This window comes from Pangasianodon hypophthalmus, chromosome 29 (genome assembly GCF_027358585.1).
Source record: "Pangasianodon hypophthalmus isolate fPanHyp1 chromosome 29, fPanHyp1.pri, whole genome shotgun sequence".
Classification (NCBI taxonomy): Eukaryota; Metazoa; Chordata; class Actinopteri; order Siluriformes; family Pangasiidae; genus Pangasianodon; species Pangasianodon hypophthalmus.
In genome coordinates, this window is record NC_069738.1 from 6267410 (window position 1) to 6336131 (window position 68722).

The 68722-nt window shown below is 37.1% G+C and overlaps 1 protein-coding gene across 4 annotated transcripts; it reads right to left on the bottom strand.

Annotated features, from left to right (window-relative positions):
• Nucleotides 1–392: 392 nt before the first annotated feature.
• dtnbp1b (dystrobrevin binding protein 1b) lies at nt 393–32650 on the bottom strand. 4 transcript variants are annotated; one of them, XM_026942333.3, is made up of 4 exons: nt 32378–32650; nt 6430–6588; nt 2324–2467; nt 393–863 (listed from the first exon to the last, which is right to left on the bottom strand). In XM_026942333.3, exons 1-4 carry the CDS (start codon nt 32415–32417, stop codon nt 613–615), a joined length of 594 nt encoding a protein of 197 aa, XP_026798134.1. In that variant the 5' UTR covers nt 32418–32650; the 3' UTR covers nt 393–612. The 4 variants fall into 4 exon arrangements, with proteins under 4 accessions (XP_026798134.1, XP_026798133.3, XP_026798132.3 ...); XM_026942332.3 differs by lacking the exon at nt 32378–32650 and adding an exon at nt 21305–21516 and having other exon boundaries at nt 2324–2458; XM_026942331.3 differs by lacking the exon at nt 32378–32650 and adding an exon at nt 21305–21516.
• Between the last annotated feature and the right edge of the window lie 36072 nt (nt 32651–68722).

A 68722-nucleotide genomic window follows, 5' to 3' on the forward strand; every position in this document is an offset into this window, starting at 1 on the left:
TAGGATAAGCAGTACAGAGAATGGATGGATGGATGGATGATAATGTTGGGTTGGGATTTCCACCACTGTAGCAGAAAAAAATCATGGATCCACTGGCTATGCTTTACAAATCCTACTTTGAGAAGCACTGATTTTTAAAAGTGTGTTAGAGATAAAAACTTTTTTTTTTTATCACACTATGTACAGATTTCATACAGCTTTAACTCCATATATTCTAAAAATTACCACAAAAATGGGAGAAAATCAATCCATTTTCACAACTGGATCAGTAAAGGTGCACTTCAGTGCCTCTGGCAAGTCCTGGGACTTCATGGATAGGACAAAAGGTCACACCAGTTCCAATTTACCTTTTGTTTTTTTAATAATTAACAATAATGAAAATCAGACTGACAGCGCAGGTGATGGTAGCTTTATATAAACCGAGCAGGTGGACTCATCAGCTGGAGTGGGAGATATTATAATAAGAGGATCAGATAAATGCTGCATGGCACGTACCGGGGGATTTCTGTACAAAACCTCATGAGATCATAAAATACCGGTTACACACAACACTTTATACTTTCACACACACCGAGGGTGGAGCGCACAGTTTTAAAAACCGTACTCATTCATTTATGTGGATGAGTCACGATTTACACAGTTCTTGGAGGACTGATCTTGTCCTGCGTGTACGTCAGCATGAATCTTCTCCCTCTCATCCCTGGCTCCACCCCTATCATCTTCATCATCTCCCTCCTCTTCCTGGGTGTCCTGGCTGGCCGAGTCAGTGCAGGTGGAAGAAAGTGAGGCGAGCTTGTGCCTCAGCTCGGCCTGCGTCGGGACCTGCAGTGTGATCTCAGCTCCGAATGACTCCACATCCGGTTCTGGCACATGCAAAAAGAGAGAAAATGGATTAAAAGAAAACCCAGCAGGAAGGACAGGAGTGCTATTCTGTCTCGAGAGGCTGTGCGTTCTTCTGATAATCCTTTTATGTAATTAGCTCTAATTGAAAAGCCTGTTCATGCCTCGTCTCCCTCCCAGGAGCCAGATCTTCTCGGAGCACTGTAAATGTCAGCTCTGATTTAGAGGCTGAGAATGAGGAACGTCAGCGCCGGTGCACCTTCAAGGATGTGAGGCATTAGTAGGGAATGTCTGAACAGCCAGACTCATCACAAACATGTGTTTTGCATCTAGAGAATGCAGCCGGGTTTAATTGCAAAACCCAGGAGATAAGCGCAACCTGCTGCACAAAACGCAAATAAATCAAGTGTAATGTGCGCTGCAGTGTGTGTTCTAGCTCAAACAGGATGTAGAGGTAATATTTATGACATGAAGTGTGTGATTGGGTATCTCATGAGGTTGAAGGACAAAAACCAGGTAGCTGGTTGCAAGATATTTTCCTATGAATTAATTTTTAAATACATTTTATAAGTAGTAGATACATTTCACTTAAGAACTGTAAACCTCAAATAAAACACCTGGCAAGAAATAACATAAGATTAATTTAAATTAAATTAATTTCAGGGTTAAAGGAGCAGGTTGTAATTTTCTGGAGACCTCTACTGTCTGTGAGACCCACTACAATCACAATGAATAAATGAACAATCCTTGCTTTTCTCTGTTAACACTACATGTTAACTAAACTTTTAACTAAAGAGGCAAAACTAAGCAGCTCTATTTGAGATGAGGGCAGAGCTAATGAACCCCATTAGGAATAGGCATCATGTAAAAAATATTTTTAAAATAAACATTTTCATGGTACATATGCATTATGATGTGTAGGCTTACTAACAAAGTGCCAAAATAACAGTAAAGCCACCAAAAATACTTAAGTGTCCACTGCTTAATAATTAGCAGCTAAAATCACAGATCAGAGATTTTATATTGGCTCACGAAACCAAAGCTTATGAATTACGTAACCACAACCAGAAGAAAATGCGTCTTTCACGTCCAGTGTCCTTTCCCCTTCAGTGAATCGGCTTTTCGGCTAGGAGACTTTTAATTTATTTACTTGGTCTGATAGCTGCTTCAGCTGGAAAGGATAAAATCGTTGTTTTGAGATGTCCTGAATCACCGTAGCAAGGCGTCAAACAATGTAAATGCTACGGCTAAACTGTACATGTTGGCACATCTTTTGTTGCACACATGTATTACTGTATGAAGTTGTATGCACTGACATGGACCATGAGTAACGTAATAACACAAAACCTAGACCATAGATATGTAAAGGAAGTGAAATGTATTTTTTATTATTAAGAAATATCTGATATCACAAATTATTTGAACGTTTAAACCCGACAAATACGCTAACTGTGTGTGTGTGTGTGTGTGTGTGTGTGTATACCCAGCATAGGGGAAGCCACGCTGTTGTCCTCTGCTCCCGAGGTGAGGAAGACGTCCAGGGCCTCGTGGTCAGACATGTCCATCAGGTCCATCTGTTCGAGCATGTCCACATTCACCTCCATGGAAGACATGCTTCCTATTGGCTCTGCAAACCACAGGAAGGGTAAACATCATTACTTCTCCCTCTTCACTTCCTCTTCCACTTTTTTCACTGCAGTGTTTAAGCAATCTGGCTCACAAGTTTATTCTGTAAATGCAACACATCATCTAAAGTAAATGAAGTCATTCTAGCCACAGTGTGAGCCGCAGAGTGATTTGTGTACATCCAGGAACAAGTGATTTTCATCTAACTGCTTGTTTGCACTGTGTGTATTGCTGTTATAGGAAAACAATCAACTGGTAACAGAATGATAATAGAAACACCACTTTGAGTCAAACTGCATCACATCACCCCATTATTTTCCTATAACAGCACTCCCGCAAGTTTTTATTCCTTAGCCTTAGACTCAAGGATTTTCTTCTGTCCTTAAGGTCTGAAGAAAATGAGTTTTAATTGTACATGACATTTGCGTCTCCCAAACGATGTTTGTATCCAGAAAGGTACACATCAGCACCCCTTCTCTGAGTGGTGCATTAGGATATGAGGTAAATTGGACCCAAAAAAAAGCCTATCTATGTTTCTAGTTCACATTTGCGCACCATCTGTGTGTAATGTATTCATTTATTGAGGCTGTTAAAATATGCCCTCAGCAGTCTAATATGTGATTATACATAATATTTAAAAAAAAAAAAAAAGCACTGATATGTGTGTTAATGGTTCCACACTGTCAGTTTGACTATGAGTACATGCTGTTAGTGCAGACATCACATACATGAAGAGGGATGACCATCATGTGTGTGTGTGTGTGTGTGTGTGTGTGTGTGTGTGTGTGAGAGAGAGAGAGAGAGAGAGAGAGAGAGAGAGAGAAACGGAGACGGCGGCAGGGACAGCACAGAGCTGCATACCTCAGGGATGAGTTAAATCAGGGCAGCAGGAAGAAGGAGGGGAAGGACAGCAGAGAGAAAGAAAGAAGGGACGTGTTAGCTACGTTTACACACGTGTGTTCCTCCACAGTGTGACGTATTCCGATTTAAAGAACAGCTGCAGGTGCTTGACTTCAAGGCATGACGATCTACAGGCTTCCAGAAGCTTCTCAGCACAAGATGACTGACTGAGAGAAGTTTTCTCCTGACTTCCAATTATTTAAGACTTCGATTGAAAGATTAAAATATGACAATTCACAGCTACAAAATAACCTTTTGAAAGATATCATAAACATGTGACTCAAAAAAGGAGCTCAATTATTATACTGCATGTTTTTGGTTACCAGGTATTGTAAGCATGCTATGTATATTTTTTGAGTTGTTGAATTCTCAATTCTGATTGGTCAGAAGGTTGATAAATTTTCTGTAACAGCAGACTCTGACAATAGTGAATATAGTGAAGTTTTCTGTAAGGAGAAATTTATTTAGCATGTTTGGAAGGAGTCTCCAGTGTTAACGCTTTGATGAGACTGTGTTATTGTAGTGGTGAGGGAATGACTGTTTATAGCTGCTATAATGTAAGTGATAACGGGAACTAACTTGTTTCATGGATATTACATAAATATAACTATAAACGGTTAGGACATTACGACGTGTCCTTTTATTACTGTAAAACTGGGACACTTTTGGGCTTTATCTCTTAAAGTATATTACATTTCCAGAATGATGCATTACTGCATGGCAGGTCCACCTGGAAGTGAAATCTTTTCAGCTATTGCAATGTGAGATCTCAGCATCACCTGCTCCAGTTATTTACTCTGAATGGCTTATATTGATTTTTCTGTATTTTTCAGTATTTTGATAAATACATTTTCTTGAGTGATCCCATAACCTATTTTTCCACAGAAAAGAAGCAGACAGGTTGCTACTTCCTTATTTAGTGCTAAGTGCTACGTTGTTATTTTGACTTAGTAATTTGATATTTCACGATATTATCTCATTATTCCAAGATATTATCTCATTATTCCAAGATATTATCTCATTATTTTGACAACACATTATTTCAAGATATCATCTCATTATTTTGAGAGCAACTTTTTATTTTTACATTATTCCAAGATATTATCTCATTATTTTGACCTAGTAGCTCATTATTATGTCTTACTTACTCATTATTTTGACATAATAACTCATTATTTTGATTTACTAACTCAGTATTTAGTAACTTAGTAACTTCTGTTATTTATTTGTTCGGTTTTTGTGGATTTTTCTCTCTCAGCCCTGTACACCATGCCTTGTGTTCCAGCACTGACCTGTTCAGTTGCTCTCTAACACACAAGTTGACCAGGGGTAGAAGTGCACAAGTGACAAGGAAATAACACTCAAGACAGGGCCAGGATAAAGGGTTGTGCGTCTTATTGGCTTGCGTGCTGAGCTCCAGGCAAAACTCATTCTCAGTAACGGCAGCTAAGAGCTTCCGACAGAGCTCTCTGAAGAGCAATCTTCCTGAAATATTCTTCACATAAGTGAAGAACTATAAAAGTTCTTCACATCCAAACGTCTGGGTACACTACTGAGAAGTGTAATTTCATCAGTCATGAATATATTGTGAAATGCATTACTCAAAGTAAGTCTAATATTCTTTACTAATGCAAGTCCCTTAATGACTGAAAGCAGTGAGGAAAATAACAAAAAAAAGTCATAGAGATAAATATTAAATATATTAATTTTTAAGCCATGACATCACTGTGTTAGTATTGTGTACATTGGCAGTCAAACGATTTTGCACCCTGGAGTTTTATTACAGTTTTAACTTTTGTCAATTTCATTTTGGAATCGGAGCCTATACCGGGAAAACTGAGCATGAGTTGGGAACACACAGAGTCAATTAGAGGCGAGTTCAAGTCGCCAATCCACCTGGCGGCATGTTTGTGGGAAGTGAGAGGAAACTGGAGAACCTGGAGGAAACCCACACAGACACGAAGAGAACATGTGAAACTCCACACAGCCAGTAAATCAAGCTCAGGATCAGACTGGGGATACTGGAGCTGTGAGGCGGCAGCTCACTCGTCTGTAAGTAATTGTGAGTAAGACATTAAAATATTTGATTATGGATTGAAGCTTCTTCTGAAGCTAATCTTAGTAACAATAACATGATACTAATACGAAGTGCACATCAAACATGGAGTTGCTGAATGACTCCTGACCAACTCCTTAGTTTAGAAGACTTTACAACTTCTGAACGCCTCTGGACTGACTCCTGAATGACTCCTGACTGACTCCTAACTGACTCCTAACTGACTACTAAACGATTCCAGACATCTCTGGAATGACTCCTAACTGACTCCATTCTGACTCCTGAACGACTCCTGAACGACTTCTGACTGACTTCTGAACGACTCTGGACTGACTCCTGAATGACTCCTGAATGACTCCTAATTGACTCCTGAATGACTCCATTCTGACTCCTGAACGACTTCTGACTGACTTCTGAACGCCTCTGGACTGACTCCTGAATGACTCCTAATTGACTCCATTCTGACTCCTGAACAACTTCTGACTCACTTCTGAACGACTTCTGAACGACTCTGGACTGACTCCTGAATGCTACCATTTCTCAGTTCAGTATACATTTAATAATAAACGTTTCTTGATTCAGTTACACCTATTCTTCGATAAGATTTACGAATTTTAGATTATTTATTTAGAGAGTAAATTAAGTCTTTTAAACATTTTACAATGGTCATTTAAAATGCTTAAAAACAGGGTGTTCACAAACTTTTGACTGTCAGTATACACTAGTGTTTAAGTGAAATATATGGTATATAAGGGTATTCAGATAGGGGTTCTTTTTTATATAAGGATTAATGAAACTTTTAAGTTGTAAAAAAATGCATTCTCATGTAATCAGCTATTACCTGATTAGAATTGTGTATTCATTTTTCATTAAATGGTGAAATAAACACAGGTTGTGGTAGTGGACTCTGACGTTTGGACCCTGTACAGCACATCTACAGTATAATATAATTAGTATTTGTGTGTGGATTTTTTTTTCTCACTGCATTCCCTCTATGTTTCTTTCACCTCTCCTCTCGGCAATCTGCAGGTAGCTGGTGGACAGGTAATGCTCCATATCCTGCTGAAATGCCTCCTCGAAGAACTTCTGCCTGTCTTTCAACTTCACCTGCTGCTGTCCTGACTCTGCCTCTGGGACCTTCTGAGCATGCTCCGAGTCCAGCTCCGCTGTGATTGGAGGAAAGGCAAATCAGGCGCAGAGGTAAAATAACACTGCAAAAGTATAATTTACTTCAGTAATTTGCTGTTTATATGCAGTGTATGTATTGTAATAATTTTCAGAATTTTAAGGAAATATTACTGTAACTGCTGGAGTAGCATATCTGCTATTAAACACTAACATGTGGGCATATTAGAATTATTAATTTATCATTTCAACTTCAGTAAGCATTTAATCCCAGTCATGGTGCAAGACAGGAGTACACGCTGGTGAGACGCTAGTGCATTACAGATATGAATGCAAAAATAATGACACGATATAATATACGATAATGTAATAGTGATGAGATCACTATAAATCACAGAACCAGCTGGAGAGCAAGGACTTAAAGACAGTCGGTAATTACCTCTATACAGGATACAATGACTTTAGGGTTCATCACACCTCCAATTATCTCTAAGACACACAACCTCTAATTAACATATTGTGCCGTGAGAAGGTTCAGAGGCTCAGAGGCAGTTTGATTCTTTAAACCCCCTGATGGCTATGACAGTGTAAGAGGCTGGACATGTGGTTACAGCCTGTAGGCATGCCTACAGACACACACACACACATACAGAGTATCCAATCTCAGCACCACTGTGTCAGTGATTACAGTCAGAGAACAGAGAGGACTGTGGAGGAAGAATTGAATAACAGAACAGACAGGGAATGGTGAGCATCCTCATTCACAGCCTCCCCACACACACACACACACACACACACACACACACACACACACACACACACACACATACACTTTTTTCTCTCATCCTTTGTCCTCTAATCTCACTTTCCTCTCTCCTCCTGCTCTACTCTCTCCTCTCCATCTGTGTGGGCTTCTGAGACTGCTCTAATACGTGACAGACCCGAGGGGGCGTCCGCCAAAAGCCTGTGTGTGTGTTTTGTGCCTTAAATAAAACATCAGCAGTTGGACTGGGCTCCATGTGGGTGGAAATGTGTACATATATTGTCATTTGGGGTAATTGTTTATGTGTTTGTGTATTAGATCACTAGACTTAAATGGAAAAAACACACCGATTTCCATCTGCTAGCTAAAAATGAAAAGATCCCTTGCAGGTAAAACTAAATAACTGTATTAACCTATTGTTTATTCCCCCTCCCCCCCCAGTATTTAAGTATTCAGTTGTTATTAAGAACATTAGACATTCAGGACAAAACATGTGATTGAACATGCTTCTTCTGGAAATAAAAGTAGACGTAAAGGTTGAACAAGGTTATTATACTGTAAGTACCAATCATAACCTTGGTAACGGCACCATAAACATAGAGCTGAATGACTCCTGAACAAATCCTGAACAATTCCTAAATGACTCCTGACTGACTCCTGGCCATCTCCTAAACAATTCTTGTCTGATTCCTGAATTACTCCTGACTCCTGACTAAAGCTTGAACAACACCGGATCAACTCCTGAATGACTCATCAGCAATTCCTGAACGACTCCTGAATACTCCTCAACAACTCGTGAATGACTCATGAAGGACTCCTGCATTAGTCCTGTCCATCTCCTGACTGACTCTTGAACAACAACTCCTAAACGACTCCTGAATGGGACCCAGTGATTCCACTACTGCATGGCACTAAGTCCCTGTCCTAAATGATACCCTAATCCCTGTGGTCCTCATCCAAGTCTAAACTTTATTGAGGTTTCAAGGCCCAGACTTGATGATGCATAAAATCTAAAAGGACGCAAGGTGTACCATGACACCATGTACCATCGTATCCCCTGGTACAACATAGCACTGCTCATCTGGTCCCACCATCTCTCCGGGTACAAGGAAGGCATGCATCAAGACTCTTCCCTGCTCTGGAATCTAGGTGGTGGAAAGAACTTCCCCTAGATGTCCGAACAGCTGAGTCACTGGCAGTCTTCAAATGACGTCTAAAGACCTACCTCTTTCAGAAGTACTTACATTAGTAATGTAATTTGTAAAAAATGTGTTGTCTGTGTGCTTATCTTACTATATTACCTCCCTAACTGAATGTATTCTTAGTCCATGACCTAGTGAACTAGTATGAGGATGTATTTATTGATAGAGATTTCGAAGCACTTCTGTAAGTCTCTCTGGATAAGGGCATCTGTCAAATGCCATACATGTAAATGTAAATGTGACATGGTACTTTTTATTCATTTATAGTTCCATTTAATATTGTGGAACCTAAGCAAAAACAGTTAGTTCCTGTTATCCTGTGAACACATAGTAGCAGCTATAAACATGTAAAACAAATCGCATTATTATTATTAGTAGTAGTAGTAGGAGGAGGAGGAGGAGAAGGAGTAATAGCAGTAGGAGTAGTAGTAGTAGTAGTAGACAATCATCTATGTATAAATAAATATCAAGGAGGTTTGACATTAAGACTAGCTCTTCCTGTACAACTGACAACTTCTCAGTTTCTCTAGATTAATGCGATAGGTGTGAAAGAGCTAAAAGACAGCCTAAAACAGAAATTACCTGAATCTGTGTCTAAATGCATCCTGGTGTAGTAATGCAGTGTGAATCAGCACGTTACAATGTCTGTGGTGTGTTTTTGGGAGAATCCAGACTATCGAGTGTGTGTGTGTGTGTGTGTCTGGCCTGTGTGTGCTGCTCTGCCAGCTGCAAGGTTGCGATGTGTTCTGCTGTAGTAGAAGACCTCTTGTCTCTCAGAATGTTGTGGTTTTCATCGAAACTGTGTGTGTGTGTGTGTGTGTGTGTGTGTGTGTGTGTGTGGGCGGGCGTGTGCAGGGTGGGCTATAGATCTGCACTTCCTGTGCCGTATGAGGGTGAGATACGTGAGCTGATGGACAAAAAAGATAGTTTCATACAGAAAGAACCACCTACGGGAAAAAACTATTCATAGCTCTGGAACAACAAAAAACAGAAGGGAAAGCTTTCAGCCTGGTGCGTGGCTCAATTCACTTTACTAAGTTTTCTGTCAAAGTTAAATAAGGAGTTGGGATGAACACTAGTAGTGAACATTAGCCTCTTTAACACATCAAATGTAGCATTTCTCAATTTAAAGTTGAAGATTATTAAAAGTAATAAGTTGGAATAAGGAATCATTATGCTAACACTATACATAAAGTCATATGACATGACTATTCATTAAGCATTAAAGACTTTTACATAATAGATGAATTATTAACAATGAGTCACTGAGTACACTGTTAAAGTCTCTCTGTCAATGGTTTTAAATGCTACATACACAGTATTCTTTGTAATATGAAATATTTGACACTTAATAAACATTTGCTAATGGTATACACTTTCTGACCACTTTAATACAACTACCTGGACACCTGCTCATTCATGCAATCAGCCAATCATGTGGCAGCAGAGCAATGCATAAAATCATACAGATACAGGTCTGTTAAAGTGATCTCAGTCACTTTTGTGTTGTTGGTGCCAGATGGTGTGGTTTGAGTATTTCAGAAACAGCTGATCTCCTGGGATTTTCATGAACAACTGTATCTAGAGTTTACACAGAATGGTACACAAAAAAAAAAAATCTGCAGTTCTGTGGATGGAAACACTTTGTCGATGGGAGAGGTCAGAGGAGAATGGCCAGCCTGGTTTGAACTAACAGGAAGGTTATGGTGCCTCAAATAATAACTCTTTACAACCGTAAAGAATGCGCAACATCCACTCCTGTCAGGAATCTGAAGCTACAGTGGGAAAAGTTGACTGAAACTTGAAGATTGAAAAAATGCCATCTTGACTGATGAATCTCAATTTCTGATGCTGGTGGTCAGAATTTGGCATGAAAGAAATTAACCTATGAACCTAACCTGCATTGAGTCAACAGTTCAGGCTGCTGGTGGTGGTGTAATGGTGTGGGGAATGTTAGTTTGTGCCCCTTAATACTAATCGAGCATCATTTAAAAGCCACAGCCTATCTGAGTATTGTTGCTGACCACATGCATTACTTTATGGCCACAATTTACCATCTTATAATGGCTACTTCCAGCACGATGACACACCATGTTGCGAAGTCATCACCATGTGCTTCAGTTTCCTCCCCAGTCGCCAGATCTGAATCTAATAGAGTAGCTTATGATGTGGAAAAACAGGAGATTTGCAGCATGCTGACAAATGAGCAGTGATTATGTGATGCAGTCATGTGAGCATGGACCAGAATCTCATAGACATGTTTCCATCACCTTGTGGAATCCATGCCATGAAGATTTAAGGCTATTCAGGTAGCAAAGGGGGTCCCAGTCTTAGTATAGTGTTCAGAATAAAGTACCCTATGAGTGTGTACTTCAGTATTGCATGCTTTCGCATAAAGAATAGGTCAAATGTGAAACAAATTATTCGGTTCATTTTTCTATACTTTCTTTAGTAAGCGATCTTAGTTAGGCCATGGATGTGAAATGTTACAAATGTAGCCTAGCTCGCTAATATTAAGAGCTTACAGTTGTGTCCTTTAGTATCCAAGGACCATCACACCAGGACTCATTTTGGTAGTCTCTAGCCTGTGAACATTTGAATTTAAGTAGATTTTTACTACTGCTGAGAGACTAAACAAGAATAAAAAAGAACTCATCACTTATTAGCATTATTTAACTAAATTAGCTACGCTGCACTCGAGTAACTGCTTTCTCAATGCTCTCCCCATCAGTACAATCTATAAATACATTTTGAGCATAAAACACTCATCTTTTAGCATAGTAGTACAACTGATAATAGGGAGATGAAAAAAAAGGAAGGATAAAGAAATTTCTTCTATTCTAGCAAAAACAGTTAACTTAATTAGCAGATTATTAGCTTATATTACAGGGCTAATGAATACGTACTAGTAAGTTAGCATATCTCAAAGTGTTTTGGCAATGCTAATTATTTGTATTTATTTAAAAAATGACTCAGCATAATTTTAATCCATTTGTAGATGTTATAGAATGTTGTGGAACATTCGGGGAACAAGTTATCACAGAAAGTCCTCTGTCCTGAAGACTCCGCTGTGTCGCAAAACCTAAAGTTACAGCTTTACCTCTGACTGACACTGGAGACTCCTTCCAATACCGCCACCAAGTGTTATATTAAATAATAATGATCAATTCTTCATACGCCAAATCTAGCAGCACAGTGCTCTATATTTTGTCATCTATTCCTTTCAGTCACTCTAGATGGCTATGTGTGTGTGTGTGTGTGTGTGTGTGTCCAGCACTACAAAGCCAATGATCTACTCCTGCATCCCATGTGCTTTTGAAGTGAAGTGAACTAACGCTGTGCCTAGAGCCAACGTGTCCAGCAGACATCTGGACCCTATGTGTGTGTGTTAGTTTTTGTGTGTGTGAGTTTTTGTGTGTGTGTGTGCATCTTTATTCGTTCCAGCATTTCACTAAAAAGTGATCCAGCCAGGTTATGATGTTTTGAGCTGATTAAACCAATTTTCTAGATAATAAACTAAGATTTGTGTGTTGCTCCGTCGTAACTTGGCACATTAATTGGCACATTAGCTTGGCACGATGATGTCCACTAGCAATCTCCTGCCAATCTAATAAGTTGTTAGCGTCCGACATTTGCTGGAACTGGCTTCGGCAGTAAGCAGTGAGGCATTTTATTTTAAAATCATCTGCTCCCTTTCTAATGCCGGAGTGTGAGAAAAGGCTTTCAGGCTTGAGACAGCAGGAAATAAATGCTTATTAGTGTGCATGTGGGGTGTATGGGGCCTGCTCATGTGTTGAAGAAGAAATATATTTAGCTGTTCAGCCAAGCTGCAAATAAACTATGGGGAAGCTAGTGTGTTATCAGTGTCAGAGTTTCCTCTCTTACCCACGCCTATGGACTTTTTATAAATCCAGATTCTCCCAGCATGCACTTGGTTTAGACTGTATGAATGTAACATTTCAAATGCACCATGTCTTGTCGGAAGTTTGTTCTCACAAGCGGAAAGAATAATTATTTTCTAAATTAAAATGATGACGGCATGCAGATATACATTTCGTCATCATTTATTGTCATCTTTCTGCTCTTTTATGCAGACTTTGTTAGTGAAAAAAGGTAGACAGGCCCTTTTTAAATAAATACATTTAAAAATATATTTATAAAAATATTGTCATGTATCTCCAATGAAGCATTAGTTGCAGCTCTTATCTCATGGCCAGATAGCAAGCACATTTCAGTCACATGTGGCTGTTATCTGAGACATTTGGTTGAAATACGGCTGAACGGACTTGGGCCAAATCTGAGCCATATACCTTATATCTGAAGCAGCTAGGAGCCATTGGGTCTCAAAAATTCCACCTGCCATGTAAAAAGAAAACATTGTGATCTGACCATCTTATGTAAAGACAACATGACAGGGTGTGCTGTTATAGGAAAATAATCAATGATGAGGTGGTGTGATGCAGTTTGATGTAAAATGGAATTTCTGTTACCACCCTGAAGTTGATTATTTTCCAATGACTTCACATTCTGATGTGTTTTATTCCACTTGTACCACAAAAATTTGCCAATGATTACTTTTTATTTATTAAAGAAGGACACGTTTTTATCTATTTATTGTTACATTTAATGATGTGAAACAGGTTCCTGTTATCACTATAAACATTTGTTCTCACCAGCCTCTCTTTCTTCTCTCTCTAGAACATAAGACAAAAAAAACACTAAAGCCTCTATCCTGAAGACTTTCCAACTTGAATTTATATCTTTTCCCCTGACTGTTATAAAGCACTGACACTGGAGACTCCTTCCAGAAATGCTCAATAAGATGATATTAAACAGTTAAAAAGGTAAATCCACAATTCCACTGGCTGGAGCACTGCACTGACTAATGTCTGGGCCAATGAGAGTGTGTTCAGGAGGAGCAGGTTAAGATCTGGGCCCAATCACCTGACCAAAGACCTGTTTTTTTTACTTCATCATATCTGAAAAATAATACAAAATTTGGTCATATTCTTTACTCAGAAAAGATTCCACCTGACTAATGGACCTAAAGTATTAGGAACAATGTTTTTTTTTCCCTTTTATAGTTATGTCTAATTTTTTGAAACATCAGTTCTCTCTTTGTTCAGGTTTAAGCTTGCATCACCTAAATAATAGTTTTAATAACTATCGCTATGATTTGCATTATTAGCATTAGCCTTATCACTATCACCTTGCAATCATTTGCTATGGCAAATGAGCTATGACTGAATATTGACACTCAGACATATAACCAAAAAAAAAAAAAACTCTGTCTAGTCGTTATGACAGTGCCAAATATCTGACAGCGCACCTCTGAGCAATGCTAATGACTGTCAAGTTCACGGAATAAAACAAAAACTGACGTTCATTTAGCAAAGGCGTGTGTAGTGTGTGTAACTGAGTGATTGAAACACTTCTCGCGGGAACAGCAGAGCTCGTTTACTGCCTTGCTGTTCCTACTTCAATAATCGTGACTGTCTTCCTCCACAGCTCAGCGAGGGTTTTTTTTTTACCTCATGTCTGCAGATGGATCTGGAAAGTGTGTGGTGTGTGAGAGATACAGAGTGATGGAGAGAGAAATGTCACCATCAGTTCATTCTCCCAAAATGAAATCAACTTAACTTTTTTTGGCTAGACTGACAAAATACAACATTGCCTAATGCTGAGAGGTGATAGCAGTGGCTGTAACTGAGAACTGACTGAATATCTCTCTTCATCTTTCCATGTCTGTCTCACTATCATATTTCTATCATAATGAAATACAAATCTTGTAGATGTCCGAATTACGCCGATAAAGCCATGTTAATTCCATTAGGAGGGAAACAGGATCATAAGAGAGACACAGAAAGAAGAGAGAGATATTAAGTCAGTTCTCCTTTAAAACCAAAACTGGAACTACAATATTTTGCATAAATATTCACCCCCCTTGAACTTTTTCCACATTTTGTAGTGTTATAACCTGACACTGAAATGGACTTAATTGGGATTATATGTCATTAATCTACACAGACCAGCCCGTAATATTGAGGCGTATGGAAAAAGCAATATAGTTTGCAAAATTATTTACATAAGGATTGCATAAGTATTCACCCCCTGTTGTTGTGACACCCCTAAATTGCCATCAGAAGTCACATAATTAGTTGCATGGAGTTCTCCTGTGTGTGTGTGTGTGTGTGTGTGATTATGATCATGAAGACCATGTAGCTATCAAAACAAGTTCTGGAAAAATATGAGTCCGGGTGTGGTTATAAAAATATCCCAAACTTTGAACATCCTGTGGAGCAGCATTAAATCTGTTATTAAAAATTGTAAGAATGTGGCACAACCACAACCCTGCCTAGAGGAGGCTGTCCACTAAAAATCAGTGAAGAGATAAAGAGGGGATTAGTCAGAGAAGCAACCAAGAAACCAGCTCAACATGATGCTACCACCACCATGCTTCACTGTGCAGATGTATTTATTAATTATGTTTTATTTCGTCGCTAATACTTGGTTACGCCTCCCTTTACCTTATTAACAGTGTCAATCCTCTCACATAAAGACATAAAGATTTCACTAGTGTCTTCAGATACTTCCTGTCGCTCTTCTACTGACTGGGTGCAATTCAGTTGGAGTTTGTGGCTTTTTTTTTTTTTTTTTATATATTCCACATGCTGTTCCAAATAATCCAACATGTTTTCTATGGGACTTGGGTAATTTTTCAGGCCATTTAATGTGATCTAGTGTCCATCAGGCTCGTCACACCGAAGTCACACACAGATTTGTTTCTATCCTTTAACATTGGACTGTCAGTGTTGTGTTCTGCTTTGACTATCTGCTTTTATGGTAATTTACTTTCATGCACATGCATAACCTATTAGCACTGTACAATAAGGCGCTGCTATGAGTAGTGACTTTTTTTTTCATCCAGGGTGCTTGTATCATAATAATATAACTAGATTGGAGCAGTTTCGTATTTGCTGTTTCTTCTAGAAATTTAGGGATATTTAAGGATAAAGGATAAAGCTTCCTCTCTGAGTGTAGGGTGCACTTTATGAGTCACAAAAAAGGAAATGCATTATTGAACGCATCTCTTTATCATAACTCTTTTTTGATTTATATTTTGGTCAATAAGATGCGAAAGAAAAAAAAAAGGAAAAAGTGTCCATCTAGCACTCTTCAAAGGTTCTTCAAGGTTTTTGTTTTCCTAAAATAAAACCTCTTTTCTTTTCAAGAAATCAAAATCATATTTATCTATGGTTTAATTTTTTTCTCTCAGCATTTGGTATGAAGCCATTAAACATTACGTGGGCTAGCATTTTTATGATTTCATGGCTGTTCAAATTGAATTTAAATTGTTGTTTAGGTTTTAATGCACAGATTACTGATTTTGGATTAAAGTACAGTTTGTAAAGATTCAAATATGTAAGGCTGGTTTTATTTGTTTGTTTAATATCTCTCAGAGATGTTTAAAGAAGCGGTTTGAAATTCTTAGCGCCCTCTGCTGCCCGTGTGGCAAATTGCAATTACCTATAATAAACCTCTGCCTTTCCCCCAGCTGAGCCAACATTTTATACTTTATACCAGGTCATTATTCCGCCTGATTCATAGCGACATTTATTTAATTAATTATTTATTTATTTATTTTTTTTTTTCTCTCTTTAATTGTCATCTCTTTCTCCCTCTGAAAATGAAATTAGCATAACTGTAATGGCACAACTGCGATAAAATGCAGCAGAAAAGCAGTCACATTAATTGGTAGGATAATGGTAATAATCTCATCTGAACTGAATAATCTCTCACTCACAAACACACACAACACACACACACCGCCTCCTCATGCACCTTGTTTAATGTGATGAGTGTGTGTTGTCATGCGTTACACACTGTGATGAACAGCGTAGGAGTGTGTATCTGTGGGTGGACTGAGTCACGCCGCCCCTGTCACTGCCACTCAGGATCCTGCACTCACAAAATGGGTCATATTTACACACCACAACTCCCTCCGACCTCAAAACACACACACACACAAACACACAGATGACTGACTCGGAAGACAACAACTACAGTACAGAGTCCACTGTCAACAAATGTGTTCATTTTATCAGTTATTAGAAATCATTTTACTTGGATGGTCAAGAACATGAGACAAATATTGTAGCTGTTCATGAAAACCTTGTATGAAATTAAAATATGGCTGAATACCCAGGTCACTGATTTCTTTGTTTGTAGTGTGCCAAATATGTGTGGAGGTAAACGAAAAAACATGTAGCTGTGGCTAAATTCTGGAAAATGACCCAGAAAAAATGGTTTTAACCAAAACTGGTTTAATATACTTTGACAAACAAATATATTTTACCAAAATTTAATGTGGAAATATTTTTATTTAAGCTCCTTTCTAGCCTTGTAGGAGTTAAATATCAAAATATCATTTATTGCATGGATTATTCTTTCTATATGTTAATTTTTATCCATTTTCATGAAGGGTGCCAATAATTCTGGAGCACCCTGATAAAATTATTAGCTAAAACTATCAAAAAGGCTTTTAGTTTTTGAGTGGATCCTTGTTCAATACTGACACCATTGAATATAGAGGTTCATTTGAGTTCAAATTGCTGTAGACGGAAATTAAAAGAAGCTGAAGAATCTCCACACCGACGTCGTTGCCATGGTTTCCGCCTCTTAACTGTTGGATGGCGATTTGAAGGTTCGAGTGGTAAACCAAAGCGTAGGGGAAGATGCATATTCGCCAAGCCAAACAAGCAAAGAGCAGTGCACGAGGAGAGACGTGTGTGCGTGTGTGTGTGTGTGTGTGTGTGTGTTCCACAGCCTTCTCCACAATACTCCATCACATCCTCCACCATGCTCGCCTCCAGACAGGCTCTCAGACAGCACACACACACACACACACACACACACACACACACACACACACACACATATAAAACATTTCAATTAGCTGCAGTTACTGACTTTGTGGATGACTGATTCATTTCTATTTTCCAATAATAAAATAATAAAAGGAAGCTCATAAAAACCTGGAGTTAACCTCAGAACTAACTCACCAAAATCATGTCATGACATCATCAGAACGTTCAAGACTTATATTTTTAAAAAATAATAAAATAAAAAACAAAACAAAACTCTCATGCTAATTGTCTCGTAGCATGCTAGCATATCAGTCAGTAACGACAGCAGATAACATTCTCAGCTGAGAATGTCATGTTGCTCGTAAGCAACTGCAGTGTCTTAATGTCATCCCGCTAGTTATAGCTAATGCATGCAGGCAGGATGTGCTATGTAAGGAATAAAACACCACGGGACATTCTGTTACATACGGCATGATGGTGGATATTAGTTGATTATTTTCAGCACATTCCGAAGTGTTCTATTCCAATTGGCCAAAGCTACATTTAGAGTTACATTTAATGTTGTGGAATGTCTGCAGAACAAGTTAGTTCCTGTTATCACATATGTTTTTTCCCCCGGTTTCTCCCTTATTTGGTCTTGGCCACATTCAAATCCTCCAAAATCTAGTGGAAAGCCTTCCCAGAAGAGTGGAGCTTATTATAAGAGTGAAAGGGGAATAAATCTGGAATGAGATGTTCAACAAGGACATATGGATATAATGTTCAGGTGTCCACATACTTTTGGCCATATAGTGTATGTAAAAAGATTGAGGTTACATTGAAAACTGTTGCAGAATTCCTTTAAACATTCACAACTTTTTCATATGAGATGAATTTTTTTGTGTGTGGATTTTTATGAATGACACCATCCCCGGTACATGTTAGTGCTGAGATTTTATCTTTGTCTATGTAAATCAGGGCACAAGGATGTGTGTATTTAAACCAAATAGGAATATGAAAAGCGCCAGGGATGTAATTTGCTGTAAAGCATATGAGTTATTGTAGATGTAGAATAAAGAGTGTGTGCTTACACACAAGAATAGCAGCTGGCCGCAAGCATTAAGTAGCAGAACAAAGAGGTAGTGAAGAATAGGACTAAAAAAAGACATTGCTAGAGGGTGTATCCAAGAGGTTTTTTTTTTTTTTCCATGTTCAATTTTCAATTATGATTAGCACAGAAGTGAGAGGAGCTGAGCTGACTTTTGTGCTGAGGTAAAATGAAAGCCTGGTGAACACGTGCTGGCTTCAGGGCAGTAGTCACATTTGCGCGTGTCATCTTCTGAAATGTTTTTGTGCTCAGAACGGCAGGAGGTGGCTGCCTGCAGGAGGTCAGCTATAACCGAGGCTCTTACAATGCTGTTCATATGGAAATTCTGCACTGTTGGTAATAACAGTATTATCATTTCTGACAGTAGACTTCACACACACACACACACACACACACACACTCATCAAATACTAGAGTAACTGTTTGCAAATAATTTATCAACGTTTCAGTCATCAGTAGCTCAAATTCGTCTCCGAATGTCTCATCGGTGTTTCTGTAAAGCCGATACCGTCCACAAGACTGGAAACAGGAGACGTGGTGATGGAGGAATTTGATCAGGCTGAGTTAAAGCACTGTATTTAGAGTGCGGTTATCTAATCATAGCTTTCTTTCTCTCAGACAGGCCATAAGTGTATGACCAGAATACTATAATTGTCCTCATATCATATTTCCTGCAGTAGGAAAAGTGTTATTTATAGATTTATCAATAGAGCTGAAACTGATAAGGGAACCAGAATTACTATAATCTGGACATTCACACACTCCTGCGTGGACACTGCAGTGTGTCTGTAGTTCACAAACAAATACACAAGGTTTAGAGTAAAAAAAAAAAAAGACATTTTTTCTTAAACATAACTGTTAAGCAATCTAAAAGAGGCTCATTTCTTCTTTTATTCCTCTTATACAATATATATATATATGAACTTTTGAAAACGAAATGAACAATCAGAGTAAAGGCTGAAAGGCAGAAGTGGAAGTTATTTTGACTCACTTATATGTCAATAAAAATATTTAATAAAAAATAATATTAATCCTATTAAGCGAGCACGAAATCCTCCTTCAGCTGAGGTGTTTGTTTACGGCTCTGCACAGACAAATCGGCCTGTCGTCCATTTATACAGCGAAATTTATTTTGTTATAATTTAATGATTAGTTTTATTTGTCTTAATTTATGGGTTTTTGTTGGTTCACATTCTTTCTTTTTTATATTCTTTAATTAATACCAATAATATAAATATTGGTTTTCACAAAATGTTCTCGGTGGTGCTCTTAGTCCCTGACCTAGTGAACTAGCATGAGGATGTGTTTTTGATAGAGACTCTAAAGCTCTTCTATAAGTCGCTGTGGATAAGGGCGTCTGCTAAACGCTAAAAACTTATAAAAAAAAAAACAATTTAACTTCAACAACATATTCCAGATATAAAAGTGCAGTAATCCATGCAAAATGTCTGATCTGAATGCAGTCAAGTCAGGGTTATTCTTCTTAGTTGTAAATTCACAAACACTCAGGAGCATGAGTAGGATACGAACATTTCTCCGAATTTATGGAATGAATACCAAATTTCTTGTGAAATTTCTCATATGAACAATTTACAAATAAATCTGTTCTTATCCAGCTTGATAAATGAGCCCCATTATCATGCCTCTCACATATGAAATAAATGAAAACATTAAATAAAACAAACCCTCTCATTGGTTTAAAAACATCATTGTCTCACAGATTTAGTTACCAAAACCTGAGGGTAGATCATTTTCCTAATGCAGGTGGATTGGATATTTAAAAAAATTGAATGACTTTTATCTGGTATAATTTATCTTCCATTACTTATTAGCCATGTTAGCCTTATAGCTCCAGGGCAAAACAAAGAAAACTAAATTTTTTGTTTTAAACACTGCACTCCAGCTCTACCTACAGTATGACAAGTATGTCCATTAATTAACCTACAGATAGGGTTGCCAGGTCTGTGTGACTGAATGACCCCCAATGGTCAATATTTCCAAAAGTCACAATCAGAACCACCCAGACCCTGTATTAAACTCCAAAATAATACCACCATCTCCAAATATATTACAATTTTTACACATATTTACACATACTAGCCCATACAGTACACTTAACTAATGATCCATTGTTAAACCATGCAGTTTTCCTAAACAACTTTTTCATCAATATCCTAAAATGGTCTTGATTATATTATTACATATACTGTAATATTGTCATAAATAAAGAAGAGAATGGGAATGAGTAAACCAATTCACTGATGCACAAACACATACACACAGTAAAAGTAGTCTACTATCTTTCTTTTCTAAGCATAAAGGACTGTATTCACAGTTAAATCCAAAAGTTACAAAAGGAAAGTTACGCGTATTCAGAGTTGGGTTACGCAGCTATTGATTTTCTGGGGTCCTCATTCAAATTCTGCAAATCACCCATGTGTAGATAATGTCTCTGGCAGATTTTTGTTGAGTCGAGGCATCTGAGATGTATCTGTGCTCAAAGTTTTTCAATAACATCTAGATCACTGCCTTAAAAAACAAGCACTTGCCTTTAAGCCAGAAAAAAAAAACTTTTTTGTTAATTCAATTAGCTTTCCTGCCTACAGTTTGAAGGATAAGCTGACCAAGCACCCGTCTGCTATGCTATGCTTATTTATTTAGTTAGTCCATAACAATATTATTAATTTATTGTCATTTATTTAATATTGGTTTCATATGACAATCCATATTTTGGTTACTCACAGACAGTGGCACTGGGTTTAATATTGCTCCTCGCTCGAACCGGTATCACACAAGAAAAAGAAGTTTAAGTAAAAGGTCAAGATCGAACTGAAATACCTTTGTTTTTGGCAAAATCCACCCTCCGTGCAAATCCCACACAACTGTCTGATTTTAAGTTTGTAGTCCACATTCTATTTTAAACATGTTGTTAATTACAGTCTTTTGTAACAGCCATTTAAAGCAAAAGCTGTTGCAAACACAGTCTACACTAAGTAATGAGACAGAATGTAAAAAAAGGAAGACTTGCACATCACTTTAAATGTAAGTCAAATGAATGATGCAACCTGGTGCAAGGATTGTGTAGAAGGTAAAGGCATGGGGGGGGGTGGAAAAGATAAAGAGAGAGAACAAAAGAACTTTCCATTCCTCTTCTGTACATCAACAAACTCTTTACAAAGGTCAATACAGTAGTGTTGTCAGTTTTAACCTCCCAGGGCTCTGCACTCTCATAACTTAAAAACCTTTCCAATTAGTTTCAGTTTTACAGAATAATTTATAGTTCTTACTAAATAATTCACATTGAGACAAATCATTGGATTAGCCAGAAGGTGTTGATTAATTTTCTATAAGGTAAGGTCTTCAGGACAGACGGATTTGCAGTTTCTCGGTATCATGACACAGACAGAGAACATTATTTGAATGTTTGGAAACATATACGACAAGTTCAAAAATGTTGAACTATGACGTTGCAAAAAGTTTTTAGACTGTTGCGTACACAACAACCACAGTTTAACAAAACTAACATTAAGAAAACATTTGTGTTAAGGTTCTTACAACAACGAATGTTGCAACATTGTAAGAACATTTCTAAACATGTAGAGTAAAAATGTTTTCCCAGACAACCTGACATACTGAAAGTATTTTACAAACCGAAAGTTTGTAAAATCATAATAAAATCAGAAAATGTAGCTAGCTACTTTAGCTAGCTCCTCAACAAACAAACATTATCTAGATTATTTATTTGACAAAGTTCTGTTAGGCAACAAAATAAAAAAAATAAATAAACAAATGTATGAGTGTGATTTACAAGGTGTTTTGCTGTTGATGCTTGTTTTTTTTTTTTAATGAAATGTTTTGACGTGCTATGAGGTGACAGATGGTAAGAAAATCTATTATTTACCTAGCTAGCTAACATTCACAGCTGATGATGAAACTAGGGCAATAGCCAAATCTAAATATACAAAATATGTAAATAAACCTAAATATGTAAATATGTATATAAACAAGTGTCCAAGTGTAAAATAGCTATCTAAACATACAAGCATATTATTTAATTCTTGGGCTTGATGTAAGTGATAGGAAAATGATGCCATAGTAATAAATTTATCCTGTCTGCACACAACTGGTATCACAGATTTTACTAATGAGCTCTGAATTTTAACTCCCCTAATGAGCCCAAAGTTACCAGTGTTTGATGTTAACGAAAAAACCTTCACACACAGCGGCACAAGCCCTTTAATCCCAGTCCTCTTCAAACAGCTTAATAATGACTCTGTTGAATTTGGTGTTACAGCTGGGAAACACTGCATGGACTCTCCAGCTCATAAATAAGGAGAACTACTTTAATAAAGCTAGGCTTTTAAATTCCTGTCATGGACTGGAGCATGTAATCCATGCACCAAACTGTAAACTGTATCCAAACCAAAATTAGAGGGCCATTTTCGTTTGTTTGGCCTGGGGTGAAGGAATTTAAATGTGATGCTCTTTTAACAGTTTTTCTTCTAGTGTGTAGAGATGTGATTATATAACTTGCGCATTTAACCAAGTGTCTCTTTGGTTTGAATGTTATATATTAAATCAAGTTTTTGAAAAATTCGTTCGTATTATATGATTGGCTGTAATGTGTACTTCATGAGCATTAATTAGAGCTGGGTAATGCTTCACTGAGTAATGACTCCTTCCTGTGCACCTGCAAATGAGCTCCAGTCTGCTCGTATTAGCCGCTGTGTGTGTCTGAAACAGCTAAGACTGCACGGCTTGCGTGAGCAGATGTGAGAGTTGCATGTCCAAGCGAGATTGGCAGGCATATAGAAGTTTGATCACGAAGTGTGTATGTGTGTGGATTTGCAGATGCACCCTGGCAGAAAAGACATGCATATCCAGGGTGGGTGTTGCTCTTTGGGTTTGAATGACACAGTCAGAGAGAATAAACACATACCTGTGGAATATATGCTTAGGACCGTTCCTGCTGCTATCAGTTTTAGGTTTTCTGAATGTTATCCAATTGCTGGATTTTCAACATCAATAACTAGACTGTATTCTTCTCATCATGGTTAAAACACCATGCAGGTCTATAAATGTATTATATAAAAATCTATTTCCTGGATGTGCAGCTAATTTGTGATGTGCATTTGTTAATGTTCATTAAACACATCTTAATATTGTTCCACTTTATTGATCAGAATCTCAGCATGTTTCTCTGTGACACTTCCAAAGCTTCAGAGTCCTTTTTTTACATACCCTACATACAGCTACATACCATATATGGTTAGTTATGGGCGTGTCTGTATTTAAATGAGTAGTGATACACATGAACACAGCAATTTGTTAATTATTAAGCTTTATTACTTGATATGCACACTCTCATTTTATGATTCCCAATTTGATTTTGCGTACGAGACTTCATTTTATGCATGAGAAACAATTTGACAAATAAGGACAGTGGTCAGAAACCAAAAGGCCATAGCATCTTGTCTCTGTTGCTTTTTTTCTGAGGGCATATCAGTCACTGTAGTGCTTCAGCCAGAGCTCAATTATATAAGAACACTGTTATCCTCAAGGTCTACCATTTTCGAACCAGAGAAGTGTGTCACTGTGTTTGTGACAGTCATGCACTGCTCATGAACAGTATTTCTTTGTGCTGAAATCTCTGGCTCATCACACCGCCCCACAGTCAGTGAGTGGGTGAGTCCCAGGTGCTCATATCCATGTCTTTACACATTCTTATGACTCATTATCAACATTACAGCTCTCTATTTACTTCCCTGAACTTTCTCCTTTCAGGCGGGAGGTTAATAATGAGGGGGTGCTATTATTTTTCTGCTTCATAGAGGTACACAGTGTTTTTATGAGACATTCAGCATGGTTATGATGTATTCAGTGCTATCTCAGGAGTTAGGTTCTGGCTACTGATCAGGTTGTCAGGTCAAACAATACGCTTGTACTCCACACTGGGGTTGTCCGCTGCAGACGTGGATAAAAACATCTTTCCAATAAATAAATGTAAATGTATTCACTCATAATTTTATTTAGAGTACATACACAATCGCTCAGTGCTTCTCAAGCTAAATTACTAAAACATTACATGCTGTGCCAGTTGTTGATCCAGATCCGTTTTAAAATTCTTCCTGCTGTAGTAGCCCAAGCAAAGGCCTTGAAACCAGACCCACAGTGGATGTTGTAAGAAGTGGCAGATATACAGATCTGAAGGATCTCAGCCTTGAGCACTCACATTTTTTTTTATTTCATTTCAAGCCGTCAGTAAATCAGAAACCTCACAGAGATTTTATACTCTGCATAGCATTGAGGTAGCGTGGCTAAGCCTCTTAAAAAAAGCTTTTTAACCAGAGAGATGGAGGCTGTTTGTGTTTTTTTAAATCGTTTTTTTGTTTATTTGTTTGTTTGTTTTTTGCTTTTATATGCTTGACATTTTCTTCTTCTGCTTCATTTCCAGTATTTCCAGTACTGAAGCATATGAATAACAAGAAGAGTTAAAAGACCTACATTACCCCAATATCTATTTGCATTAGTTGGTGATGCAAATTCATTTCACCAACATAGTGATGGTGGACAAGGCAACTCTAACTGTGACTTTAATTTTAAAGCTGCTAGAATTGTTTAACAAACAACTTTGACTAAACGTCAATTTTCGACCATCCAACCATCCATCCATCCTTTAATCCATCCTTTGATCCATCCATCCATCCATCCATCTAAACATCCATCCATCCTTTCATCCATCAGTCCATCCATCCAACCATCCATTCAGCAATACATCCATCCATCTGTCTATCCATTCAGCTATCCATTCATCCGTCCATCCATCCATCTATTCATCCACCCATCTATCATCCATTCACCCATCCATCTATCCATTTGTCCTTCCATCCATCCATTTATTCATCCATCCATGCATCTATTAATCCATCCACCTACCCATCCATTCTACCACTGACCCACCCATCTGTCCATTCTTCCATCTATCCATCCATCCACCTTCACCTATGTCCATCTATACATCCATCTGTCCATCCATTCATCAGGCATCTTCCATCCACTCATATGTCCATTCATATCTATCTATTCATCCATTTATTCATCCACCTATCTGTCCATGGATCCATTTATTCATCCATCTATTCATTCATTAATTTGTCCATTCACCCATCTGTCCATCCACCATCCATCCATCCAAGTTACTGTGACTGTCCTGAACTCTCTGTAATCAGTGAATAGAGATTGTAATAGAGATTGTTAAGCAGTCAGGTACTTCCCTGCAATTCTCTGCATAAACCCTTTACCAAAAGTTCCAATTCCTTAATTGCTGCCATGTAAAATACGTACATACATGCACAGCTACACTAACTCAATACAGCAGGCGACTGTTTATTTCCTCTGGCAGTGTTCAACGGTGACACTTGGAGATAATCAACACTGTGTCAGACCGAAAGCAAGGAAATGGAAAAATAGAGATGGAGGAAGAGAGATGAGGATATCTATCTGTCTGCTGGTTCTGCTAATTGACAGAGGAAGCAGTTGACTGCAGGTGACAAGAATCCATCAAGTAAATCTTTTTTTTTCTTTTTTAATTTTATGCATATTAGCAGTGACGCAGCAAGGCTACGAATCTAAATGACTGGCTCCAGTAAATTACTCAGACCAGTGGTTTTGCAGGGGCTGTGTTACATCTTCCCTTTTTATTCCCTTTTCATTTAGTTAGTTTGGGGCATTAAAACTTCATTTTTAAAGGTGTTACTGAAACTGAACATGAAGCTGGCTAGCTAATAATTAATTGTATTTATAGAGATTATACATTAAAAAGTATGTTTCCATTTATGTATACATATATATATAAAACTTTTAGATCTGTCTGCTGCCTTTGAGGTGAATATATTGACAATTCTTCCCTTTCTCTCCAAACAACTCCACTCACTCTGTTGAAACTACATAAATATCTTGAGTTACATTTAAGCGAAAAGGGGCAGGGCTTAGTACATGTGTTCTGACTGGGGCGGGACTAATTTCCGGGCCAGAAAAATGTAAACAGAGGCCTGGAATGAATAAACTAGCAAGATCTATTGTACTGAAATATTACAAATCACAGTTTTTCTGAGATATCTTTAAAATCATATAATAATTACAAGTCTAGAAAAACTTGAACATTACAAATTACACCTTTAAACATGTAGATATTTATAAATTAGCTGGTCATAAAAAATAAAAATAAAAAAAAAACACACACAAAAAGCCTGCTAAAGTGAATGCAGAGTAATCCATATAATAAATCATTGAAGAAGTCATGAATGTACTGTGTGTGTGCGTGTGCGTGTGTGTGTGTGTGTGTGTGTGTGTGCATGTGTGTGCGTGCTATTAAGCACCATTTGTTGCACAGAATTGACCCAAGCCAATATGTAAAGGTACATAAGGTTAAGATTACATGTGTGACACATCCAGACTGAAATGTAACACACTGAATCTCATTTAACCAAGCAATAGTTTCTGTAGATACACTGAACTGTCTCTGCCTTCTCACTGCTGCTAATTGCATTCTCGTCGTTACAAAGAGAACAAAGTGCAATTTGGCAGCCAATTAAGGCAATCGCAGGAAGGAAGACAGACTCAGACAGGAATCTGGCAACCCAGTGATGGATGAAGTACTGCTGCTCCAGTGTGTGCACTGCAGATGGATATCCATGTGAACATGTGAGTTCCCGCTTGCAGTTTTTCTTGGGTGGATAGTACCTTTAACAGTATTTGGGTTAACCATAATATGTTTTATTTGATCTTGAAGGACCCAGAACTTCCCTTCAAGCAGAAACTCTTTGCCTCTGAATGATGTCTATCTTGGTTAGCTTTTTAAAACCAGTTTTTTTTAAATCAGCAAAACCCAAAAATCAACATTAGCTCCAAACTAGTCTCTCTGACTGACATGCACTGTAGCCAACCAGCAACATGCGTGTGAATTTCTGCTTTGAGGTCATGTTGATGTGCTTTCGAATTTGTTGGTGCATTTTTGGCGTGTTAATGTGTTTTGCACTTACGGGCCACCATATAGCTTTTTTGTTTTTACCATTTTAAGATGACTGACAACTCTATTATTGGCATTAACATGTATTAATGCAAGTACTCCAATTCCCAGAATCCTAAGCCAACTACAAACCCAGTCACATGATTGTCACATGATCCACTACCTCGGTCTACTTCCCCAGATTTCTAATCACAACCCCCTGTTCCAAATTAGCACACAGCCCATAAATAACCCTGACTTTCATGACTCTTTGTGACGTCTTTCTACTAGCACACTGCTAGTGACATTATTGGGCTGTTTGTTTGTGTAGATGCTTTTCCAGTGTCGACCTTGCCTGTTTTGTTTGTAGAGTTTTGCCTAACCTAGTTACATCTATCTGCTGATAATCTTATACTTTGCTTGTCTATTGATGTTGATTTTGGCTTGTTCTTTTGAATTTGTCTGTTTTCTTCAATAAAACCCTGAGTTTGGATCCAAACCCTCTCTAGGCCTGAAAAACATTGAATACTTAGACTAGTATAGAATTTCTGGCAACTTTCTCCAACCTTCATCTTTATTTATGGCTGTCTCTCCTTTTTCAACCACTGTTAGTGGCCAGCAGTTAATCTCACACCAATAACCATTAAGTTTACCTTTAATTCCTGCTGAATTAACCTACATATAGGTTCCATTTTGGCTCCACAAACAAGCTAACAGTAAGCAAATCAATACGGACATAGAAATTGGAATAATATGGAGAGCAAGTTAAGCATTGCAACAGAATACTGTTAATGTTCGTTTAGTGGATTTCAGTTAATTCACTTAGCCAGCATTTTTGCTCTTCTAGCATCAAATCTGTGTTTGCAAGATCAGATGACGTATTAGACCAGCTAGCTCGCTAACATAATCACCAACCCAGCAAGCTACATTTACACATAATTTGATAATTAAAGATAAGATTATAAGATTATCATTACATGAATATGGACCGTTAACTCATGACCGTTCTTAAAATTAACTTGACTTGAAGTGATCATGAGCATTTACATTTAGAGTCAGATTGCAGTCTGGATAATACACTGGATAATGTCTTTTAAGGATGAAGAATGTTTATTCTTATTGTTTCTGTGACACAGTGACCGTGAGTTTGATCCCTCCTGTCCATCACACTACAAGTACAAGCCAAAAACTCTCATTTGTACCCTCTCAAAGCTACTGAGAGTGCCAGAACACTATTCCGGATCATTCTGGGTCACTTTAACTCCTGCTCGTGGCTACTTTTCTCTCTTTTCTCTCCCTCCACGCCTCCCCTCTCTCATCACCCTCTTCTTTGTCAGTACTCTTCTTTGTCAGTACACATATCACTACCAGCTCCTTATACATCTCAGTACTCAGCATTCTACCAAATGGCAATGGTCTCATGTGTTGCTATTACAGGAAAAAGATCTCAGACACACCATCTGTGCAAAAGAACCATGTGTATGTGATGTTCATGTCCCCCTTCAAACATTAGTACGTTTAATAGCATGTCTGAATTACTGTAATTACCAGACGGCACCTCAGAGATTCAAAGCTGTTCATCTCTTCGGACTCTGAAATGAGTTGTTTCTATGGCAACACACACCAGCCAAAACACACACTGATCAGACACACTGATCAGACACACTGATCACTATGATAGCCAGCAGTTAACTAAAATATACAGCATATTATACATTTCGTATAACGAAAATTGCTGTGAGCTAAAAAGCTAGACTGCAATATTATATTTATGATGAAGTGACAGCTTGAAAATAACTTGATCAGTTTTTACAAATCAGAAACTCAGAATTATTTTAATTCCAACATCTGAGTCAAACTTTCAGGTCCTCATAGTAGCAGCAGTCAGATCTGATCTAAATTCATAGAGCTATATGCTTTTTAATGTATCACTTACGAAGGTTAGTGCATTTTTATTTTTGCTAGCAAACTTTCTGTCTGCTAAAAAAAAAAAAAGTTAGAGTACAGCCCAAGTAATCTTGGATTAAAAATGTCAAATAAAAAAGCATAATATAAATATAACAAAGACCTTTAACATTTAATGTTTAGTTGCCATTTTTATTTTTAAGGAAAATGTCAGCCATGATTAGCGCTAAAGAGCTGCAACATCAGCTAGCATTTCTGACTAGCTCATTTCCTGCTATCTCTATTTTAACTAAATTGTGCTTCTACATTAAATTTAGTACCAGTGCTTTACTAGCCCCATATTGGCATTAGTAGAAATACATAGCACCAACGTTATAGTATAAAGTAACAATAACACAGTTTTTTAATTTATGGAAAGGATGAAAAGTTATACCATGGTGCCATTGAATTCTTGATTCTGATCAGAAGCAGAAGGTGTTGATTAATTTTTCCATGATATGCTTAAAGCCATTCTTTCTGAATAAACTATTCCTATGGCACATGAAAAAAAAAATTCTGTGTTCAAAATAATGTCTCACTTTTGCAAAGACATAATTGTTTTGTCCTTAAAATATATCCTTTAACTAGTTTTAATAAACATCGCTTCCTCTTATTTCTCCACAGACTCACTATTTTTCGTTTGCGTGCGTGCACAAATTACCAGCCTCTGAGCGAAATTCATGCCCCCCGCTATCAGCACTGTGAAATAATTACGGTGTGAGGAACACAGTGTAATGTAGGAGACCGAGACGGTAGGAGAGCAAAAAGAGAGACAAAGGAATGGAGAAAGAGCACAACAGATGACTCTGAACCCAGTCTTCATCCATGCGGTGCTCGTGATGGGAATCGCTGCTGTCCAGTAACTGCAATATTATTAATATTTAACACAAAACTGAATGAACCTGAATGCATGCATGTGCTTTATAAAGAAGACTCATCACAGTAATTGTTTATCAGAGACTCTGGAAGAATGACAAGCTCCCTTCTTTCACAATCCCTTTCTGAGGGCGAGCATCATGGATGAGGATGCTAAGTATTGTGCTGATAAAAGGTAGTAATGACTGAGATGTTTACTTGACCCCTGTATCATAACACTGACATATCCATGTCTCGGCAGATTGTCATAACCTGTCATGGCTGTTTACATCCAGTCATATAAGAATGTCATGTTATAACCTGTCATGAGTAGTTAGGTCTAGTGACATTAATGTAATGTCACACCCTGTTATGAGTTGCCATGACAGTTTATGTCCAAAGTGTCATGGTATATCTTGTCATGAGTTGTCATTACAGGTCACTTTCAGTGATACCATTGGCACCAACACTGACATATCCATGTCTCGGCAGATTGTCATAACCTGTCATGGCTGTTTATCCAGTCATATAAGAATGTCATGTCATACCATGTCACAAGTTGTCATGACAGTTTACATCCATTAACATAATAATGTCCTGTTACGAGTTGTCATGACGGTTTCATGAGGGTCATGTCATACCCAGTGATATGAATTTCATTTCATAACTTGTCATGAGTTATCATGACTGTTTACATCTAGTGATATAAATGTCATCATACCCTGGAATGAGTTGTCATGACTATTTAGTGCAGTGATATTAATGTAGTGTCCTACCCTGTTATAAGATGTCATTACTGTTTACGTCTAGGCATCTAAGAATGTCAAGTCATAACCTGTCACAAGATGTCATGACACTTTATGTGCAGTGATATTAATGTAATGTCGTACTCTGTCATGAATTATCATTACAGATCACTTCCAGTCATGTCATACCGTGTTGCAAGTTGTCATGACAGTTTACATCCACTGATATGAGTGTCATGCCATACCATCATGAGTTGTCATGACAGTTGACATCACTTCCAGGGATAAAGGAATGCCATATCGTACCCTGTCATGAGTTGACATAACGGTTATCATGCAGTGAAATGAGTGTCAGGTCATAACCTGTCATGAGATGCCATTACTCTTAAGTCTGGTGATAGTGTCATGCCATAACATGTAAAGCCATGTCATTACTCTTAAGTCCGGTGATATAACAGTGTTATGCTATAACCTGTCATGAGATGTCATTACTCTTAAGTCAGGCGATATAACAGTGTCATGCCATAACATGTCATAAGATGTCATTACTCTTAAGTCTTGTGATAGTGTCATGCCATAACATGTAATGCCATGTCATTACTCTTAAGTCAGGCGATATAACAGTGTCATGCCATAACATGTCATGAGATCTTATACCTCTTAAGTCAGGCGATATAACAGTGTTATGCCATAACATGTCTTATGTTGTCATGACAGCTTTTGTCCATTCATATAGGAGTGTCAAATCACACACTCTCATTAATTGTCATGACAGTTTACATCTAGTGACATAAGAGTTTCATGTCATACCCACAGACTGTTATGTATATGGAAAAATCAAAGGCATTTTGGTTCAGCAAAATGAAAGACCAATCTACAAATGAAACCATGGTTTTTACTCCATCATGATGAAAGAATAATAGACAACAACTAGCTGGAAACTCAGGTATCAGAAATGTTCACTTGTAATTATGACTTTTAGGCTGGTGAACTTCTATTTACCATAAATCTGCTAGCATATGAAATCAGCATAAGTTTTCAGAGTGTGGTGATGTCACTGTTCGTGATGAGATTAAAATGTTCAAAGCATCACAAGTAGCTATTAAACTGCAGTCTAACATCCTGATCACAAGTGTCTCAATCTCCCCCGCCCCCCCATACACACACACACACACACATATATACACACATCTATCACACCCAAAGAGCACTTTACTGCGTCCAGACAGTACACATGAGCCCACGTTCACACCCACACACACATACACATACACATACACATACACACATATACACACAGACACACACACACACACACGTGTTCAGCTGAGAGAGAAGTCACATGGAGGAGACACTTACAGGAATTCCTCTTGCTGCTGCTGGATCGTGGAGAAGACATGCGGCTGGAAGATGAAGCACGCCGAGCTCTCAGTGATGGGATGTGCAGGGAATCCACTCACAGCACGACTCTGCTGCCGCTCATCCTGACACACACCCTCGGTGACCGCCACACACACGCCTTCCGTCAGGAAGCGATGCTGCAGCGTGAGGTGCTGTCAGAGACAGCGTGTCTGAGTGTGTGTGTGGAGTGCTCAGGCTGTCTGATTGACTGGGAGGCAAACCTAAGAGTGTGTAGTAGCTGGGAACATACCACTGTGGATGATGGGAGGGGGTTGGGGGGGTGATAAGAGAGGGGAGGCGTGGAGGGAGAGAAAAGAGACACGGAGTCCAGAGCGAAGGAGAGAGAGAGAAGATAGAAAGTGGGAAAGGGATAGATGAGACATCTCAGAGATGGAAAGAGATTTAGTGGGGAAAATGGAAAAAGAAGAATGACAGACAGAGAGAGAAAGAGAGAGAGAAAAAGAGTGAGAGACAGAGAGAAAGACAGCCATAACTAACCATAACAGTTCATGCCTGTTTGTATGGTAGTGCCATTAATATTACCAGTTGTTGCATGTACCAGAGGGGCTGGTTTACATATTTCTCAAACTACTGATCTCCTGAGATTTTCACACACAACAGTCTCTAGAGTTTACGCAGAATGGTGCGGAAAACAAAAAAACATCCAATGAGAGATGTAGGTGAAAATGGCTTGTTGATGAGAGAGATCAGAGGAGAATGGCCAGACTGGTTCGAGCTGACAGGAAGGATACGGTAACTCAAATAACCACTCTTTACAACCGTGGTGAGCAGAAAAGCATCTCAGAACACACAACACGGCAAACCTTGAGGAGAATGGGCTACAACAGCAGAGGACTCACCGAAACGGACAGCTGATGATGAACAGTTAATATGAAGCTCTTGTCCTGTATCTGCATGATTTTATGTATTGCGCTGAACACATAATTGCATGAATGAGCAGGTGTACAGGTGTTCCTATTAAAGTGAGTCTATGTAGAGTACTGTATGTTCCTTTAAACACATTTATATACATTTACAGTGTTTTATCTTTTTGTGTAAAAGTGTCTCTTAGATGAATTACCAGAAATGTCAATCATCAGCAAAATGCAGGCCATAGCTCAAACAATGATACATGGAATTACAGGGATTACAGTAAGAAGATAAAGCGATGGGGATTGGGGAGGCGGGTAATACAATTAATTGCACTCATTGGCTAATGAAGGTGAATAGGAAGGACAACACTAAGCTTCATACTCCAACCCTAGGCTCTGTATTTTATATATTGCCACTGTGTGACTCCATCATCATCATCATCATCATCATCATCATCACCAACCCTGAATCTCAGAAACATTGCCACAGAAGAATTAACCCTTTCTAATAAGGTAGTACTTCAGATAATAAGGTTCTGCACCAATGACTGAAAGGTTGTAACCCCTAACTGTTGAGAATTTGGTTACCTATCTATTCTGAGTTAATTAATTTTAAAAAATTTAGCAATTTGTACTTAATTTGTTGGATTTAGCAGGAAAAACATGGGCATATGCATTTACAGAGCGTTTATCTGCTTAATAACCATAGCAACAAATAATCACCTAATTGCTAATCTAAAATGGATGATGCATGCTGATGCTCTGTGGCGTTAATTGAAAATCATAGTGAGGATGTGGAGCTGGTCTCATTCGAATAGTATTACAGTGAACATTTAGTGCTGCCTGTTTGCCACTATAAAACTCTAAACACAGCAAATTCTTCGGTCCAGACCTCTATACTGCAGCAATGAAAAATAAAACAGTAACACTCTCTATGTGTATTATGCTTCATAATGTGTTATTAAGCATTCATAAGGCATTAAATATTATACAATGTTGTTATGGAAATCCATAACACTTTATAGCAATGTTAATTATACTTTATGTAATTATGTATGTTACAGGAAAGTAATTAATCAGTGATGAGGTGGTATGATGCGCACCAGCACAAAGCTGAGTTACTCTTACCACCCCAGGGTTGATTATTTCCTCATAACAGCATGTCCCAAAGTGTTTTATTCCTCTTATATCACAGCAATTTGCCAACGATTACAGATTTTTTTAATGTATTAAAGAATGACACATCATACTTTACATCTACATTTAATATTGTATATCATCTGCAAAACGAGTCCAGTTATAACGATACAAGGGTGACAAAGTCATTCCCTCACCAACCTCCCTTTTTTAATAAGACAAAAAATGCAGTTTGTTACTGAGAAACCACAAAGCCCTCTGTCCTGAAAACATAAAAGTTACAGCTTCACCTCTGACTGTTACAGAGCACTGACTCTGCCAAAAATGAAAAATCTCCTTATAGAAAACTTCACCACCAAAAATTACTCACTCAAAACTGTTCTTTAAAGTTTTCTGTCACAGAGGACAGAGGTGTTTACACGTTGCAGTTTCTCAGTAACATGACAAGTTTTTGTCTTATCAACTTCAAGAGAAAGAAAAAAAAGAGTGATGAGGAAGCGACTGTTTGTAGCTGCTATAACATAAGTGATAACAGGTACTAACTGGTGCTGTGACATTACATGTAACTATAAATAGATAAACAGAACGTACGTCTCCACATGTTCATAGAGAAAGTGTCACTAAAATGACATATGAAATGACTTACACAAATGTGAACACACTTGTTTGGTTCTTTTGTATTTTAATCACTGTGCTATTTCACTGAGGCTAGCATTATCAGGATTATCATTATCATATCCCCTCAGCCTAAACCTTTTCTAGGAGCAGTCAAAAGTAGCAGCATCGGCTTTTGGGCAAATCCACTGGCAATCGATCATCAAGTCAATAGAGGCCTTGGTAACTCTCCAAGTGAACTCACTGACCCTTAATGGCCCTTCAGTAAATTCAGCTGTGACTGCATGGAGAGTGTTATGAATGACTGACTGGGTGATTTTTCACCTAACCTGAGTCCTTGAACAAACACTGAACTAACAATTCAACAAACTGATACAGTATGTTGTGTTAATTACTGTACACCTTACAGTAGAAAAGGTTGATCTGAATGGGAATGTGTTCATGTTAAATTAAAATTAAACTTCAAATGCTTGTCTATAATGTGTCACAGACTGCACAGGCAAAATTTACTACAGGCATCAGATTTAAAATGTCACCAATTTATTTATAACCCATATCTTTCCCTGGTTTTCATGAATATGATAAGGCCATCCATCTCCCACCAGGATAATTGAGTTGTGTATATCATGTGGAGTCATGAAAGTAGCTAATAAACCCCACAGTGCCTCGAGGGAGAGCTCCAATGCCTCTGGAATCCAGACCTCACAGAGCTTTTAGTTTCAGGCAAACGCACCAAACTACAGCCTGAAGAAATCCTCTAAACACACTGCACACTGGATCTGGATCTGTCGGTGTGGCTCGCAGCAATGACCAGCTAGAAAAGTAGACATTTGATAAAATCAATATAATGCTGAGATTAAACAGAATTGAGTTTTTTTTCTTATTTGCTTAACTTTAACTGAATTTTCATTGCTCTGGGGAAGATTATAACACAGACTGGAAAACATTAAGTACATTCAGATCAATCCTGAAGGAAACCTATTCAAAGCGTAACAAATCTTTTCATTAGTTTATCTGTAAATCCTATTTCTTATATTCATGAGTTGCTGGTCCTTCAGTTTGGAGTTCATTATTGCAAGGCACATTCCTCCATTACATTCCATCAGGGACTGAAAATAAATAAAGATAATCTTGCAATATCCTGAAATGTCAAACTCATAGCCACTGTTTTATGTCAAATCAATTGTACAGACCAAGTCAGCAAGAACTATGTCTCTGACAAATTGCACTGTATTCAAATAATATTACAGGCTATAAGCGTATAATAGTAAGGGCTCTACGGGGTTATCCATCTCTCTCTCTCTCTCTCTCTCTCTCTCTCTCTGGAGATAAGGTCCACTTATGAATGTGCTGCTCCTATTATCTATATTACCGCACTGACTTTTAGCTTAGCTCTTCATTTAGCTCATTCCTTCAAAAATAAAACATAAAAAGTTTTCCCGATGTAGTCTATGCAACAGCCTTGTCTCTAAAGTAAGTGCACATGTGGAGTGTGTATCTATAATAAGTACACATGTGGAGGGTCTCTGTAATGAAAGCACGTGAATGCAGCTAATATGTGCATAAAAAGTGGAGCTAATGAGCAGAAATAACTGTGCGCACACACACACACACACACACACACACACACACACTGTGAGATCTGTCGAAACACAGGATACACACAGCTAGTTTTGGGGCTTTCCGCTGATCAGAACGCTGTTTATTTGACTTGAGATCAAATCAAACAAAATCCCCAGGAAAAACTTGGCGCTCTGAGACGAGCTGACGAAGAGCTTTTTGATGTAGATTTCAAAGAGTTGCAGTGAGTGCCGGATTGATCTGAGAACAATACGGACTCTCGGAAACCCTGCCAAAAACCATTTTCAGGAGGTTATGACCGTTTGCTTTGATTAAAATACTTATCAAGTTGCCATCTTGTTTAGCTGTGTGTTCTTCTAGCTGCACACCACTGCGTACGTAAACAGTGGGCCAGAGATTCATGGGCCAAGTTCAACACCAGAGATATTTGATGCAGTTCAATTCAGTGTATTTGTATAGCATCTTATGTAGAATAGCTCACATGTTTGTAATAATTAACACAATTCGTATGAAAGGTTATGAATGTTAAGGTCAAACCTGGGGTTAACGTTCGTACCTTTTCTTATGTACACTCTGGGAAAAAAAGGTTGTATATTGAACTGGTAAGGAATCTTTTTAAAAAACTTTTAAAAAATTTTTAAAGATTCTATATAGAACCCTACAACAGAGGGCGTCCCAATCTGAAATGCTTCCATGCACTCTTTTAGGAAGCTTCGAATCCTTTTCTATCCCAATAACTCACAAGGTTTCTCATGACGGATGACAAACTTGTGATGAAATATGAAATTTGTAATTTCATAAACTACATAGAATGTATGAACAAAAATGTTTGATTTTGGTCAGAATGTTTGACCAAAAGTCAGATGTCTTTTTACTTTTGACCACTTATAACATTTACATTCACCCACCACTTTAATAGGAACACCTGTACCCCTGCACATTCAAACAAGTATCCAATCAGCCAATCAGCTGGCAGCAAAAAGCATAAAATCTTGCAGATACAGGTCAAGAGCTCCAGTTAGTGTTCACATCAAACATCAGAATGAGGAAAAATGTGACTTTGAACATGTTGGTGCCAGACAGATCTACATTAGATTTAAATCAAACTGCTGATTTACATGCAAAATAGTTTCTAGAGTTTATACAAAGTGGTGCAAAAAACAAAAAAACCTCCAGTGAGAGGGAGTTCTGCGAGTGGAAATGCCAGGCCAGACTGGTTTGAGCTGACAGGAAGGCTACGGTAACTCAAATAACCGCTCTTTACAACTATGGTGAACAGAAAAGCATCTCAGAACACAAAACATGCCAAACCTTGAGGTAAATGGGCTACAATAGCAGAAGACCACATCGTCCTCCCCTCCTGTCAGTCAGCTGCCTTGTGTTAATAGTTCAGGCTGGTGGTGGTTGTGTATTGTTGTGGGGAATGTTTACTCTTTATGGCCACAATTTTCCCATTTTATAATATCTACTTCCGGAATGATCATGCACCATGTCACAAAGTGGTCTCAAACTGGTTCCATGAACATGACATTGAGTTCAATGAGTTCACTCCCTCTTACGCCCAAAGGAATTCTGACCAATCCCACACACTCCTGCAGTTATTTTCATTTGTACCTGCTCACAATATTTTAGTTAGTTCAAATTATAAACAAATAAACACTAACCAGGGTAAAGCAATGAATAAGGATGAATGAATGAACGCTTTAAAGGCGCAGGCTCCCAGTACCCTCCCATGTTAATGAACTTTTTTGTCTGACTGCCTGATCCAGTCAGCAGGAAAATAAAAACACGCTTTTTAATTGGGTCCCACAGGATTCCAGTGCCAATGGACATGTCTACCTGATGAATTCATTTGACCTTGCTTTCATTTTTTTTTTTTCCATCATTGTAATAAAACCATTTTGTTCTAAAATGCATGTGTGCAGCCAATGTTTCAAGCCATAGAACATATAGCATATTATCTCTGTTGAATGAACCTTTGGTATTTTGGAAGCTTAGACACCCCAGGCTTAGAATTAGAGAAGGGTGAGAGGCACTAAAAGATGAGAGGAAAAAACAGACAGGCGTCCCCATGGAGTCCGCAACTTTCGGTTAATATTATACTTGAGGTAGGAGGCTGTTGCTAGGTGATGCCAGGCTCCAGGCAGTATTCAGATATTGTAGTGAATCGCAGCTCCTTTGGCCCTTCAACACAATCAAAGCTGTGTGTCCAAGGTCTCACAGACACTGCTGGAGGAAAAACTACCACATTACAGAGAATATATTGAGAGTAGGTATAACAAGTCGTGAAGCCTTGAGCGGAACTGAGGCAGCGTTGCTATACAGGAGGGAGGATGATGTGGCTTCCATACATATCATGTCGTCAAACTGGATTACATGCTTTCTTCATGACTGGAAGTATTTTTCAGTCACACAACCTGATTTCACTAAATAACAGACATTGCTGGGGCAGAAAGAGAGTTGCTTAAGTTATGCATGAGACAATCCGTCTTTTCACATTTTTTTTTATTGAGTGTAAGCTCAGCATAAAGTAGTGATGTTAGCTCTACAATAAAATCCTAATCTTATCCCATAGTGTTGTCAAATTCTCAAATCTGATTGGTCAGAAGAGTGCTTAATTCTCTGTAACAGCAGCTCTGACTGTAGTTTGGCTGCAGGAAAAATCACAGGATTATAATCACGCACTTAATACAGCATCTTTCTACTGTAACGTCTAACACAAGGACTTATAAGCTAAACCTACACTCTCAGAAAAAATGGTACTAAACTGTACCTTTCCTTGTCACTGGGGTAGTACCCTCAAGGGTGCATCTTTTATACTTTTAATATTTATCTTTTACCTGCATACAGTGTAGCTTTAAAGCTACTCAGAAAACTAATTACAGTCTATTTATGTAAAATCTTTTTTAAAGATGTACTACATCTACATTTCCAGGTGAATAATAATGATAAACAATTTAATAAACAAATGATAAAACATGTTATTTAATGAAGAAAAGCATAGCTGTTGACACGGTGACGTTTTCTATAAGGACATGTTTCTTTATGGAAGGAGTCTCCAGTGCCAGCACTTTGTAAAAGTTAAAGGTGAAGGTGTAATTTTAAGTTTTGGGGTTTTTTTGTCTTGTCTTGTTAACTTCTAGAGAGAAAAAAGAGAGGCTGGTGAGGGAACGATTGTTTATAGCTGCTATAATGTAAGTGATAACTTGTTTTGCGGACATTTCACAGCATTAAATGCAACTACATATAAATGGATAAAACGTATTTAAAATATTTTTTAAAAATTGTTGTCGTATAAGACTAATAAAACATGCTGCTATATAAAAATAATCAACTTTGGGGTGGTAACAGTAACTGCGCTTCGTGTCAGTCTGCATCACACCAAACTGTTGTGGATTAATTTCCTATAACAGCATCCTCCCAGGTATTTTTACTCCTTACTTAGCTAGCTTGATTGCAAACTTCTTATTTGTTTCTTCAGACAGTTACACATGAGCCACCTGTAAGAAATTAACCATACTAGATGATAAAAAAAAGACAGAACATAAAATAAGTGCTTAAAATGATAAAATGATGAAAAGCTAACAACAACGACTCACATAAAGCGATAAATGATTAGCAAACCCACTTTAATTAGAATTGGTTGAGGATTAGTGATGTTATTGTGGGTACTGGAGCTTCAAAGAGCATGTCAGGTGATTGATTTATTTCAGATGTAATGTGCTGGAACACCATCTACAGTTCAAACTGTGTAAGGTCTGTGTATAAACATATACTGAATGCTGAAGAAACAGAAAGAAAGGCTGGATACAAATGAAAAGAAATACATTTTGGACATGCAGCAGATGTTCCATCCCCTCACCAGGTGTCTCATTTTCTCCAGATTTGGCTCCTTTTTTTTTTTTAATTTTTTTTGGGGTGGTCCATCAAATAAAGTGTCCGTCTGAGTATAAATATAGAAAGGAGCCTGAGGAAAACAGGCCCAGTGGGAGGCAGCAGGTGGGTGAGTCAGGTTAGCCTGATGTCAAACACTCAGCAGCAGGTGGTCACACTTCCTCAAGAAGTACTTGAGAAAGAAGCAAACACACACACACACACACACACACTCACATTTTCACTTGCTGTTTGTTGCCATATCTCTCATGCAGGCCATCTGTTCTTTTCCCGAACCTCTTGAAGAGACACAGACATGGTGTCATTAAGAAGGCAATATGGTGCCCACATTTGCCGCTGTGGCTCAAAATTTCAATTTGAAATGAGATGGTGGGTGAGCTAAACAACTTGATTTAAAGCAGCTTCTGACAAGCTGGCGTTTTCCTGTCATGAAGAGAAAAGAGATCTAACTGAATCTCATTATAAATCAATGTTAATTTTATACGCTGTCAGAGTTACGAGGTGTTGAGAATGCACATTTATTTTGAATGTTCTTTGTTTACTCTCATTTCCATACATCAGGAAATACTCTGAAGCACACACTTGGACTTTTTAATGAAGTCATCTGTGTTTTTATTCTATTTCTATATATTATATGAACTGATATTATATTTCTATGTATTATATGAAGGCCTCAACCCTAATTATTAAAGTGCTGTGTAGTTATTATGACTTAACATCACTTTACTTCAACTTAATAAATCATTATTTCAAGATAGAATGTCATTTGTTCAACCTAATGTCTTGTTATTGCAAGATAGTATGTCAGGATTTTAACTCAATCTCTTGTTAGATTTAGTGCCTCCTTGTTTCAAGATACATCAATATTTTGAGTATTGATATTGTTACTTTGACTTGATTACTCATTATTCCAAGATATTGTATCTTTATGTCAAGTTATCTCATTGTTTCAAGATATTATCTTGTAATAAAAAAGATGTTAAGTCGAAGTAATGACATGTCTTGAAATAACAAGAAAACATGAAACAATGACATAATATCTTGAAACAATGAGATAATGACATTATCATAACTCGAAATAACTAGATAATATCTACAGATAATGAGATTGCTGGAAATAATGACAAGATATCATGAAATAAAGAGATAACTGGAAATAATGGCACAATATCTTGAAATAACAAAATAATAATGAGATAATAACAAAGTGATAGCTTGAAATGACAAGATAGTAGTGTGAAGTAACCAAATAATAACTTAATAATAATTAAAATAATGACAAAATGCTTTGAAATAATGAGATATTTTGAAACAATGGCATAATATCTTGAAATCATGAGTTGTTAGGTAAAAATAATGACACTTTGTGAATCCACAGACAGACAGACAGACAGACAGACAGACAGACAGACATGACTGCCTGTATTCTCCTCTTCATTCTGCACTGGTCTTATTCAGCATCCTCTTATCAGTTCTCTTAAATGGCAACCTACACCCTTAACCAGCTCGGCTATACAACTTAAGACTCTCAATTTTCTGTAACTTATTCATTGTCCTGATCAGTCTTTCAGCACATTAAACTTGTACAAGACTTTCTTGCCTTGAAGTATCATTTCTCAGGAACTCAGGAACACTCTGTAACAGCGTTTCAGTCACTACTGCTCCAAACTCAAATGAAAACCATTTTTTTCTCCTTTATTCAATAATCTTCCACACTGATCATAGAGATATATAGCTAGATATATTGAGCAATATAAATAGCTATATCTAGATATATAGCTATATACATATATCTCATGTATTCAAGTTTGTTGCTTATTGAATTACGTTTTATTCACGATTTCTTGTTTAATGCTTTGTAATGTTGTCATGAAAACCTTTGCCTTGTATTTTCCTCAGCTTTTGTTCCTAATCTGCCTTGGCCAAGTTCAAGTTTATTAACACATCATTACATGGCACCCAAGTGCATGAATTAAGATGTTGTTATAGGAAAATAATCAATGACAGTGTGGTGCGATGTGGCCAGACACAAAGCGGAGTTACTCTCACCACCGTGAAGCTGATCATTTTCCAATAAGAGAATTGCCCCAAAGTGTTTTATTCCTCTCATATCACAGTGCATTAATAAAAAAACTGTGATTTGAATTACAGCTGGAACTGCTGTTATAGAAAATCAACCAGAATCGAGAATTCGACAGCTCTGTGGTATAAATACATGTAAGTATTTGCATCATTGCACATCATATGACATGAGGTATGAACATAAAGTGCTCTTCTGAATTATCAACATGTTGTGATGTTGTGTTTGTGAGATCATACAACACTGACGCCCAGCAGGGGACGCACTTTCTTATTTTATGCCGACAGAGCTCAACAAGCAGTCCAGCACAGTTTGGTGAGTTCACTGGTATAAAACACACCAACTAATCCTAGTTGAAACAGCAAAAACTCACCAACCTATCAAACAGCTCTGATTATTTGCAGCCTACACATAATCCCAAACTATATCAATATGTAATCTAAAGTATGTTATATTACAGAGAGATCATAAAGGTTAAGCCTTTAAGCCTCTACTCTTTGCTGTTGCATAGACTAGAACCTAATTAGAGGTTACAATGGATCAATAACATAAAAAAAAAAAACTTTTATGGGGCAGTTAAAGTCAGGTCAGACTGTCAGTCTCATAAACAGATGTCCAGAGTAATAGACGTTTATAGACATTTGCGGTCAGTCGGCACTCACTCGGAAAGGTCTTTCTTTTTGCTTCTCTAGCTGTGCTCTGAGGTTAAACAGTGGAGTGTTAAATCCTTTGCCCTGATTGACTTTCACTTAATGATCTTTACTGGCAGGACTGGCTGAATTAAACCTAACATTACCAACATCATAGGATTAATAATGCAATATTTTGCTTGCATGTGACAGTAGACCTATTATCAATGTTTTCACTGCATCATACTGCATAGATATGGTTTATGCATCTCGTAATATTATAAAGTAATGAAAGACAATCATATCAGACAATTATAAATGTGCACACCACTCAGAGAACACAGCAGACCCAGAGTCAGAGCTTTTATTTGTTGGTGCTTGGGCCCCTTTTGGCAGACAGTTACATGAGTGGGGTGCTCTTTATCCTGGTCAGGGTGGTGGATCCGGACTCTATTTTAGGAACACTGGGCATGAGGAATGGGACGCCATTCCATCTGAGAAATCCAGTTCTTTAATAATATATTTGCAAGAACCTTTTACCGATTTCAGAATTTTGCATTTATTCCTGAAGTGTACTGTAGTCCTTCCTGTAGCTTGTAATAACCTGTATGCAGTAATAAATAACTTTTGTTCAACTTTCGTTCAAGTAAACACTAAACACTAAAGCAGTGCATTGGCATGTGAGTGCCATCTAGTGGCTGATGCTAGATTCATAAACTACAAGAAATTCTGCACTGAAATTGGTATCTTATTTGCACATATCTTAAGCTGAAGTAAAGTTTTACATTTTAAAAATAACACGATTTGTAACATGAGCTACTGATGGAAAAAAAACAATACTGCTGTAAAAAAAATTCTTGTTTACAATGGAAAATGTGTTCTCACTTTGATTAGCAGCAGCATCCACATCTCTGTCTCATCACCTGAGGTAAAAGTTATCTCTTCACATGCTTACACTGGTGAGGAAATAATCACTGACTTATTCTCTCACTTCTGTTCTTTTGACACCATTTCTTCTTATTAATGTCTTCTTAACATTTATAAATTTTGTCAATTGTTGTCTGTACAGAGTGTGTAAGCCCTCTTCTCTGTTTTGAAGATGATGTGATGCCACATCAGAGACATTTTGTCAGCCGTTATTTGATTGAATTTATTTTCAGTTTTGCTTCATATCTATAGAACAACTTGATCACATCCTGAGGAAACACACTTAGCTAGCAAGGTTTTAGACATATGTTTTAGACACACTATATGTTTGTGGACACCTGACCATCAAACCCATACGTGGTTCTTCCTCAAACTGTTGCCACAAAGTTTGAAGCACACAATTGTATAGAATGTCTTTGTATGATGAAGCATTACAGTTTCCCTTCACTGGAACTAAGAGCTCCAAACCTGTTCCAGCATGACAATGCCCCTGTGCACAAAGTGAGCTCCATGAAGACATGGTGTGTGAAGGTTGGAGTGGAAGAACTTGAGTGTCCTGCACAGAGCCCTGACCTCAACCCCACTGAACACCTTTGGGATGAACTGGAGCACAGACTGAACCCCAGACCTCCTCACCAACATCAGCGCCTGATCTCACTAATGCTCTTATAGCTGAATGATCAGAAATCCCCACAGCCACGCTCCAAAATCTAGTGGAAAGCCTTCCCAGAAGAGTGGAGCTTATTATAACAGCAAAGGGGGAATAAATCTGGAATGAGATGTTCAACAAGCACATGTGGATGTGATGGTCAGGCGTCCACATACTTTTGGACCCTATACTTTTGTCCACATACTTTTACACCCTATAGTGTGTCAAGAGAGACTGTTTTTGTTGATCTTTGTACACAGGCCAAGCCAAGGTTAGAAATTAGACTAAATAAAAACATTTCCACATCATTTTGGTAAAATATATTTGTTTTATTAAAGATAAAGTGTCAAAGTATGTTACTGTCAGAAAAAAACTCAATTTTGGTCAAAAATCAGTTACAGAATTCAGACACAACAACATCCAAAAGGTTTTCCCAGACAATCACACACACCATATTTTGCCAAAATGTATTTTCTAACTCTTTACATGAAAGTGTAATGATGATGATCTGCCTGATGAGGGAGTTATACATCATCAAACTGTGCTTTCACATGAGGCTCAGAAACCTCTGTGTATTTCTGTTCATCATAGTCAGCTTCCAGACTAAATCACACTTCTTTTAATTAGTTACAGCAACTCAATTATTCCAGCTGCTTTTTAATCATGGCCATGATTGCGTCATTAAAAAAAACAACACCATGGCATCTGCCCCTGTGACTGCGAGGGTATTTTAATTTGATGAAGATTACAGGAGGTGCACTTATTATCACTGATAATCACTATATCACTGATAATAAGTCTACATGTAGGTTTTTATTTAAAAAAGCAGTATCTTGTATGCAATTTTAAAAAAATAAGCACAGGTCTATAAGTTGATATACTAGACTTCTAACAACAAGCTGTTTTCTATATACAGAAAGGAAGAAAGAATAATATAGTGGGTTAGAGCCAAAGCAAACATGTGAAGAAAGAAAGAAAGAAATCTGAATAACAGAAAATAGAAAATTAACAAAAATGTGAAGAAAAAAGAAAAGAAAAGAAAAAAGAAATTAAAATAAAAGACATAAAAAGAAAAAGAAAAGAAAAATAAGAAAGAAAGAAAGAAAGAAAGAAAAAAAGAATAAAATAGTGGGTTAGAGCCAAAGCAAACATGTGAAGAAAGAAAGAAAGAAATCTGAATAACAGAAAATAGAAATTAACAAAAATGTGAAGAAAAAAGAAAAGAAAAGAAAAAAGAAATGAAAATAAAAGACATAAAAAATAAAAAGAAAAGAAAGAAAGAATAAAATAGTGGGTTAGAACCAAAGCAAACATGTGAAGAAAGAAAGAAAGAAATCTGAATAACAGAAAATAGAAAATTAACAAAAATGCAAAGAAAAAAGAAAAGAAAAAAGAAATGAAAATAAAAGACATAAAAAATAAAAAGAAAAGAAAAATAAGAAAGAAAGGAAGAAAGAAAGAAAGAAAGAATAAATAAAATAGTGGGTTAGAGCCAAAGCAAACATGTGAAGAAAGAAAGAAAGAAAGAAAGAAAGAAAGGAAGAAACCCTAACTGGCGCTGTAACAGAATGAACCCCTACCTCACGTTGTCACAGTATAATAATAGTAACTGGAGGAGGATTTGCAGACGGTGGTGTTAAAACAGACACAGGAGTCTCCTGCTCAGCTCCCCACATCAGGAACACATCTGGCAGAGTGGTACTGCAGGAGAAGACACAGACACAGAGCACACTCATTCTGGCTTTTTCCTGAACTTTCCGTCTCAGCACAGCCAGTCGTCTGTTTGAGGTCTGGGTGACGATTTCAGGTTTCACAGCAGAGAGAAATTTCCTGGAAGTGTGTAAATAGTGAGGAGAATCAGCAGACCTGCTGCAACCAGACAGTTAACTCAGTCGAGGAGGCTGGCGTGATGCCCGGCTGAGTTACATCCACACTGAGCTCTCTCGCTCTTTCACACACACACACACACACACACACACACACTTCCTCTCTCTCAGTCACAGAGGTCGCTCAAGGTCAATTCAGAGCATGATCCATCAGGAAAAAAAGTGTGTGGGTTTTTTTTTTTTTTTTTAGGTACCTTTAATCTTTACTTTTGTACTTAAAAAAAACTTATATTAATTTTGTATAAATGTATAATTAAAAGTTTAAATAACAATAAAATAATTTTAATAATTAAATTTTAAAACTAAGTTTATACTAAAAAGAAAAAACACGTTTTTTTTTTATTTAATATACATTATGTAATACACTGGCTTGATGGAGAACTGCACACTGACTCTTGTTGTACTTGTATAATGACAATAAAGTTATTTTCATGCATATTGGTATAAAATAATTTTTAAAATATTACATTTTCCAATTATAAAAATCACATATTAATTATTACATTTAAATCTAAAATAATTTGTACAATAATTTGTTGTATTCTTTGCATCCATCATACGCCTATGCAACGATTCCTGTTCATAGAGACAACTGCAATGGAGACAATTTTCATCATCTAAGCTCTTCCAAGTGCTGTATAATCAAGACCAGCTTGTTCAGATGTTGACGTCTGGGCCATTAGAGTCTCAGTGAAAGCGTGGTTTTTATCCAAGAGTCCATTTTCTCTTGATAAAATAGAGAAAAATCCAACCCAAGGGGACTTGGCATGAGAGGCCGATGAAGTGCAGCCAATTTGTTGTGTTATTCGTTATTCTGAGCCTTCATTAAATGTGGATGAATGGAACAAGTTACCGTCAATAAGACATGGGAAAACACACTCCTGTCTTTATAAAAGCCTCCTCAGGCTGGAAATATAAGCGCACTGCAGGAAGACAACATTAAAAAAGGCACAGGAGAATCTTGCCGCACCAAAATGCATACCTTTTATATAAACAAGTTTGGAAGAAGAAGAAGTCAGACTCTCACCATGGACCGAATCCACCATGGCAATAAATGACATGTAAGAACTATGCTGACCAACTGGACTTGAAATTTATGTGCTCATTTAATTATGTGCAAGGAAAATAATCAATGATGGGATGCTATGATGTAGCCCAAAGTTTTTATTTTCCAATAAAAGTGTTTTATTCCTCTTATAACACAGCAATTTGCCACTGCTAACTAATTAAATAGCATCACGAGTTACATTTAATATTGTGGAACGTCCATGAAACAAGTTAATTCCTGTTATCATTTTTCTGAATATCATGGATATCGTCAAATGTCAGTAGACAAATATAACTAGACACCTTTCCTGTTAGTTTTAATGGAGTTAATGAATTATTTAGAGCCATGGTCCTCAAAATGGGGTCCGGGGACTGTCAGGGTCAGCAACTTCATTGTTTATTATTTTTATTTTAGTGGTGGACATCATAACCCACCATTATCAAAGTGATTATATATGTATAATGTTGAATGGAATCTAATGACAATTACAATACAATGGCTTCTATGGATGGAAAGTTAAATTATATCCAATAAATAGCCAAAATATAAGTGTACACATTTAAACAGGAATGGAAAACACTTGAGTAATTGCACTATACTAAAGTATTATTTTGCCATATTCACTTTGCTTAAGTGTTATTGAAAATGAATAGTCAAATAATTAATGTTAATATGCAACTTAATAAAATATGCAGGAGTAAGCAAACACTCCTTACACGCCAAGCAAACACACCGCCCTAAAAGGTGTGAACTTCATCTAATATGAAATATGTATTTTGTGGACAATTTTGCTAAACATTATTTAATAATTTAGCCTGGTTTCTTTGCTAATACCAGGTTAGACTAGCATCGATTCCAGCAGCTAACATAAACTTGCTAGGCAGCAAATCAAATTCTAGCTAAAAGTTGGTGAATTACAAACTTACAAAGACTGAATGATGTTTACAGGCAAAACGGCATAGTTGCTTTAAAACAAAAAAATAATCTTCTTCCAGATTTAGATAAGCAATAAAAGTTACTTTTCACATGAGAACCTGACATTTTATACTCTTTATTTATTATTATTTATTTATACTTTCACTTTTAATTGAATAAGATTTTAACAAATTATCTATACTTTCACTTAAGTATAATTTCTCAACACTTTGTCCACCCCTGCATTTAAACAATGTGACTCTTTTTTTAATATTTTGAATTAATACTGAAGGGGGTCGTGACATTTTCAGATCTTTGAAGGTTTGATATTGGGATTGTGATACGTCTTTCTGAGGCAAATATTGTGAGGGTTTTTTTGTTGTTGCTTTTTGCCATTTCATGTTTTATATGTATTAAGAATTATTACTACATTTAAAACAGCACTAAGTATATCCATAAAGTACAATGAAGAGTGACACTTACGTTCCATGTTTGTAAGACATCATTTTATTACACCATATTAGCTCCGATTTCCAAGCAGCATCATAATGAATGATTAATATAGGCTTTAGAGAAGGAGTTACTCAATCTGTGTGCTCATTTTCATGCACTGCAAGTTTTACAGCCCCTGCAATGCCAGACGCTCATCTGATTATGCAGACCGTGTTGATATAACCAAGACTGCTATGCTCATAAAACACATAAAGCCTCAGATTGAATATTAACATGATGTAGCACAGCTATAAAATAACAGAAGTAAACAGCAGAACGGGAGTTGCAGTTAAAAACATCTGAAAGACTTTTGATTTGATTTTGGTCATTTTTAGCTCATCGTTTACGGTTGATATTAATAGCTTGAGCTTGTAATTTATAAACAATACTTTGTCCTAAAGTGTCTAGCTTTGTTTGTATAGATGTATATGAAATACCTTGAATCATTAAAAATTTCATTTGTCTATCTAATTATATTTACCTTTTGTATATACAGTACTATACATTTAGAAACGATACAAAACTAATGTCCTAGTAGCCAAAGCTACTGATCACCCAAAAAATACTCTTTAGTACACTTATTAAAGTATATCAGGATATCATGTGACACTACTTTAATTAAGGGGAAAAATCTTCTAGGCTTGCTGTTAAAGGAAAATAATCAACAACAGCATAGTGTGGAGCAGCTCAATGACAACACAACACATTAATTATCCATTTGCTGTTTTATCCATTTATAGTTACATTTAACATTAAAGTTAGTTCCACTTGTCCTTCATGTTATAGCAGCTATAAACGGAAGACTCTTCAAGACTTTCCCGTGATGTAAAGAGTACTGGTGTTACAAAGTGTTGACACTGGAGACTCCTTACTCCATAAATGTTAAATAAATGCCTCCTCACAGAAAACTCCTCACCATATCAACAGTTAGATGTTTTCTTTGTTAAATAACAACACATTTTCCCTTTGAATTAGAAATCATAAGATATTCAATGGCACATTAATATAAAGCTATGATTTGCTTTACACACAGAATTATTGACAGAGCTGCTGTTCTAGAAAATTAATCAACACTTTCTGACTAATCAGAATCAAGATCTCAACAGCGCTAGTTTATTTTCGTTGCACTTTTCCTATAGAGGGTTAAATAATATTTCAAAATGAACCTCAAGAAGTTTTGCTTGAACTTTTTTTCTTTTGCAATCCAGCACTGAACCACTCTTCCAGAAGTGTATCTGAATTTGCTTAGTACATCATATCAGCATTTGTAGTGCTGCATTGATACTGTGTAAGCGAACACACACCTGCGCAGTCCCTAGGTTCCTGCATCTGCAGGAAAGTTTTGTGCTGAACACACACACGTACATAAAGAGACAAGGAATACAATCGCCAGCACTGTTTCTTACCTTCTGAAGGAGGATAGATACGGCAATGGTGCTTTCATATTATGTTTTTATATCACAACAGTCTCTTAATCTTTGATCAGGGTTTACAATAGTATCACAATGTTGTGTTCAATAAAAAATGGCTACAGTTTAACCACGGATGACCCACATCCATGATTCAGCTTCATGATATATCATTCTATTGAGCAGTCAAACATTCTCCTCCCGTATCAAATCCAGTCAGAATCCATGATAAGAATATTGCTGGAAATTCATGGCATGTTGTATCGCTGGTTACTGGTACATACCTCGATGCCAAAATACAATGCTTGCACACAAAGCACAACAAAATCGCTGACTATTTTGGCATGCCTCTGCTTGTGTTCACTCTTTATGCCACTCCTGAATGCTGTTAACTCCCAGTGCGGGCACTTAACCAGTGCAGTCCATAGCCATAGCCTCACCAATTCATTACCATCACTCATACTTCTTCATTAATCACCTGACACGGCTCAATTAGAACAACAACTACAACAACAGCCAGTCAGCAATAGTGCACTTTCAAACGAGGCTATAATGTGTAAGAAAGACACTCAGTGATGATTTGTTCAATTATAAATAAGAAATTGGATATAAAGGTGCAGTCTGATTTTTATAAATAAGAAACTGGATAAAAAAGCATCTGTGTGATTAACTGAATATAAACATGAAATTGGATATAAAGTATGTGTGATTAACTGTATATAAATATGAAATTGGATGTAAAGTACCTGTATGATTAACTCTATACAAATAAGAAATTGGATATAAAATATCTGTATGATTAACTGTATACAAATAAGAATATATAAAATAAACTAAAATAAAATATCTGTGATTAACTGAATACAAATAAGAATATATAAAATAAAATAAAATATCTGTGATTAACTGAATATAAATAAGAATATATAAAATAAAATAAAATAAAATATCTGTGATTAACTGTATATAAATATGAAATTGGATATAAAGTAACAGCCTGATTTATATAAATATAAATTCGTTCAACACCAACCATATCATTGGATACCAAAAACATTGAAGCAACACCCAAAGTTTAGGCCTTAACACTAAACTTCTACACAAAATATTGCCTAAGAAGTACAGTCTGTGTATCTGAATGCCAAGGTTTAGTTCTTATGACAAAATATTATGTAACAGACCTAAAAATTCTGCTCATGCTCAGCCAAAAGGCTTTGACTAATCGCATTTGTTACTCTTACATAATCAGCGAAGAGAGTTTTTTTATCATCACGAGAAAATCCTGCTTTTGAAATGAACTCCAGTTACGGATGGACATGTCAGAGCTGGAGAAAGGAAGCAGGAAACTGTTAATTGTTATCAGCAGCGTTTTTGTTTTCTTGAGATTCAAGATCATTCTCATTTCAAATTCACAGGAGATAGTTATAACCAGTTATAACCAGTTAAATTTAACATACTTGTAGCTTTTATTACGACTTTTGTTTAATTTGTATAAAATAAAAATAAAATTGCTTGCTTTTGTTTTGTGTGAGATCAGGTTGCAGTAGTATTTGCATTGAAGTGTAGTTAGAGGTGATGATATGTAACACCGTAAACTTTTTACTTAGCTAGGGTCAGAACGCAATGGATTATAATCTAGACAAAATAAATTAAACAAATGAAAAACAAATGAAAAACAAGAAATTGGAATATTTACATGAGGAAAGTTATGTGAATTCAGAATCAGGAAGAAACCCTTGCAAAATCATACCAAATTTAACCAGTAAGTAAGCAAAGTATATACTTTGGGTTTTAGCCACATATTTACATGAATTATTTCGGTACAGAAATTAAATCAGTTAAATAATTCTAATAATTTTCTCTTTTTTTGCGTAAAAATCACAGATTTGTTTTGGCATATTTACGGAAGAACTGAATCATTTTCAGTGTGGTAATGTCTTCTTGTCCTGATTGGTTGGATGTTGGTGGTTCACATTTGTTTTCCCCCTCCTGTCCACAGAGCCTGAAGCACCACAGAGACCAGAGTTTCTTCTCTGAGTAGAAATCCCTGTCCCTAAAAGAAAGAAAATATCATACCAACTGCTCTCCATCAACTTCCTGTAACTCAGGTGTTTTTCTTTTCTGTTCTGGCTGGCAAAAGACCCCAGAGTGCTGCAGCTCTCTCTCCCTGGAGGGCATGACCAAGTTTAGCTGACTGCTGAACATGTACTGACATGAGTGAATGTGTGGAGGATGTGAGTGAATGAAGTGCATGTGTGTGTGTCTGAGGACAGGTTTAAGGAGAGTGAAGGCAAGTGTGAGCAAACAGAGGCAGGTAGGAACAGATTCATTGAGTGATCAGACACGAGCAGACCTGCACTGAGGACCTGAGGGCAAGTCGTGGATCACTGACTAGCAGGTCACAACACCTCCAGACAAGCCCTGATCCTCTAAAACACATATACACACACATACACACACACACACACACACACACTCACTCACACACAAGGGTAGAGTCAGCCTCTTAGGGTTCATAGGGCAAGTTCAGACAAAAATGGTAACACTTCCTACAAATCCTGTATTCATAATGTATTATAACTGCATTACCCATTATAGCATGTTATATAGCATCCATAATACCTTATAATGCTTAACATAAGGCTTGTGTAATTCTTCTAGCTAATGGTGGTTACATGCATACCACTTTATAAAGCATGAGCACTTGTAATGGCACTATGTCAGGATACGAAGTACATTATAATATTTGTTCTGTGCAGAATCTGTTATAATGCATTATAACATTACTGTCTACAATATTCTTATGAATGGATAATATATTATTATAACATGTTATCCAGCCTGACATGCTAACTACATATGAGCATTTCTACAGATTATGCCAGGCAGTATAATGTATTATGTATGCTATATAACTACTTAGGAGCATTTATACAGACTTACGGCAATCATTAGAAGGTATTATGTATGATATATAACTACGTATGGGCGTTTATACAGACTTATATGAGGCATTATAAGTTATTATGTATGCTATATAACTATTTTCGAGCATTTATACAGACACATGCCAGGCATTATAAGGTATTATGTATACATGCTATATAATTACATATGAGCATTTATGAAATTTCAGAAGAAAATTTAATAGTGGTATATGTCTAAGTAAAACGGAAAAATGAAAATATGAAAAAATGATAAAATTCTATAATGATGATCAAAGAGAATGTAGTATTGAGAAAAAAAAAAAAACACTTGCAAAAGTTTTCCAATCTAAAGTTTGCATAGGTAAAAATACTACAACCTTCAGAACAAAATGTTCAGTTAGTTTCTCCCAAAAATTCAAAAAATCTAAAATCGCCCCAGAATACAATAAAGCAGGCATTTACCATTCTGAGGACATGAGCAAAGAGTAAAAAGACATCGAAAAACAAGCAGTAACTAAATGGCAAAACTTTGATTACAATTCACCATATTTAAGAGCCAGAAGATCCCAAGCTCCTTTCTCTTCTCAGAAGCAAATTATCATGATGAAGGCCTAGCGTGCTGTACTCAGAGTGCCTGCTGTGGATTAACATCATCATTATGTCACTCAGTAGGGCCATTTACTGAGCAGCTTGAACAAAACACAGAGAGCCAGAGAGAGCCCTATAAATCAACTATAATTTCTGACTTGCAGTCACTGATGCTGGGACAAATTCTCCCTTTCCGTATGCATCTGGTCCAGAGCTCTGCAATGCATTCTGGGAACTGTTCGTCATAAGCTCCTTCCTTCCTCAGTCTCACCCTGTGGGTCAGAGGCACCAGCACACTATTCTCCTGAGATGTGGATTCATCACTCCCAGCTTCCTGTAATGTGAGTGTGTCTGTGCCTGGAGTCCCCTGTGCATAAGACTTGTGTCTTTCTCAATAACGTGAGTGCCAGATAGGGACGCAATCACAGTGCTGTCATTATGTTCTTGGTTTTTTTGGGGGGTTTTTTTGGGATGCCTCTCAGGGTCCGACAGCAGGATTGGCCTTTTTGCTCTTTCTGTACATCATGTTATAGAGAACACCATGTTAATAAATAAATTGGTATAAGAAAAATAAAGTAGGATTTTACAATAAAGTCCACATAAAACATATATTAGTATATTACTAATGCTTTCATAATGCAATGTAGTCTCATTGCCTGTGATGTTGCCGGATTTTTCCATCAGATGTTCTTCTTCTATAGTGTCTAGAGCGCGGGCTTTAAACACAAGCAATTGCCTTTCAACCCAAAAAATTCAGGAGATAGAAAATGCTGACTAATCATTGATCATTGACACTGATCATGTTATTTTTTTCTTTGCTGGCAAAAGTAACACGGTCTAACCTAAAAGCAAGAGTCCATTTAAAAAACTGAAAATAAAAAAGACTAATACAATGATATACTCTTTCTATGAGACTTTGGCAAGCAATGAAATAAGCATCTAGAAAGATACAGTCAGGTCCATAAGTATTTGGATTGTGGATTGTAGACTTTGATGTATATTTTGTCTACACTTCAATCACATCTTGATTGCTTCATTTCAAAAATCGTGTCACTGTCCAAATACTTATGGACCTGATTGTAGTATTAACATCTTGTTCACATTATGAAAAGTGTTTGGAAACAATGTAGTGTAAATGAAATTATAGGCTATTTGTAAGTTAAAACATATCATTCTTTTAAAAAAAAAAAAAACAAAAAAAACATTGTTACTGTTGGCAAATTGCTGTGGTATAAGGGGGAAAAAAGCACTAACTTAAGGCATGCTAGGTCCATGAATTAACTCCAACCTTGATGCCTCAAATCTTTAGTCAGTCTCTGCATTAGCATCATGTTCTTCCTTTTCTTCCAGAGTGAGATTTTGCTTCCCACGCACTCCTTTTCATCAGAGCATGGTAGCTAACAAGCTTAAAAACTATTTTCAGCCTTTTTTTGGTGCATATCCTTTGAAGTACATGACCTTAAGAACAAGTTACTAAAAAGACTTCACTAAGTCAGTCACAATGTCAAATATCATGCAATTATTAGCTGATATTTAACTAATAAGCTTTGATAATAGTGTCTTGGACATATAATCATATATATATATATATATATAATCATATTGCCTTATGGGAGAGACTATGAGGTCATTCGGGAATGATTAATGTTGTTTGATGCTAGCATCACTAGAAAATGTTAGAGGGGGTTCTAACATTGTGTTTGTATACATATTGTAAAGAACAGTCTCTTCCCAACACGGCCACACCGGAGTCATCCAGCTGATTGTTTGCAGTCTCTGTGAGCAGAACATTTATTCTTGCTCTCATAACATTTACACTTCTCTCTCTTAGCCAAGAATGTGAGCACTGACACTCAGCAGCAGAGGTTAAGGATGTTAGACCCACCACATTTACACAAGCACAAAATGGATGTGTGCTAATACTGTCATGTGTCACTTACAGTTTGTTCAAGAGTGAGGAACGGTTTGGACAGGAATGTTTTGTTTGTGCTGGGGAACGTTAGATGCTAGAACAAATCAAGGGCTCTCAAACAAGCTCCTAAAATTGCTCGGGAATTTTTCCATGGAAGCTAGTGTTGCTATATTGAGGACATGGACCAATGTCTAGACAAGGTCTTGTCTTCATCCACAGTTCAGAATGTGCCTGAGACACAATGTCCCATCAGGTCAAAGCTCAATAAGAAAAATTGTTTTATTCCCTATATTTTAAAAAAGTCCATCCGTGTAAGGTTTTACACAGGAAATGTTACACAGTAAACTCCAGATTTATTGGCACCCTTCAGGATAATGTGCAAAAGTGACAAAGGGCCTCATTCATCAATCATTCATATTTACGATACTAAAAAAGATTTACAAAAGTTTCAGTAACACTGATTTTCCTCATGCTCATCTGTGTATGTTACCCAGAAATTACTGAGCACATTCATGGCACAGCTGATTTACACTTAGTGATGCCCAAAATGACAAAATGATGACTAAATGGTGAAAGAGTCTCTCCCAAGCAGAGTGCATTAAATTTTCCAGTAATGCAGCTCAGCCACTGCAGCTCATCGGATAACACAGACACACATTAACACTCGTGAGTCTCCTTATACATAAATTTACACAAACTTAGGAGCTCCCGAAGGATACAAATGTTTAATGCATGTATAAATGCTTTTGTGTATGATTTACAAATAAATTTTTTGGGATCTAGCTTGATAAACATGGCCCAGTGACTTTATATTTTCCACTCGATCAACTGTCGAAACTACTTTTAAATAATTATATTTCCTATAAAACAGTGATAAAATTATTTATACTCCTAGGTTTTTAAGACTATAAATGTCTCCAACCCTGTTCAATATTACAGGAAGAGACTCAGTGCCAATACTTCTGGAGTTGACTGCAAGTTTCTTGCTTTGGCCATTTTCCCAAGACTCAAGGACAGAGGAAAGTCATACATCCCATCGAAATAAATTCACAGGATGTGTTCCAACATCATGCTGGAACACATCCTACATCCAATGAATTCATTTAAAATCTGCTTGATCCAGGTCCAGGGGGCAACAGTCATCGGATGTAGAATAAAATAAGTGTTCGTGTCGGAAGTCATTCTGTTTCAGTATAACCCCCGAAGACCAGTTTGGACCGGAAGACTTTACTGCTGAGGAAATTTTGTGCTATTTATTTTCGAACACTTATTCGGAAGCTGGTGTCAAAAATCCTGGCACTTAAGTCTATCTCAATTATATTGCATTATACCAAAGCACTGTTGAATTCTCGATTCTGATTGGTCAGAAAATGTTGATTAATTTTCTATTACAGCGGCTCTGACAGCCACAGGTTTATATTATTGTGCTCATTCTAAAATGTTATCGTTTCTATAGTAACAAATACTTCACAGGGACTTGTGAAGGATGTACCACATAAATGGATTAAAAATGTGTTGTTATTTAACAAAGTAAAATGTATAATCATTGATATTGTGAAGTTTTCTGCAAGGAGATGATTTAACATTTATGGAAGGAGTCTCCAGTGTCAGTGCTTTGTAACAGTCAGTAAGTTTTCCACCACAGGGAGCTCTTCAGGACAGAGGAATTTGCAACTTTTTGGCAACATCACGAGCTGCATATTTTTTGTTTGTTTGTTTGTTTTTGTCTTATTATCTTCAAGAGAGAAAAAAAAAACAGGCTGATAATGGAACGGCTGTTTGTAGCTTTTACAGTATAACGTAATTTATAACAGGAACTAACTTGTTTCACGGACGTTCCACAACATAAAATGTAACCAGAAACAGATAAAAAGTACAACAACTGATTAAAAAAAAGGTAATAGTTGGAAAATTGTTGTGTTATAAAAGCAATGAAACACTTCAGAAGATGCACTTATTGGAAAATAATCAATTTTGGGTAGTAACAATAACTCTGGTTCGCACTGAATCACCCTACTGTTGACTATTTTTGGCATTCGGTACTATTAAATGTCACTGTACTATCATAGTATTATATAATGAAGTCAACTTTAACAAATAAGACTCAGCAAATCATTCAGTTCCTTTTTAACATTACACACACACACGCACACACACATCCTCCCGTTTGTTAATATACACCATAGCAGCCTCCATAATGTCATCTATGACCCATTGGTTTCTGTGCAACTGACCAAAAGTTTAAGGAATTAAAATCTCAGAATTAGCAGATCACTGATTAAACAAGACCTTAATCTGCTCAGTGCCTTGCATGGATTAGATTCTTCCTTGCTTGTAAGATACCCTGTAAAAAAAAAAAAAAAAAACAGCCAAATAAATACATGTAAATATAAGAATTTTTATAAAGCATGTATGGGATCATTTCCAGTTAAGCCCAATAGTACAGTATTCTTTGTAATTCACATGAAAAACTGGAATGCACAGAGAGAGCAAAAAAATCAAGCTCAGTATGCTATACTGCTGAGTTAATGTGTCTCCTGCTGCTACTGGGCTAATGAGATCACTATCAGCAGTGATTAACTTCTGAGTGCGCTAGGGTGGACAGCTTTACATTTGTTCTGTTTAACCACCATCGTGTGGGGATGAACAGTGTTTAAAAATGAAAGATTGTACATGACTTGGAGCAATTCTGTCCCTGTTTACCACAGAGAATCGCCATTCCCTATTCGCTAACACTAATATGCTAAAATGCTATTTCTGAATAAATCCTCTGGTAAAATCCTCAAATTCTTTACTTAAGTTATAGTAGAAATGTAGAAACTCTTAAATGTGTTGAGGTAGACGCTTAAAAATACGTCACACACTGATTTTAGTTCCTGAGGCTAACAGCTTTATTGCTAATCTATTAAAGGTTAGCTAGCATGATGATGATACAAACTAGCTGAGTGCTGAGAGCTAGCTGTCACAATACAAATACAAAGTGTACGTAGCAGCAGACTACAGTGATGGGTATTAGGTTTTATACTCACTGTCACATTTGTCAAAATTTAAACAGTAAAGAGAGTAGTGTGTGTGTATGTGTGTATGTGTGTGTGTGTTTTCCTCTGTCTCTGCTGATTCTTTGTGTTGCAGCACATGACAGGAACCAGCGAGTGATTTTCTTCTGAAAATCTGAGCAGCTGTAATTTAGCTCCTGGAAAACCACTAATTAGCAAGCTAATTAAGAAGCCTTCCTGTGGTTTCGCCACCTGTGGGAATCGACAACAAAGATTTCCAGCCATATCTGTCCTGAGTCTCTTTGGGGATGTGACACCCAGTGATTAGGTGGCCATGTTGTGATAATGGAAGGTACAGATTCAGTAACTTTTCCTCATTGATTTTCTTACACAATTGTCCTTGTTTTGTTTTTTTTTTAGCATTGTGTGTTCTCATTATTCTTTACCATTATATTGTCAGTAATTACTGAAGCAGGAACTTGGAAGCTGTCCTCTGAGAGTTTGTTGCAGTTTAAGAATGGACTTGGAGGGAGAAATAAACTGTCACTGAGGTCTCGGTTGAGGATTAATGACAGCTCTTGACTGTGGCGAGTTCCCAGCATGCCAGTTTAGCACTCCAGCACACAGGAAATGCCATGGAGACCCCACTCCTTGAGCAACTCTCCATGCTAAGTATTCACTACTACTTTTTCTTTCTTTTTTTTTTAACAGAGGGTGGTATTTTGTCATTTCTGGGCATGAGTCATGTTGAGAAAATGGATTTATTTCAAATCGTTTAATATGTGCACAACTGGGTTCTGTTACACGTCTTGCTCATGGAAATTTATCAACAATTATATGTTTTTTTATTATTTAAAGAATGTGTACTTTTTTATCTCTTTATAGTTGTATTTAATGTTGTGTAACATCTGTTAGACAAGTCTGTTTCTGTTATCACTTACATTATAGCAGTTACAAAGTGCTGAAACTGGAGACTCCTTCCATAAACGTTAAATAAACAGCTCCTCACAGAAAACTTAACTACATTAACAATGCTTCCTCCACACAAGTCCTTGTATAAGTTGTTACTATAGAAATGATAATGTATTAGAAAGAGCGCATTAATAAAACCCTGTGATTTGCTTTGCAGCCAAAAATACTGTCAGAGCTGAAACTCAACACCTTTTGACCAATCAGAATCGAGAATTTAACAATGCTATGATGATAAGATCATGCTTTAATCTTATCGGGGCAGTGTGTTTGTTGATTGTGGGCTTTTTCCATTATTCGGGTAACTTTTTGCTTTCTTCAACATTCCCATTCACTGTAAATGAAGACGGATGATTTATTGATAAATGGCTTTGAAACCTGGCTTTAATATTTCCAGTCCATTACCTCTGCATATGTGAGAGAGAAGGAGGATGAGAGGGGGATTAGGAAGACTAAGAAAGACTTATGGCTCATATCTCATATCTGCTGCACGGGCATGGAGAAGAAAAATAGATACAACAAATGAACCCGACTCTACCGTCCCATAAAATATAGCTGTGGCTGGTCTGATTACTTGGCGCAGTAGATACAGTTCATGTGGAGACTTTATGGCCTGGTAATTATTTTTAATAGCAGGCTGTTATCTGGGGCAGTACTGTAGGCCAGAGAAGAGACAGCAGTGATAAGATGAAGCAGACTGCCCTACTTAGGTTTGAGTACATGGCTGAATTAAGGACAGGAGGGCAGATATAGATCATCAAGATAATGAGTAAGAGGTAACTTTAGGGCAGTACGCCTGCATGCAAGTTCTTTTTCACTTGTAAAACCCTTCTGATGCATGTAAACATAAAATTTCACATCAAGGCTGAGTTCTCTTCGAGTGTAGTAGTAGTTTATAGTAAATCAGCTAACGTATAAGCATTTAGGAAGGTTAGTGCTACAAGATGGTACATGTACAATATATATGTATAGGCCAGACAGCTGAACTACCATCCTCATCTTTACGAGGGAAAGGTACATTTAAAGGTGTGGTTTTTAATGTGTAAAAGTGTTTGTATAAGTTCAAAGATGGTTTGCTAAAATTTCAGTGAAACGTCAAGTCAAGTGAGGTTTTATTGTCATTCCTTTATATAGCTTGTATACATTGGAACAAAATATCATTTCTCCAGGACCATGGTGCAACATATAACAGTATGCAAGACTACATAAACTGCAAATACACAAAAGTGTGTGAAAGGACAGGGAATATTCAGAACAGGACAATAAATACACAGAACAATAAATACACAGAACAAGGGCTATAAACTATAAACTATTGTTAGTGTAGCACCAATAGGTATATCTGTAGCAGCAATAGTGTTCTATAAAGTGTCTGATGCAGCTTTGTAAAGTGCAGGAGTGCAGTGGTATTAGTGTCCTACAGGGTTAGGGGTTTGACTAGCCCCAGAGAGCACTGGGAGGCAGCAGGGTGTTGAGTATGAATATGACTTATATTTACACTATTTCAGCTACTTGTATTGTACTCTTGTACTCTTTGCACTATTGTCACTAGATTCACTTTTAAACAGAACTGTGTACTGGTCGGCGCTGCACTGGGACTTACTATACCCATTGTCTGTCCCAGTAGTCATTGTTCTGTCTTGTGCTGTCCGCACATGTTTGCACTTGTGCAGTTTATGTATAAATTATGTAGTTCCTTGTAGTTCTGTGTTCTGTATTGTTCTGTGTTTGTCTTATGTAGCACCTTGGTCCTGGAGAAACGTTGTTTCGTTTCACTATGTACTTGTATATGGTTGAAATGACAATAAACTCCACTTGACTTGACTTGACTTGACTGTACCTGTACCTTCTGGCATATGGCAGGAGGGTGAAGAGTCCATAGGATGGGTGAGAGGCATCGTCCAAATGTAAGTGTTGCATTAAAAAAAAGTAACTGTATAAAACTGGGTGTGACGAGGAGGAGGGAGTGGCCAGGCTGTGAGGACGCACGCCTGGCACCGAGTTGGCTAATAAGTTGGAGAGAGGGATACAGGAGCGTCTGGAGACGCTGAGGGAGAGAGAGAGAGAGATGCACGCGTGTTTTATGTTTGTGTTTTACGTTCTGTTTATGTTGTTTATGATTGAACGTTACATTTAGGTTCACTCGGTTCCTGCCTCCTCCTTGCCATCCTTGAAGATTGTTACACTGAGTTTGTTGATACTTTTATTTATACCAGAGTGCTGGTGAGTTCTCAAATCTGATTGGTCAGAAGATATAGATTAATTTTATATAACAACAGCTCTGACAGTAGTTCCGTAACACGAACAGTAGGTTTACATTGTTCTAATACGTTACTGTTTCTGTAGTGACAGCTCACACGCAGGGCCTTGTATAGTGGATGCTCCACATAATCTGAGGCTAATAAAAAAAAGTGTTTTATTTAATAAAGAAAATGTAAATTTGTTTAGATGTTGAAGGAAATGTTTATTTAACATTTATGGAAGGAGTCTTCAGTGTCAGTGCTTTGTAACCGAGGAGGGTTTTTTTATGGTTTCTTGGTAACATGAAAAATTGTGTTTTGTGAGAGGAAAGAGAAGCTGGTGAGGGAACGACTGTTTACAGCTGTTACAATGTAAGGAATGAACTTGTTTCATAGACATTCCAAAACATTAAATGTCAGTATATATGAATGGATAAAAAGTAAGTTATTGTGGTAAAATAGTATGGGATGTGCTGTTATTGGAAAATATTCAACATCAGACTGGTAAAGGTAACTCTGTTTTGCATCAGGATGCAAAACACCATCCCATCACTGATTACTTTCCTATAACAGCACACCATGTCGTGATTTATTCATGAGTTAGTGTCTACAAAGGCAAATTATTTAACACTGAAAAGGAGGGGAGTTTTAAAGACTTAGTAAAAAAAAAAAAAAAAAAAAGCTGCTTGTATTCAGTTTGTCGTTCTTGAGGAACTTAGAAATTTAAAAATGTTATAAAAGACATCGTGATGCCTGGTATAGCTCAGTAAAGTGTATTGCAACATAATTTATCACAATATCGATATTATATTGCCATATTGCCCAGCTCTAAAAGCGCTTTAGAAAAACACAATATGATCCTGCTTTGAAACTGTTTTTTTTTTCACTTTATATTCCTGTTTAGATCTTTCCAGTCCAGAAATTGGCTAAATCCCCATCCGGAAATCATCTGCTCAGCCTTTGCCCTGTTTTCCTGAAGAGGTAACTCATAAGCCAAGGTTAATGTAAGTTCACCAGAGGGTGTCAGTTAGGAGAAGAGCATCAAGGTTGATTTATACTTGCTGTTCACTGTGCATATGCGTACACAAGATGGCCGCCATGTGGATCCTGCTGTGGTTTGGCATGTCACTTGTGCACGTCCTCAAAAATTAAGGGCTCGATAAAGTTTTCATTGTAATTGCAGTTCACCGCAAAGACAGCAGAGGGCTCAGAATTATGAAATGCTCCTTTAAAAACAGCTTTCCAGCTATGAGTTAGCTTTCAATATCAGTCTCTCTCTCTCTCTCTTTCTCTCTGTCTAAGAGAGAGAGAGACAGAGAGAGAGAGAGAGAGAGAGAGACTGATATTGAAAGCTAACTCATAGCTAATTTTCTCTTTAAAGCTAAGCATGAGGAAAAAGTGACACCTCACTCTGCTCATGAAGGACAGATTGCCTGGTGCCATCTGTTACAACACAGATCTGTTTCAAGAGCAGAAGTGCCGTGTGTTTGATGTGACAGAGCTCGTTTGCAGAGATGTAACGAGGCGAGCGCTTGCTGACAGCCTGCTTCTTTTCATTTCCCGTCACTGTGCCCTGCTTCCTGCGCTCCTCCTGTGATCATCATCATGTATCTGTCTTCATTCATCAAGTTGATCCTCACTAGCTTTCACTTTAATCACACTGAATTTGATGTTTTCGGATTAACAAGAATATCAGCTCATAAACTGCACAAAATGGAGCAACATCAAACTCAGGTTGCCCAAATTATAAGCTTTTTATTCATATGACATCGTGCTATTTGTGATGTATCCTGGCCTTCCATAGTGGAAAAAGAGGGAAACAAAGATGATCCCAACTTCAAAGAACACTTTAACTTTTTAAAACTAGTTTTTTGTTTGTTTTGCTTGTACATGTCAAGAATATTGCTATATTTTGTTCAAAAAATAATATTTTCTATCAACATCTATCTATCAATCTCTCAGTCTATCAGTAATTTATCTATCAATGTCTATTTTGGACATCAACATGAAATGTCAGAACTTAATTCTAACATTTTTATTATAAACACATGGAAAGTTTAAGCGTTTTATTTCACTTATAATGTTTTATCCTTTCTTACACATGATATTTTTACATATGTACAATCTTTTTACTGTGGCTATATACAAGTGATATTTGGAAAAATTTATATGACATGCAATATCTGCATGGTTTTAATGTAATATATGCATGACAGGGTTAAAGTATACATTAATAAAATATTTTTGTCCTACAGTGGGATAACTGATTGTTAACTCCCCTATGTGCAAATTTGCAAAGATAGCAAAGATACATTTTTCAACAAATAAAATTCACCCAATAGTCAAGCTTTTATGTTACTGTCTCCAAAATATGGTTGGATAACATGTTCCCTAAGGTTCAAAACGACTTTATGAGTGCCTTTGGTCAAAGTCTGGATGAAGCAGTGTGTGAAATTATAAGGATGATTCTCCTAAAATGACTTGGCACATGGAAAGCATATCATTTTGCGGAAAAGAGTCAGTAGCCGAAAGAAATCCAAAAAACAAATTGTCTTGTAGCACGAGATTAGCTTACATAACATTTCATTTTAGAAAGGTTCCAATAATAATGTAGAGAAATTAATAGTGTTTCCAGAATTTAATATGGAGAGAACACCTGTTGAGGAGCTACCTAAAAAAAATTACAATACATTTAACGGAGTTGGGATAAAAGTAAAAAATATATATTTATATCAATAATTTATATAAAAAGTTCATTGTACATATTGTGGAACTTACATTATGTATGAAAAATATCCAGAAATCTGAAAATTGACAATTGGAAGCAAAGAGACAATTTTCGGCTGTGGTGCTTAGCCTTGGATCATCTTCTATCTCAATTGTAGATGACTTTAAATAAAAATGTCTTGCCAAATAAATAAATATTAATGTATTTCTGACACCAAACATATTAAACAAGAAGTAATTCGGGCTTCCCGTGCCGCAGAAATTCTGTTTATGCACCGAGCAATCCATCATATGAGCTGCAGAATTCATTCCCGCTTCGAGGAAGTCATCAGAATTCCACTGAGCCTCTTACGGATGTGTGGCCTAATTTATGAGCGTGCCAGCATCCAGAGATTATTGTACTACAAATCTGGGTTTGTTTGTTTTTCTTCAAAATCAGTTTCAGGATCGTGTCCCTGTCACACACAGCACTCACACTCCTGCGTCAGCGATGACACAACATGTGGAAGATTATAATGATGTTTTTCTGCAGATCTCCACTTTCCACAGATCTCTCCTGTCTGACGTTTTCTCAGTGCATCTTCATTATGTTTTTGCTCCAGATGCTGCAGCTGTTCAGTAAAGTTGATGTTTCATTACCACAGGATGGTTTAATCCTGAACCTATAACATTTAGAGAAAAGATATTTATAATATATAAATATATATATATAAAGTACATATTTATTATTTCATCTTAATAATTTACATAAAATATAATATTTATATGCCTACTACATTTTACCTTTACGGTTATACATTTTATTATTCTGATTTAGTATTTTGTGCATCTGTGAAAGGTTTAAGTTTTGCGTTTTTGCCATTTCTCACAAAATCAATAAATTGTCTGTCTTTTGGTTCATCAATAATATTCCTACATTGCATACTCACCCACATATATGAACAGCTTTTCCTATATCAGTGGTCTAACCACTACCCAAGTAAATGCTAGTTATCATTAGCTAACATTAGGTAACTTTTTTGGCCATGGTAATATTAGCCAATGCTAACGACACTTTCCAGTAGCCAGCTGTATGTTTACTTGCTGTATATACTGTAGTTCCACCACATAAATCTTATTATTGCACTCTTTACATAGCTTCACTGTGTGGACTGTTTGAGAAAGTTAACTAATGTAATGTGGAAAAAGTGTTGCTAATGTTTGCTAATGTAGCTTGCTAATGTTTTGTACACTGTTGCTGTTTACAAATACAAAAGCTTTCAGGCTGCCAGCTGCCTCATTATACTTTTAGCGCTATTTCTGATTCAGAGCTTTTTTTTAAGCTAAGAATGTGTTAATAAGGGTGAATAAATCATGAAATCCTTAGCTAACCCACTGAGCAAGTAAAAACACCAGTGTGCTGCTCAGTCTCATGTTTTCATTGCCCAGAAACTGACAAGGCTAAAAAGTGTTAGCTAATGTAATGTTATAATGTATGGGCAAGCTAGTTAGCTAGTTCAATGGATTTATACAGACTGAGGGAAAGGAATGAGTGAATGAATTCCCAGAGAGAGGACAAATGTGTAGCCATATCATTATCATCTCTCGATAAAGGGTTTTTGTTGTTGTTGTTGTTGTTGTTGTTGTTGTTTTATTCAGCAAAGTCAACAAGTCATTGGCTAACATTTCGGCTCTGAGCTGTGGTGCTCTGTCCACACATTGCACATAAAATTATTATTTTCATCTGGCTCGTGTCTTTATTTTGTCTTGACATATTTAACCTCATTAACACATCATTAGTTAAAAATGCTCCAAACAAAAAAATAATGCTAAACACATAATGAGGCTGCTGGCTGCCTAAAAGTTCTTAACAGTATTGCTACGTCAACGACGGAATCAACATCCAACTACAACTCCCAAGAAACATTGTGGCCTACAAACATGGCCACCAAGGCCTCCATCTCTTGACATGCATGCAGGACATCAAGCTCACCTGATTACTGATTAAGCACACCTGGACTCAATCTCACACACATATACACACACGCACACACACACACACACACACACCCACCCACCCACACCCACCAACCATATAAAGCACACACAAACATACATTCAGTGTGAAGTATTGCTCAGTGTAGCCTTGCCTCCTGTTTAGGTCGCTGTTCTAGTTTTGATCTTTGTTTGTCCTCTGGTTTCTGAATCTACTCTTGCCTTGTTTTGCGAGTTTGTTCACTGCCTGAAAACTGCTTATATATACCTATTTTGACTTTGCTTCACATTTGGATCTGTTTGCCTGCTGTAAAATGAAGTCTATACCTGCACCCGTTTTTCCCACTGACAAGTATAAAGTGACACGCTTTTGTATTTGTAAACAATAACAGCTTAGAAATCATCTGCTAGCTCCCATGATTAGCTAGCTACCTCAGAATACTGTAGTATAACCTCCATTTTAATCTGCTTTGCCAAGTAAACAGCAAAGTTATGACAGATTTATGCTTTAGCATGTCCTTTAGCATGTCCGCTCGGTTCACTTCAGTGTTTCCACAGACCTACGTGTTCCTGATTCCGAAAAGGTATCTGTCATCTGTTCAAGCATCTGTTCTTTTTCTTTTCCTAGCTGAGCCAACTTGTCCTCTGGTTAACTATGGATAAAAAAACTCATAGCTTGGACACAAAATCTGGTTATTCTGAGCACCCAGGCTAGTGACTCCTCCATCATTGGATGAATATGATATTACTATTAATATTAATTCAGCTTAAATGTATAAAGGCATCCAGTTGATACCAAAAGTGTCACATCCATAAGAGTAATAAATGATAAATAGCTGTGTTTTTTTTGGGGAGGGTTTTTTTTGCTATTCTTGATATGTTAAATCTTATATAGTTAAAAATCATCTAAATTATGCTAAACCCTGAGACAGCTAATAGAAGTTAACTGGGAGGACATGATAGTATTGTTTTCCTTTATTTTACACTGATGATAAATTGGTCAAAATTCAGGTCACATTTTGCAGCCTGTGTTCCCAATAATGCAACAATGCCTAAGACAGTGGAGGCTGAAACATTGCTGCGAAGAAATCCTCAATTCCTCCTATCATGTTTATTTCTCTTTTAGTAAAACAGACTGTGTTTGTGTCCTTCTCGGTCATTTTGAGTCTCCTGTGCACACATGAGTGAGGGAGGGAGGGAGTGTGGCTGTATTTTGTGACCATATTTGTCCTCCATTAAATTCCTCGAATCCCTAGGAGACAGTGGAGACACTTGTGCAGGCTGTAAGAAAAGAGGCTCTGGGAAAGCGATCTACATGATGTCTACATAATGAATTATGTACACACATGCATTAAATAATATGATTACAAAGCTATCCACACACACACATACACACACGTCACCTTTGTGTGTATGTGGGCTACAAGCAGAGTGCCTGAACCTGGCAGAGTGCAGGCATGAGACAGAACCAGTTCAGATTCATCCTGACATCACACACTCTAGATCAACTTTAACAACCCCCTGTGGCAAGTGTGATGGAAACAGGAAGTCACACAGGGTTAGAGGGCTGGTGTTTATATGTGTCATGTGTACTTTTTTTTGTGTTTCAGTTCAGTTAAGCCATTTGAAAAGTTTACTACCAATAAAGAAACATCAAATACAGAAGCATATTGCTGCCATGCAAGAAAGAAAATTCCCCTCTCATTGCATCTCATTATTATGAAACATGCATCTTGTTATTATGAGAAAAGCACTTCATTGTGGTTTAAGCCGAGCGTTAAAAAATATTTTCTACTTGTCAAAACTTATCAATTCGGTTATATGCATGCAGGTTAT

What these genes read in the sequence shown, in the direction of transcription:
- dtnbp1b (XM_026942331.3), bottom strand. Translation starts at nt 21,377, where the DNA reads ATGTGGACTACAAACTTAAAATCAGACAGTTGTGTGGGATTTGCACGG. An exon ending in GGATTTTGCCAAAAACAAAG is followed by an intron (nt 6,589 to 21,304) that starts GTATTTCAGTTC and finishes CTCCAATCACAG; the next exon opens with CGGAGCTGGACTCGGAGCAT. An exon ending in GCAGATTGCCGAGAGGAGAG is followed by an intron (nt 2,468 to 6,429) that starts GTGAAAGAAACA and finishes TGTGGTTTGCAG; the next exon opens with AGCCAATAGGAAGCATGTCT.